The sequence below is a fragment of the Pan paniscus genome, chromosome 6 (assembly GCF_029289425.2).
Source record: "Pan paniscus chromosome 6, NHGRI_mPanPan1-v2.0_pri, whole genome shotgun sequence".
In the NCBI taxonomy this organism is placed as follows: Eukaryota; Metazoa; Chordata; class Mammalia; order Primates; family Hominidae; genus Pan; species Pan paniscus.
Genome location: NC_073255.2, coordinates 118743732 through 118811759, shown reverse-complemented (window position 1 = coordinate 118811759; position 68028 = coordinate 118743732). Strand labels below are relative to the sequence as shown.

At 53.6% G+C, this 68028-nt stretch overlaps 4 protein-coding genes across 26 annotated transcripts; 2 read left to right on the top strand and 2 right to left on the bottom strand.

Annotated features, from left to right (window-relative positions):
- Positions 1-11125: 11125 nt before the first annotated feature.
- On the top strand, positions 11126-18141 carry ACHE (acetylcholinesterase (Yt blood group)). Of its 6 annotated transcripts, XM_034964625.3 has the most exons (6): positions 11137-11569; positions 11841-12058; positions 13868-14955; positions 15302-15786; positions 16796-16965; positions 17799-18141. In XM_034964625.3, the coding sequence occupies exons 1-6, from the start codon at positions 11232-11234 to the stop codon at positions 17918-17920; spliced, it is 2421 nt and encodes an 806-aa protein (XP_034820516.1). In that variant the 5' UTR covers positions 11137-11231; the 3' UTR covers positions 17921-18141. The 6 variants fall into 6 exon arrangements, with proteins under 6 accessions (XP_034820518.1, XP_034820517.1, XP_034820516.1 ...); XM_034964627.4 differs by lacking the exon at positions 11841-12058 and having other exon boundaries at positions 11126-11569; XM_034964626.4 differs by lacking the exon at positions 11841-12058 and having other exon boundaries at positions 11126-11569; positions 13865-14955.
- A 300-nt stretch (positions 18142-18441) lies between these two features.
- Positions 18442-19453, top strand: UFSP1 (UFM1 specific peptidase 1 (inactive)). Its single transcript, XM_008965394.4, has one exon. The coding sequence runs from the start codon at positions 18909-18911 to the stop codon at positions 19335-19337; it is 429 nt and encodes a 142-aa protein (XP_008963642.1). The 5' UTR covers positions 18442-18908; the 3' UTR covers positions 19338-19453.
- A 62-nt stretch (positions 19454-19515) lies between these two features.
- Positions 19516-34664, bottom strand: SRRT (serrate, RNA effector molecule). Of its 6 annotated transcripts, none has more exons than XM_024929672.4 (20): positions 32938-34664; positions 32554-32693; positions 26760-26888; positions 26368-26514; positions 25931-26119; positions 23931-24100; positions 23618-23802; positions 23335-23430; positions 23133-23250; positions 22803-22960; positions 22409-22470; positions 22230-22308; positions 21736-21924; positions 21202-21375; positions 20970-21123; positions 20657-20850; positions 20311-20467; positions 20027-20128; positions 19787-19913; positions 19516-19696 (listed from the first exon to the last, which is right to left on the bottom strand). In XM_024929672.4, exons 2-20 carry the CDS (start codon positions 32673-32675, stop codon positions 19621-19623), a joined length of 2628 nt encoding a protein of 875 aa, XP_024785440.1. In that variant the 5' UTR covers positions 32676-32693; positions 32938-34664; the 3' UTR covers positions 19516-19620. The 6 variants fall into 6 exon arrangements, with proteins under 6 accessions (XP_024785440.1, XP_003812945.1, XP_054971224.1 ...); XM_003812897.5 differs by having other exon boundaries at positions 20027-20116; XM_055115249.2 differs by having other exon boundaries at positions 22803-22957.
- A 146-nt stretch (positions 34665-34810) lies between these two features.
- On the bottom strand, positions 34811-55570 carry SLC12A9 (solute carrier family 12 member 9). Of its 13 annotated transcripts, XM_055115247.3 has the most exons (23): positions 55425-55551; positions 53885-54107; positions 53509-53643; positions 52439-52570; positions 51102-51410; positions 49335-49442; positions 49115-49226; positions 48238-48395; positions 48048-48130; positions 47017-47141; positions 46695-46887; positions 46368-46542; positions 45450-45596; positions 42009-42541; positions 40655-40897; positions 40273-40350; positions 40028-40153; positions 39395-39766; positions 37798-37891; positions 37518-37687; positions 36538-36716; positions 35523-35643; positions 34811-35093 (listed from the first exon to the last, which is right to left on the bottom strand). In XM_055115247.3, exons 2-23 carry the CDS (start codon positions 54063-54065, stop codon positions 34962-34964), a joined length of 3906 nt encoding a protein of 1301 aa, XP_054971222.1. In that variant the 5' UTR covers positions 54066-54107; positions 55425-55551; the 3' UTR covers positions 34811-34961. The 13 variants fall into 13 exon arrangements, 12 of the variants coding, with proteins under 12 accessions (XP_054971222.1, XP_063462134.1, XP_054971223.1 ...); XM_063606064.1 differs by lacking the exon at positions 40273-40350; XR_008626018.3 differs by lacking the exons at positions 34811-35093; positions 35523-35643; positions 36538-36716; positions 37518-37687; positions 37798-37891 and having other exon boundaries at positions 39629-39766; positions 40273-40400.
- Between the last annotated feature and the right edge of the window lie 12458 nt (positions 55571-68028).

Here is a 68028-nt window from a genome sequence, read left to right as displayed (position 1 = left end):
TTCCGGCCAGGCATGGTGGCTCACGCCTGTAATCCCAGCACTTTGGGAAGCCGAGGCAGGTGGATCACTTCAGGTCAGGAGTTTGAGACTAGCCTGACCAACATGGTGAAACCCTGTCTCTACTAAAAATACAAAATTAGCCAGGCGTGGTGGCGCACGCCTGTAATCCCAGCTACTCAGGACGCTGAGGCAGGAGAATTGCTTGAACCCGGGAGGCAGAGATTGTAGTGAGCTGAGATTGCACCATGGCACTCCATCCTGGGCAACAGGAGCAAAACTCCGTCTCAAACAAACAAAACAAACAGAAAAAAGATGCTTCCAGCTGGGTGCCGTGGCTCACACCTGTAATCCCAACACTGTGGGAGGCTGAGGCGGGAGGATCACCTGAGGTCAGGAGTTCAAGACCAGCCTGACCAACATGGCAAAACCCGATCTCTACTAAAAATACAAAAATTAGCTGGGTGTGGTGGCAGGTGCCTGTAATCCCAGCTACTTGGGAGGCTGAGGTAGGAGAATTGCTTGAACCAGGAGATGGAGGTTGCAGTGAGCTGAGATCGTGCCACCGCACTCCAGCCTGGGAGACAGTGTGAGACTCCATCTAAAAAAAAAAAAAAAAAAAAAAAAAAGATGCTTCCATCCACTGTTCATCTCAGATTAAATGAAGACCAAGGCTAGGCACAGTGGTTCACGCCTGTAATCCCAGCACTTTGGGAGGCCCAGGTGGGTGGATCACTTGAGGTCAGGAGTTCAAGACCAGCCTGGCAAACATGGCAAACCCTCTCTCTACGAAAAACACAAAAATTAGCCGGGCGTGGTGGTGGGTGCCTGTAGTTCCAGCTACTTGAGAGGCTGAGGTAGGAGAATCACTTGAACCTGGGTGGTGGAGGCTGCAGTGAGCCGAGTGAGCCGAGATCACACCACTGCACTCCAGCCTGGGCAACAGAGCAAGACTGTCTCAAAAAGTAAAAATTTTTAATATAAATAATGTGATACTTATTAACCCAGTGATTGGGACAAATCCAAATTGAGGGACATTCTACAAAGTAACTGGGCAGTGGTCTTCAAACATGTCAAGATCATGAAAGACAAAGAATGAGGAAGTGTCCAAAACACAGGGCACTAGTCGGGCATGGTAGCTCACGCCTGTAATCCTAGCACTTTGGGAGGCTAAGGTGGACAGATTACCTGAGGTCAGGAGTTCAAGACCAGCCTGGCCAACATGGTAAAACCCCATCTCTGCTAAATACAAAAATTAGCCAGTTGTGGTGGCAGACGCCTATAATCCCAGCTACTCAGAAGGCTGAGGCAGGAGAATCACTTGAACCCGGGAGGCGGAGATTACAGTGAGCCCAGATCGCGCCACTGCACTCCAGCCTGGTTGCCAAAGCAAGACTCCATCTCAAAAAAAAAAAAAGAGAATAGAAATAATGAAAAGAATACAGATAAGGCCTCCAGGATACAGCAAAAGCAATGCTCAGAGGACAATGTATAGCATTAAAGTAATTATGTCAATAAATAAGAATGAAAATAAATAAACAGCCAAGTGTGGTGGCGCACCTACAGACCCAGCTACCGAGGTGGGAGGATCACTTGAGCCCAGGAATTCTGAGCTATAGTGCACTATGCCAATCCAGTGTCTGCACTGAGTTTGGCATCAATGTGGGGACCTCCTGGGAGCGGGGCACCACCAGATTGTCTAAGGACGGGTGAACCTGCCCAGGTCAGAAGCAAAGCAGGTCAAAACTCCCTGCAGATCAGTAGTAGGATTGTACCTGTAAATAGCCACTGAACTCCAGTCTGGGCAACATAGCAAGAGCCCCTCTCTAAAAAATAAATAAATAAATAAAATTAATTAGAAATCCAATTCCAGAAGTTGTAAAACAAACAATAAAATAAACCTGAGAGAACACATAGACGTTAATAAAGATAAGAGCGGAACTTAATAAACCGGAAAACTGGAAAACACATGAAAAGATGCTCAAATTTCCTCATAATAGAAAGTAGGCCAGGTGCGGTGGCTCATGCCTGTAATCCTAGCACTTTGGGAGGCCAAAGTGAGTGGATCACCTGAGGTCAGGAGTTCAAGACCAGACTGGCCAACATGACAAAACCCCGTCTCTACTAAAAATACAAAAATTTGCTGGACATGATGGCACATGCCTGTAATCTCAGCTACTCAGGAGACTGACACAAGAGAATCAGTTGAACCCGGGAGGCAGCGATTGCAGTGGGCAAAGATTACACTGAGCCGAGATAGCACCACTGCACTCCAGCCTGGGTGACAGGGCAAGACTCTGTCTCAAAAGAAATAGGAAAAATTAAGCTAATTAAACCCTTAATGCTTACTGAATTAAATATATTAATTTAAAAATTAATTTTTAATTTTTAAAAAAATAAAGTAACTGGCCTGATGCAGTGGCTCACGCCTGTAATCCCAGCACTTTGGGAGACCAAGGCAGGCAGATCACGAGGTCAGGAGTTCAAGACCAGCCTAGCCAACATGGTGAAACCCCGTCTCTACTAAAAATACAAAAATGAGCTGCGCATGGTGGCGCGCGTCTGTAATCCCAGCTACTCAGGAGCGCGCTTGAACCTGGGAGGCGGAGGTTGCAGTGAGCCAAGATTGTGCCACTGCACTCCAGCCTGGGTGACAGAGCAAGACTCTGTCTCAAAAATAAATAAATAAACAAATAAATAAAGTAAAGCTGTACTGAAATACCATTCACCTCTTAAATGGAACAATTTTTTTTGTTTTGTTTTTGGAGTTTGTTGAGACAGGTTCTCACTCTCTCATGCAGGCTGGAGTACAGTAGCATGATCACAGATCACTGCAGCCTCAAACTCCTGGGCTCAAGCGATCCTCCCACCTCAGCCTCCCAAGCAGCTATGACTACAGGCACAAGCCAGCACACTCAGCAATTTTTTATTTTTTGGAGAGCTGGGAGTCTCACTATGTTGCTCATGCTGGTCTTGAACTCCCGGGCTCAAGCGATCCTCCCACCTCAGCCTCCCAAAGTGCTGGGATTACAGGCATAAGCCACCACATCCAACCAATTTTATTTTACTTTTAAATATACTATGTTGGCAAAACTATAGGCAACCAATAACTAGTGACCCAGTAATACATGTTGAGGAATTTATCCCAGGGATATACTTGCAACACTGCAAAATTATTTGTGCACTAAGTTTGTAATAGCAAGTAACTGAAAGCAACTTAAATGCTCATCAGTAGGGGACAAATTAAATTATGTTACTTTCAACTGGGCAAAGTGGCTCACGCCTGTAATCCCAGCACTTTGGGAGGCCAAGGCATGCAGATCACCTGAGGTCGGGAGCTCGAGACCAGCCTGACCAACATGGAGAAACCCCGTCTCTACTAAAAATAAAAAATTAGCTGAGAGTGGTGGCACATGCCTGTAATCCCAGCTACTCAGGAGGCTGAGGCAGGAGACTCGCTTGAACCTGGGAGGCGCAGGTTGTGGTGAACTGAGATCGCACCATCGTACTCCAGCCTGGGCAACAAGAGCGAGACTCCGTTTCCAAATAAATAAATAAATAAATAAATAAAATTATGTTACTTTCATGCAATATAAAGTATGCAGCTTTTCATTAAACAGGGAAAAAATAAAGAATGAGGGCCAGGTGTGGTGGCTTATGCCTGTAATCCTAGAACTTTGGGAAGCCGAGGCAGGTGGATCACTTGAGGTCAGGAGTTCAAGACCAGCCTGGCCAATATGCAGAAACCCTGCCTCTACTAAAAATGGAAAAATTAGCCAGGTGTGGTGGCAGGCGCCTGTAATCCCAGCTACTTGGGAGGCTGAGGCAGGAGAATCGCTTGAACTCTGGGGGGCGGAGGTTACAGTGATTGGAGATCACGCCACTGCACTCCAGCCTGGGTGACAGAGCTAAACTCCGTCTAAAAAAAAAAAAAAATGAGAAAGTCTATGATGTACAAATCTGGAACTATCCTTAAGATATACTGTTAGCTAGGTTTCTTTTTTTTTTTTAAGTCAAGTACAGAAGAGTGTGTAAAGGATGCTACAATTATGTAAAAACATGGATTCAGGGCAGAAAAATACCTGTTGATGATATATGCATGTACCTGTTTGGGCTACAGAAAAAAATGAAGAAAAAAAGTGGGTAATATATGCAATATAGGACCACAGTTAACACTGCTTTAGGAATGAATACTGGGTCGAGGAAGGCAGGGAAGAGGAGAACTTTTCACTTTATACCTTTTCAATTTTATGAATTCACTAACTGTCCAAATAAAATATAACTTTTTTTTTTTTTTTTTTTTAGGACAGGGTTTCCCTTTATCCCCTAGGCTGGAGTGCAGTGGCACGATCTCAGCTCACTGCAGCCTTGACTTCCTAGGCCCAAGCGATCCTCCCAACTCAGCCTCCTGAGTAGCTGGGACCACAGCCACGCACCACCACACCCAGCTAATTTTTGTATTTTTGGTAGAGAAGGGGGTCTCCCTATGTTGCCCAGGCTGATCTCAAACTCCTGGGCTCAAACGATCCACCCACCTCGGCCTCCCAAAGTACAGGGATTAAAGGCGTGAGCCACTGTGCCTGGCCCAAAATGTAACTTAAAAAAAGATATTCCCCAGCCAGGAAATAACTTCTCCCCACTCTTCTAAGATCTTTCCCCTCTCATTTCCGGCCATCACTGTTGCCTGCAGCACAGACATTTGTTAAGTGCGCCCAGGACGAGGATGGGAGGGTGTCACAACTGAATGAAAGTAGGGAAGCCAGGCGCGGTGGCTCACACCTGTAATTGATTCCAGCTACTCAGGAGGCTGAAGGCAGGAGGATCGCTCAAGCCCAGGAGTTCAAGGCCAGCCTGGGCAACATAGCGAAACCCTGTATCTATCCAAAAAAAAAAAAAAAAATAGCCAAGCTTGGTGGCATGGGTCTGTAGTCCCAGCTACTCAGGAGGCTGAGGCGAGAGGATCCTTTGAGCCCAAGAGGTCAAGGCTACAGTGAGCTACAATCGCACCACTACACTCCAGCCTGGGTGACAGAGTGAGACCCCCATCTCTTTTTTAAAAATTAAAAATTTAAAAATAAAGGAGGAGGAGTCCCGCCCTAGATGCAGAGAGCCCCGAGATGTTCTGAGCTGATCCATTTTCTGCTGTAGCTCCCATGTGTCAATGGCCCAAAGCTTCCCAGCACAGCCCCAGCCCCGACCCTGGCCCTGCTGGGCACCTCTCTAGTGAGGAGGGGAGGAAGCACCTGCCACTGCCCACATGCCACCACTCTAGGACCCCAGGGTTCCCCACCCTCCCCTGTGGCAGAGCCCCAGTCTCTAAGTCAGTTAGGGAGAGGAAGGGTAGGGAAACAGGGCAGGCGCAGAGAGGGGCTAGGAAGTAATTGTCATCTCAATATTTAAACTCGGGCCGGGCGCAGTGGCTCATGCCTGTAATCCCAACACTTTGGGAGGTCGAGGCAGGCAGACCACAAGGTCAGGAGTTCAAGACCAGCCCAGCCAACATGGTAAAACCCCGTCTCTACTAAAAATATAAAAATGAGCTGGGTGTGGTGGCACGCGTCTGTAATCCCAGCTACTCAGGAGGCTGAGGCAGGAGATTCGCTTGAACCCGGGAGGCAGAAGTTGCAATGAGGGGAAATCGCACCACTGAACTCCAGCCTGGGCAATAGAGTGAGACTCTGTCTCAAAAAAAAAAAAAAAAAAAAAGAGGAGGAAGAACTTGGGGGAGAATGGGAGGCAGAAGATAATCATCTCCCAGGAAGCACAGGGACTTGGGCAGGGACCCCCACCCCGCAACAATGCACACACCCCACACCTCTCTCCTTGGAAGGGAGGGGCCAGGAGGGCCTGAGAGACTCTACTTGATTTTCCAGAAGTTACAGGAGAGAGTCGCTGCAAAACAGCCCAGCCCATCCAGGTCAGAGTTCTCACCCAAAGTCCAAAGCCTGCAATTTACCAGCTGATGAAACGAAACAACCTCTGTATCATTACCTGTATGTAATGCCTCTGGGCATCAGTTTCAGTTTCCCAGCTGTTAAATTGTACTAAAAATAGCCTGGGTGTGGTGGCTTATGCTCATAATCTCAGCACTTTGGGAGGCCAAGGCAGGTGGATCAGCTGAGGTCAGGAGTTGGAGACCAGCCTGGCCAACAGGGTGAAACCCCGTTACTACTCAAAATACAAAAATTAGCTGGGCGTGATGGCAGGCGCCTGTAATCCCAGCTACTCAGGAGGCTGAGACAGGAGAATCGCTTGAACCCAGGAGGTAGTGAGCCGAGATCACACCATTGTACTCCAGCCTGGGCGACAGAGTGAGACTCTATCTCAAAAAAAAAAAAAAAAAATTGTAATGAAAATACAGCCTACCCACTGGGGCTGGGCGCAGTGGCTCATGCCCGTAATCCCAACACTTTGGGAGGCCGAGGCAGGCGGATCACCTGAGGTCAGGAGTTCGAGACCAGCCTGGCCAACATGGTGAAACCCCGTCTCTACTTAAAATACAAAAAATTAGCCGGGCGTGGTGGTATGCACCTGTAATCCCAGCTACTCGGGAGGCTGAGGCAGGAGAATCACTTGAACCCGGGAGGCAGAGGTTGCAGTGAGCCAAGATCACGCCATTGCACTCCAGCCTGGGCAACAAAAGCGAGACTTCGTCTAAAAAAAAAAAAAAAAAAAAGGCAAAGAAAATACAGCCTACCCCATTTGAATGCTACAAGTGAGAATTAAATGAAATGATATTTAGCAAAGCATTCAGGAAGTGGCTGGCAAACAAGCTCTTCTTCCCCATACATGCTACTGTGAAAGCAACATTGGATCTGGGCTACTCTTCCACTCCACCCTGTTGTCCCCAGTGTTGTGGACATTTAAGGGATCCAGCTGACCACTGGGCCAACCTCACAGCCAGCCTGCACTGTCCCCAAGCCAGGTGGCAGAATCCCAAACCAGTCCTCCTCACTTCTGCACCAATCTTGTGTTAAATACTCAGTGTCCCTGGAAACCCCAGCCAAGGTCATCTATGGAACCTGTGCTTCCGGCACAGCTCTCACTTGGCCACTTGATACCTGCAGGGCAGCCAGGAGTGACCAGGAGCTCTCTGGGTGTCAAACATCTATAGCACCTAGTGTAACCTCACCAGCTATTTCCAAGAAGCCATTCAAGATGCACTGCTAACATTTAAACTGAAAACCGAGTCAGGGTTGGCTGGAACCTGTGAGACCAGGAACTGAGAGCCAGTTGGACCAGCATGCCAGGGACCATGTCAGATGGATGTCAGGTCATACCAGGGAAGATGAGTGGCAACATGGCGTTCAATGTACTACTGGTGAATTAAATTGCATATTTCACTCCTTTCAGAAGCACTCAAGTTCATGGGCAAAAAGGAATGCCAAGAAAAGTACTGATCAGTTCTGATGGCCGGGCACAGCGGCTCACACCTATAATCCCAGCACTTTGGGAGGCAGAGGTGGGAGGATCGCTTGAGCCCAGGAGTTCAAGACCAGCCTGGGCAACATAGCAAGACTCCGTCTCTACAAATTAATAAAATATTTAAAAATTAGCTGGGCATGGTGGTGCCACCTGTGGTCCCAGCTATTCAGAAGGCTGAAGGAGGGTTACTGCTTGAGCCCAGGACTTCAAGGCTGCAATGAGATATGATCACACCATTTCACTCCAACCCCGGGTGACAGAATGAGACCAAAAAAAAAAAAAAATTCTGAGCACAAGGGTATGCCACCCGCACTCCACTCTACCCCCGGCCAGAAAAGAGGCTAAACTAAGCAAAAGGTTATTTGGCGAATTGCATGGGAAATACTGTATACTCGTTAAATAAATAACAAAATTGTGAAAACAAAGTAAGACTTTGTACAGACAAGCTATAAAAAATGTGTGAAATGCTCATAACTAGCAAGAGAGAAAAGGGTAAAAAGGATGGATAAGCCGCAAAGAGAAATCATCCTATCCTGTGTAGGATGACGTAACTTGGATCCAGCAGGAAGGCTGGCCCAACATTAAGTAGGGGACATATGAAGGGGTGGGTAGAGGGAGGAAAGTCCTTTGTGTGGCCTCAGGCTCCCAATTCTGCCAGGTTACAATCTCGCTTAATGGGGGGTTGGGAAAAGGCTCATCATTAAAGGAAGAGTTCGGCCGGATATGGTTGCTCAGGCCTGTAATCCCAGCACTTTGGGAGGCTGAGGCAGGTGGATCACTTAAGGCCAGGAGTTTGAGACCAGCCTGGCCAACATGGTGAAACCTCATCTCTACTAAAAATACAAAAAATTAACCAGGCATGGTGGTGCGCACCTGTAATCCCAGCTACTCAGGAGGCTGAGGCGGGAGAATCACTTGAACCTGGGAAGTGGAGGTTGCAGTGAGCCGAGTGCCACTGCACTCCAGCCTGGGGCGACAGAGTGAGACTCTGTCAAATAAATAAATAAATAGGAGATACTGTTCTTCAGCCCCTCCTCCTTCCTGCTGGCTGGAATGTAGATGTGATGGCTGATGTTCCAGCAGCCATTCTATGCCATGTGGTGGAAGTCACATGCTGAAGATGGTGCAGTAACAAGATACTGTGCAAGGAGCAACAGGGTTCCGTGTAAAGAAGCCTGGACCCTGACATTGAGGGCACCATGCCAACCCTGCAAGACTCATTTCTAGGTCTCTTTTTTTTTTTAAGACAGAGTCTCCCTCTGTCACCCAAGCTGGAGTGCAGTGGCAAGATCTTGGCCCACTGCAATCTCCGCCTCCCAGGTTCAAGCAATTCTTGTGCCTCAGCCTCCCAAGTAGCTAGGAGTACACGCACGCACCACCACACCAAGCTAATTTTTGTATTTTTAGTACAGACAAGGTTTTACCATGTTGCCCAGGCTGGTCTCAAACTCCTGGCCTCAAGTGATCCTCCTGCCTCAGCCTCCCAAGTAGCTAGAACTATAAGTATGCACCACCACACCCAGCTAATTATTTTTATTTTTTGTAGAGACAGGGTCTCACCACATTGGCCATGCTGGCCTCATACTCCTGGCCTCAAGTGATCCTCTCTCCTCGTCCTCCCAAAGTTCTGGGATGACAGTCACTGCACCTGGCCCAAGAAATACATTTCTATTATTATTTTTTTTTTTTTTTGAGACAGAGTTTCGCTCTTGTTGCCCAGGCTGGAGTACAATGGCATGATTTCCGCTCACTGCACCCTCCACCTCCTGGGTTCAAGCGATTCTCCTGCCTCAGCCTCCTGAGTAGCTGGGATTACAAGCATGGGCCACCATGCCCAGCTAATTTTTTTGTATTTTTAGTAGAGACAGGGTTTCTCCATGTTGGTCAGGCTGGTCTTGAACTCCCAACCTCAGGTGATCTGCCTGCCTCAGCCTCCCAAAATACTGGGATTACAACAGGCATGAGCCACCACGCCCGGCCTCTATTATATCTTGTTAAAGCCATTATTTGGTTTTTGGTCTCATACAGCTGAACTGAATATTAACCAATAAATAGAGGAAATAAGAATCTTTTGTGTTAGAAGATGTGGATCAAGGTCTGTAATAGAAGTGGGGTTCCCTGCCAGGCATGGCAGCTCATGCCTGTAATCCCAACACTTTGGGAGGCTGAGGCAGGAGGATCACCTGAGGTCAGGAGTTCGAGACCAGCCTGGCCAACATGGTGAAACCCCACCTCTGCTAAATATACAAAAATTAGCCGGGTGTGGTGGCAGGCGCCTCTAGTCCCAGCTACTCAGGAGGCTGGGAAAGGAGAATCCTTGAGCCCAGGAGGCAGAGGTTGCAGCGAGCTGAGATGGCATCATCTCTACACTCTAGCCTGGGCGACAGAGCGAGACTCTGTCTAAAAAAAAAAAATGGCGCTTCCTTCCAAGGTGGGAGACAGAGATAAAAGAGGGGTAGGGAAATTCTCTGAATTGGCAGAACTGGTAGTAGAAGCAAGGCTCATTCCTGGATAAACAGAAATGGTGAGAGAAGAAATGGGAAAAATCAAGGACATCCCTGCAGTGACAGCTGTGGAGGGTGGGGAGTTTACTATGCTAGACTATGTAGGGAAACGCCTCCTGGCTTGACAGGTTAGGTGCCTGTGTTGACAACGGTTGCTGAGAGCTCAAGGTGAAAAGAGGGATAGTTCCAGGAAATGATAACCCTGGTGATAAACTATCCCTGCCCTCCCTATCTTCATTGTACAGGCCTAGAAACTCGTGACGACAGAGGTTAGGTGACACCTGCGTGGCACAGTTCGTCTGGAGGGTGACAGGGGCAAGCCTTCATCACTAGCAGGGCCAAAAATCCCTAAAGCCTCAGGACTGGGGCAGGCCTCAGAGCACTCGTTCACAGTTTGTTTCCATCATTTTATTTTTTTGCGGAGAAGGGAGTCTCGCTATGTTGCCCAGGCTAGTCTCCAACTCCTGGACTGAAGCGATCCTCCTGCCTCGGCCTCCCAGAGTGCTGGGATTACAGGCACCGCACTAGGGGCCACACGCGGCCCCATCATTTTAATAATTCATAATTACCACGCTTAGAAACCTGCCTCAGATCCATTCCCCCCGCAGCAACACCCACCATCCACCCTCCTGTCCCCTCCCCCATGCACAGCCCTTACATCTGCTCTTCAGGGATCTCAACTAGGGCACATGGTCTGGCCAGTGAGGAGCCTTCAACTAGTGCGGCCAGAACGCTGAAGGCCGGATACAAGGAGCCTCGGTGTCCAGGCAGGGGATTTGGGGTTGCCTGAGATTGGGGCGGGGAAAGCCGGAGACAGTGGGCACAGATGGCAAGGGGTTCACCTCCCCAACACCCCCAACCCAGCCCAGTCTCCGAGGCCCGAGTGGCGGCTTTTTGCGCCACCTGGCGGCCGTCTCCAGCGAGCAGAGCGCGGGTGACCGTGCCTGCGGGACCCGGTTCCCGTGGGGCGAGCGGGCGTGGGGCCCGCCCAGCTTGGAAAGCCGGGAACCGCGCGGCCCAGGGACTGGCAAGACTCCGGATTCAACCCCTGCGAGGCCCCGCGACCCGGTGCCCGCGGTCCCTGGCGGCGGCGCCCGCGTGCCCGAGGCGCTGCGGGGCGCTGCGGGGCGCGCGGCGGTCAGAGCGAGCGTGTGCGCACGCGCCCACCCCACGCCGCGCCCCGCACCGCCGCGCGCGCGCACGCACGCCCCGACGCTGGCCTGCGCCGGCCGCTCTCCCACGCGGGGTCTCGGGGGCTCCCGAGCCGGCCGCCTCCAGGAAGCAGGCGCCGCGCGGTATTGCCGCATGCACTTCGGTCGTGGGGACCCCGCTGCAGCAGCCCTGTCCACACGGGTGAACTCCTGGAGGGCGGGGCGGGGGGCAATCTGCGCGGGTCAGGCCCCTCGGAGCAGGCTGGGGGCGCCTGAGCCAGGCCGCTCCCACCTGCCAGCCGCGCGGCCAATGAATGCTAGGCCTGGTGATGTCATGCCCCGACCGGACCCTGGTGACGAAAGTCCGAAGTCACCCGTCAGGGAACCAGCACAGACCCACCCGCGGGGGTTCCAGAAGTTTCCACTGCCGCCGCGGAGTGCGGCCTCGCCCAGCAGCCTTGCGCGTGCTACCACGCTGTCCTGCCTTCTCAGGTGTCCTGAGTCACCCCTTCCTCCCCCAGGGGTCTCCTGTCTCCATAACCTCCCACCTCATTTCCACTAGCGATCCCATTTTACATCTCCATTCCCACAGGTGTCCTTTCATCCCCAGGAGTGTCCCACGTCACCTTTTCTGCACCCGTGCCACCTGCACCCCTAAGGGGACGGTCCTCTGCCACACTCCCACATGCCTCTCCTCCCATGCCACCCGTCTGTGTCGTGGCCGGGGATGCATGACCCCTTGGCCTTGCGCTAACTTCACCAGCCTCGAGCGAGACCGACAGGGTGTCCAAGTGTGTCCGTCCGTCTGTGAAAGTCGTCCCTGCGATTGTCTGTGCCTGTCACTGCATGAGGTCGTCCGTCTGCGCGTCTGTCTCCACGGGCTTCTGTCCGTCTGTCACGTGGGTGTCTACTCCGCCGCTGCAGGTCTTTGGGTCGCGTCTGTCACTGCGCGTCTGTCGTCGGTCGGCGTCTGGCACTGGAGTGCGTCTGGGCCCCGGGGTCTCCGGGTCTCGGCTCCAAGGGAGGGAGAGAGAGGGGAGGTGGCCACCCGGGGGAGCGGGGAGGGGCGGGGGCGGAGACAGTGGGCGGGGGCGGGCGGGGGCGCTGTGAGGCCCGGAGGGGGTGTGTGCGGGGGGCCGGAGGCGGCGGCTGTCAGAGTCGGCTCAGCCTGCGCCGGGGAACATCGGCCGCCTCCAGCTCCCGGCGCGGCCCGGCCCGGCCCGGCTCGGCCGCCTCAGGTGAGTCTCCCTCCCCGCCCGGGACTCTCCTTAAGGCCCGCGTCCGGGGCACCGTGCGCTCCCCGAGGGGTCCAGGCCCCCCTAACGGGACGGCTCCCGCTTCCCCGGGCCTGCCCCGCGCCGCCCTCCGCTGCCCCGCACTCGTCCGGAACTCTTCCCCGGCCGCCTCACACTCACCGACGCCCACGCAGGAGCCCGAGCCCGCGGGGACGGCCGCCGCCTCTGCGCTCCGATTCCCGCGGGGACCCCCGAGCACCCCTTCCCCGACCGCTCCCTAGTCCGGGGCCACTGGAAGACACCCCCTAATTGGGGCGGTACCCGAGCTGCGCAGGTTCCCGACGCCGGGCTGGGCACCCCCATCCCCAGGGCCACAAGCCCAGCGCCCCTGCGCAGCGCCCCGCAGAGGCCCCCTCCGAGGCCCAGGACGCCCCCTCCCGCGGAGACTCCATCTCTATTTTTTGGGAAGGGGAGGCTCGGCGGAAGCCCCGAGTTATAATTAGCGCCACTCGGGTTTCCTAGTTAATCTCCAGCAGCACCACCACCCCCAGCTCAGGGCGGCGGGGGCTGGGCTAGGGGTGACCGGCGGGAGAGGGGGGAGTTCCCACCCGGGGAATTTTGATCCTTTGGCTGGAGATGCCGGAATCGTAGCAGCTGCTGCCCCCAAAATAGCGCCCCCGCCCCTGCAGCCGGGGATCTCCGGAGTCCCGGGAACGCAGGCGTCCCGGCTCGCCCTTCAGGCGGCTCTGCAAGGCCCTCGAGCCCCCAGGCCCCCTCCCCAAGTTCCCGGCTCCCGGCTCGGGGCGGGGAGCGCCGACCTTTTCTCGGTCTCTACTGCCCTCCGCCGGCGGCGGCGTGCACGGCAGCTTCAGACGGATGGGGGGCTCTCGAGTCCTGGGGGACGCGGGCTGGCGAGCCTGTTTGCTGGGGCTGGGCTGGGAGCGTGCGCAGCTGATGGGAACCCGCGGGCATCCGCGCTCGGTGCCAGACATTGGATGAGAAGGGGCAGGGTTGGGTGGGGAGTGGACTAGGCAGGATTTGGGGGACCCCGGGACCTGAGGCCTCCACACCCTGAATGCCCAGCCCACCGCCCCCCAGGGCCCCGGGTCTGGCCGACCCAGGAGAGCGGGGCTGCGCCTTCAGGCCGCCGCAAGCTCCCCCAGCGGCGCTGCCCGTCCGTGAGGCCGCGCCCCTGTCGGGTGGCCTGTTCGTGGACTGAGGCTTCTGGTGCCCTCACTGCACGAGCTGGGCCCGGCCCAGTTCCGGGAAGAGGTGAGGGTGGTGGACCCCTGCGGGGCAGAGAGGGTGCTCCTCTCTGTTCCCTGCATTTGTCTGGATATGGGTGTCTGCCTGATCTCTTTCCCCTCCTGCCCGCTGGCCTGTGTGCTTGTCTCTGCCTGTCTCCTTCCCTCCCTCCCTCTCTCCCCTCATCTTTGCCAACCTGCCCCACCTCCTCTGCAGCTGAGCGATAACCCTTGGGCCGACAGTGCCCTAATCTCCTCCCTCCTGGCTTCTCGACCGACCCTTCACCCTTTCCCTTTCTTTCTCCCAGCAGACGCCGCCTGCCCTGCAGCCATGAGGCCCCCGCAGTGTCTGCTGCACACGCCTTCCCTGGCTTCCCCACTCCTTCTCCTCCTCCTCTGGCTCCTGGGTGGAGGAGTGGGGGCTGAGGGCCGGGAGGATGCAGAGCTGCTGGTGACGGTGCGTGGGGGCCGGCTGCGGGGCATTCGCCTGAAGACCCCCGGGGGCCCTGTCTCTGCTTTCCTGGGCATCCCCTTTGCGGAGCCACCCATGGGACCCCGTCGCTTTCTGCCACCGGAGCCCAAGCAGCCTTGGTCAGGGGTGGTAGACGCTACAACCTTCCAGAGTGTCTGCTACCAATATGTGGACACCCTATACCCAGGTTTTGAGGGCACCGAGATGTGGAACCCCAACCGTGAGCTGAGCGAGGACTGCCTGTACCTCAACGTGTGGACACCATACCCCCGGCCTACATCCCCCACCCCTGTCCTCGTCTGGATCTATGGGGGTGGCTTCTACAGTGGGGCCTCCTCCTTGGACGTGTACGATGGCCGCTTCTTGGTACAGGCCGAGAGGACTGTGCTGGTGTCCATGAACTACCGGGTGGGAGCCTTTGGCTTCCTGGCCCTGCCGGGGAGCCGAGAGGCCCCGGGCAATGTGGGTCTCCTGGATCAGAGGCTGGCCCTGCAGTGGGTGCAGGAGAACGTGGCAGCCTTCGGGGGTGACCCGACATCAGTGACGCTGTTTGGGGAGAGCGCAGGAGCCGCCTCGGTGGGCATGCACCTGCTGTCCCCGCCCAGCCGGGGCCTGTTCCACAGGGCCGTGCTGCAGAGCGGTGCCCCCAATGGACCCTGGGCCACGGTGGGCATGGGAGAGGCCCGTCGCAGGGCCACGCAGCTGGCCCACCTTGTGGGCTGTCCTCCAGGCGGCACTGGTGGGAATGACACAGAGCTGGTAGCCTGCCTTCGGACACGACCAGCGCAGGTCCTGGTGAACCACGAATGGCACGTGCTGCCTCAAGAAAGCGTCTTCCGGTTCTCCTTCGTGCCTGTGGTAGATGGAGACTTCCTCAGTGACACCCCAGAGGCCCTCATCAACGCGGGAGACTTCCACGGCCTGCAGGTAACTAGTGGCTAGCTGGCGTGAAGCTGGCTCCTCTGGGTCCCAACGGTCCCTCCCCTCCCTGCAGGGACCCAGGCATGAGGGCTTCTCCAGGCCCATTCCCAGAAGTCCCAGAAGTCCTCCCTGAGGGCTCAGATCCCAGGGTGGTCAGCAGGGCAGACAGGAAAGCCACCGTGGGTCTATTTTCTCTTTCTCTGCATCCCTCCCCTGATCTCGTCCTCTCTCTGTCCATGGTTCCGGGTCTGTAACTGTTCATCTCTCTGGCTCTTTGTCTGTCCATCTGTTTCTGTCTACTTGTCTGTCTGTGCCTGTCGCTCCATCCCACCCCCCTCTCCCTCACCCCCAGGTGCTGGTGGGTGTGGTGAAGGATGAGGGCTCGTATTTTCTGGTTTACGGGGCCCCAGGCTTCAGCAAAGACAACGAGTCTCTCATCAGCCGGGCCGAGTTCCTGGCCGGGGTGCGGGTCGGGGTCCCCCAGGTAAGTGACCTGGCAGCCGAGGCTGTGGTCCTGCATTACACAGACTGGCTGCATCCCGAGGACCCGGCACGCCTGAGGGAGGCCCTGAGCGATGTGGTGGGCGACCACAATGTCGTGTGCCCCGTGGCCCAGCTGGCTGGGCGACTGGCTGCCCAGGGTGCCCGGGTCTACGCCTACGTCTTTGAACACCGTGCTTCCACGCTCTCCTGGCCCCTGTGGATGGGGGTGCCCCACGGCTACGAGATCGAGTTCATCTTTGGGATCCCCCTGGACCCCTCTCGAAACTACACGGCAGAGGAGAAAATCTTCGCCCAGCGACTGATGCGATACTGGGCCAACTTTGCCCGCACAGGGTCAGCAGTGCAGAGGGAGAGAAGGCTGGGGAGGACAGGAGTCGGGGGCGGGAGGACACACAAAGGCAGACACACGGAGACAGAAAGGACGGGTGGGACAGGGGCAGGATAGAACAGCCAGAGAGGGATATGCTCACAAAGTAGATAAAAGGGGAGAGAAAAAGAAAGGAGACAGAGAAGGCAGAGGGGGACTTGCAGAGACAGAGGCAAAGGAAAGTGAGGAGGAGACGAGGTAGACATGGAGGGGGCGGGGCACAGTGGCTCACCCCTGTAATTCCAGCCCTTTGGGAGGCCAAGGTGGGAGGATCCCCTGAGGCCAGGAGTTTGAGGCCAGGAGTTTGAGACCAGACTGGACAACATAACAAGACCCCGACTCTTAAAAAGAAAAAAAAATACAAAACTTAGCCAGGCACGGCGGCTCGTGCCTCTAGTCCCAGCTACTTGGGAAGGTGAGGCAGGAGGATTGCTTGAGCCTGGGAGGTTGAGGCTGCAGTGAGCTATGATGGCACCACTGCACTCCAGCCTGAGTGGCCCTATCTCTGGGGAAAAAAAAAAAAAGGGAGACCAAGACAAAGGAGTTGGAGCTGGATTAAGTCAAACCAGTGATGATTCACTAGCAGTGACACATTCTCTCTCTCACACACACACCAGTTTACCTGGATCGAGAAGAGGACAATGAAATCTAGCATTGGATGGGTGTTGTTAAAAAATGTGATGTTTGTAGACATAGGACCCGTCCTGGTTATTTAGGAAAGTCTCAAGACATCCTAGCCATTTTTTTAGTGAGAGAAACAAAGATGGAACAGAAAAGCTGAGGGAAACGGAAGGAGACAGGGAGCGCTTGAGGAAGGGAAGACCCCAATGACAGCGCACATTGGAGAAAGTGGTGGGAGGGAGGGGACGGGTTCTCTGGGGCTCTCCGCTGAGCTGAAGAGTCCGGGGTCCCGTGGAGTTGGGGGCCACCTCCTCCCACTGCCCGTCTGGACTGAGCCTTCCCTTCCTTCCGCAGGGATCCCAATGAGCCCCGAGACCCCAAGGCCCCACAATGGCCCCCGTACACGGCGGGGGCTCAGCAGTACGTGAGTCTGGACCTGCGGCCGCTGGAGGTGCGGCGGGGGCTGCGCGCCCAGGCCTGCGCCTTCTGGAACCGCTTCCTCCCCAAATTGCTCAGCGCCACCGGTATGCAGGGGCCAGCGGGCAGCGGCTGGGAGGAGGGGAGTGGGAGCCCGCCAGGTGTAACCCCTCTCTTCTCCCCCTAGCCTCGGAGGCTCCCAGCACCTGCCCAGGCTTCACCCATGGGGAGGCTGCTCCGAGGCCCGGCCTCCCCCTGCCCCTCCTCCTCCTCCACCAGCTTCTCCTCCTCTTCCTCTCCCACCTCCGGCGGCTGTGAACACGGCCTCTTCCCCTACGGCCACAGGGGCCCCTCCTCTAATGAGTGGTCGGACCGTGGGGAAGGGCCCCACTCAGGGATCTCAGACCCAGTGCCCCCTCCCTCCTCAAACCGAGAGACTCACACTGGACAGGGCAGGAGGAGGGGGCCGTGCCTCTCACCCTTCTCAGGGACCCCCACGCCTTTGTTGTTTGAATGGAAATGGAAAAGCCAGTATTCTTTTATAAAATTATCTTTTGGAACCTGAGCCTGACATTGGGGGGAAGTGGGAGGCCCCGGACGGGGTAGCACCCCCCATTGGGGCTATAACGGTCAACCATTTCTGTCTCTTCTTTTTCCCCCAACCTCCCCCTCCTGTCCCCTCTGTTCCCGTCTTCCGGTCATTCTTTTCTCCTCCTCTCTCCTTCCTGCTGTCCTTCTCCGGCCCCGCCTCTGCCCTCATCCTCCCTCTCGTCTTTCGCACATTCTCCTGATCCTCTTGCCACCGTCCCACGTGGTCGCCTGCATTTCTCCGTGCGTCCTCCCTGCACTCATGCCCCCCCTTCAACCCGCCCAAATGTCCGATCCCCGACCTTCCTCGTGCCGTCCTCCCCTCCCGCCTCGCTGGGCGCCCTGGCCGCAGACACGCTCGACGAGGCGGAGCGCCAGTGGAAGGCCGAGTTCCACCGCTGGAGCTCCTACATGGTGCACTGGAAGAACCAGTTCGACCACTACAGCAAGCAGGATCGCTGCTCAGACCTGTGACCCCGGCGGGACCCCCATGTCCTCCGCTCCGCCCGGCCCCCTAGCTGTATATACTATTTATTTCAGGGCTGGGCTATAACACAGACGAGCCCCAGACTCTGCCCATCCCCACCCCACCCCCGACGTCCCCCGGGGCTCCCGGTCCTCTGCATGTCTCAGGCTGAGCTCCCTCCCCCGCGGTGCCTTCGCCCCTCTGGGCTGCCAATAAACTGTTACAGCCACGGGAGTGTGCGCGACTAGGGAGCCAGGGGTAGAGGCAGAACGCCGGAATCACGGGGGCCGAGTCTATGCAGGAGCGGGGCTGGAGGGCGAGAAACAGGCGAGCTCCGAGGCGGGCGCAAGGCAAAGGCCAACCCCTGGCCCTGCCCTGCCGGGCGGAGCTCACGCCTGCGCAATGAGGCCCGCAGGCAGGCTAGCTGGTACGGCGGAGGGGAGGAGAGGAGAGGGGAGGGGAGGGGAGGGGCGCGGCGGGGCGGGGAGGGGCGCGGCGGGGCGGGGCGGGGCGGGGAGGGGCGCGGCGGGGCGGGGCGGGGCGCGGCGGAGCATTGTGGGAGCTCCTCGATCGGTGCCGCTCGGTGGCTGCCTCTTGCGGCCTGCGGTGATCAACGAGGCCCGGGGAGCGCGTCCCCAGTCTGCGCGCCGGTCCTGCGGCAGCTGGCCCAAGACCCGGAGCCGAAAGGAAGTGTTGGAGCCTGAGGTCGCTCCGCGCCGCTAGGAGGACGCTGTGCCTGGCCTGGGACCTCCGCTCCCACCCACCGCCCTGGAGCCGCTGAGGGACGTCCACGTGGGCCTGTCCCCGCCGAGCCGCGGCCCTGTCCGCCTGGCGCTGCTCTCGGGCCACTACCTCTACTACCACTACGGCTGCGACGGCCTGGACGACCGCGGCTGGGGCTGCGGCTACCGCACTCTGCAGACGCTGTGCTCGTGGCCAGAGGGCCAGCCCGCGGGCGTACCTGGACTGGCCGCCGTGCAGGCGGCCCTGGAGGACATGGGCGACAAGCCCCCCGGCTTCCGGGGCTCCCGGGACTGGATCGGCTGCGTGGAGGCCAGCCTCTGCCTCGCTCACTTCGGAGGGCCCCAGGGACGCCTCTGCCACGTACCCCGGGGAGTGGGGCTGCACGGGGAGCTGGAGAGGCTTTACTCGCACTTCGCAGGGGGTGGGGGCCCAGTCATGGTTGGGGGGGACGCAGATGCCAGGTCCAAGGCCTTGCTGGGAGTCTGCGTCGGGTCAGGCACGGAAGCCTATGTCCTGGTATTGGACCCTCACTACTGGGGCACTCCAAAAAGCCCCAGTGAACTACAGGCTGCTGGGTGGGTGGGCTGGCAAGAGGTGAGTGCAGCCTTTGACCCCAAGTCCTTCTACAACCTGTGCTTGACCAGCCTTAGCTCCCAACAGCAGCAGCGCACCTTGGACTGAGGACGAAGTTACAGAACTGAGATTCTCGGGTCCCAGACACGCACCTATGTACCTCCCACTGGTGTCCCTGCAAAGCCTGGCGCTTTTGACATCAATAATAAACGTGGCAGGGCTGAGCAACACCTCAGGAGTTACTCTGGAAGGATGGAGGAGTTATGTAACACACAAGAGTCAGGAGCCCTGTGGAAGTGCTTTTATTAGCAGTAAGGCTGATCGTACAAAAAATTCTCAGAGCTTGATAGGACAAGTATGGATGATACAGGACTGAGGAACGGGGGACGGCTCAAAAGAAATCAACATCGTCTGGGGCATCCAGGTCCCGATATTCCACAATGGCCCTTGGGTCTCCACGAACCATCCTGTGAGGTGAGAGGTAAAGGATGAGAGCTGAGGGCTCCCAAAAGGGAGTTTGCAGGCGGCAACAAAGCTTGGGCGTCTGCCCTCCTCACCTGTTGCGAGGTTTCCCAGGATAACCTCCCTGGCCTCGGAAGGCATCATAGTTCCCTCGACCAGCACCATACGGGGCATGGGGGTATGGAGGGCCTCCTGTGGGGACTGCAGGGCGGACAGCACCAGCTATGACAGAGATCAGTGTTGAGTTGCAAAACTCTGTCCTCAATTCCATCCTCTGTTTTCTTCTCCCAAAGCCACACACTCACCAAGCCCCTTCATCTCCCTCCTGTACTTACCTCCATAGCCCAAGATCGGGGGCCGGGGCTGACCATAGGGCATCAGGCCCTGGGGAGTCTGGTGTGGGTAGGGGAGTCCTGGGGTCAAACCTGGGGGGAGTACAACACGGACAGGGACATGAATTACTGCGGGGGCGGGGAGGGGGATACGGGTACAATTGACTTCTAGGGCTATGGCCTGAGGATGGGGCAGAAACTTCTCGGGGTGACATATTAAAGAGAAACGGGAGTCCCTGGGTAGTCAAGGAAGAGGGCACATGCGACCTTCATGGATCGTATCTTACTCTGGGCAGGGCCAGGTGGCTGGGCTGGCTTGATCTCAGGCAGAGCTGGGCGCTTAGCATCAGTGAGGAAGTTGTTAAAAAACGCGACTTCCTTTTTCACTTCCTCAATTTTCTCTGCATGCTTGTTGAAGATATGTTTGCGCACAAACTCAGGACCCTGGGTGGAGAGAGGAGAGGGGTCAGGACAGCCACATAAGGGTTGCCTCGCTCCCAGGCCCGAGCTGGAAGGATTCCCAGCTCCTGCCTGCCAGTGCAGTGAGCAGTTCCCCCACCCCTGCCCAGGGGGCTTCCTGTCTCAACCCCACCTCCCACCACCGTAGCACAGCCATTCTCCAACATCCCACACCTTGAATTTCTTGCCACTGAGAGGACACAGCCACTTATCCTTGCCCAGTTCCTGCGTGTTGGAGGTGACGAACTTCTCCACTTCCTGCTCTGGGTCTTTGCGCCCCATCTTCTGGGCCTCTTCCTCTGAGAGTGACTCCCGCACACTCAGCAACGGCGTGAGCTTCTCCTCAAAAGTCTTCTGCCACTCCAGCACTGTGGTTTGGGAACAGAGGAAGGAAGGCTGGCAAGGGAGCCGGAAGGAAGGATGGTGGCAAGGGGCTGGAGGACCAAGGCCAGGGGCAGCCGGGAACAAAGGGGAACCTGGAGCTCACCTTCCCCGTGACTGATGCGGTTGGGTGGCATGGGCCCCCGAACGTGGATGATCCCACAGCGATTGGGCATCTCGTCCTCGTTGGGGTACTCACAGGTGTTGTAATAATCCAAGGAATGCACGATGCGCAGGTAAAGGAGGAGCTTGTCCAAGACCTAAGGGAAGTGAATGCGAGCGTTCAGCTCCTGCCCTCACCGCCCGAGCCCCCACGTGCCCCGCGCTGCCACTGGCACCTTAATCAACTTCTCATCCCGCTCCACGTTGATCTCTGCCGGGTTCCCTTCCTTAGGAGGCTCCTCAGGAGGAGCGCCCCCGCTGCTCCCCAGCAGCTCCTCCTCCTCGGCGCTCACTTCCTCAATCAGGTAGTCGGTGATATTCTTCAAGATCGGGTTTTGCGAGGGCAGGCTCTGATGGGAGGAAGAGAAGCAAGTAAGGCAGAGAAAGACCTTCAGAGGAGGTAACCTGAGACCTTCCGCAAGTGAAAGAGCAGCGAGGGGAGAGGAGTTCACCGGACATAAATGGCACCTTTTGCCCCCTTGAGATTTGTCTTTATTTTAGCTTTTGTTCCACCCCAGCCACAAATGATCACTAGCATCCCCCCCGTTCTGCTGGAAGCTGGAGGTTCTGCTACCCACACACGAAGGGGCAAATGAGTGAGCAGGCGAGTGGGTGCAAGGGGTCAAGGCTACAAATAGGTAAGGTCAGAGGTGCCCACAGCAGAGGCACTACCAGTTGCTTCTGACAAAGTCCTTTGGGGAGTCACTGACCGTTGGCAGGGGAGGCGTCCCTGGTTCTGAGGCCCAAAGCTGGGTCCTGTCGTCCAGCGTGTGGATCAGCTTGGCCGCCAGCTTGATGTCGTTGCGCACAATCTGCTTGTGCTGGGTGATGCCGTTGATGTTGCGAACGCGCCGGGTCAGGTCCCTGTTCACACCAGGGCTCAGCTCACACTCCCGGAGCTGGAGGGCAGACATCATCAGCAGCTTACCCCACTTACCCCGCTTGCCAGAGAAACAGCAGCTCTAAGACCCTTCCCTCTTGAGCACCAGCGATTGATCAGACTGCGAGCTCCCTGGGGACGGGGACCACATAGGTCCCGTCCATGCTAACGCCCTAGAGCCTTGCCCAGAGACAACGTAGCCAGACAAAACGGTCAAAGAGTGTGCAGAACAACCAGACTATCAGATGAACAAAGTCACACAGAGGTCCCGTGTGGCACAGAGTCTCCCTTCCTCTTCCCCACAGTCCCACCCCCAGCACTCACACGGATGTTCTGCAGGTTCCAACAGATCTCTTTAATGTTAACACTGCGGTCGAAGGTCACCCAGCCACGACGGAAAAACCTACCCAAGAAAGAAAATGTTAGCATAGTCAAGCGAGGGAGTTGGTGTTGGCCATTAACGTTCCCCTGCACTTTTCCCTCCAACGCACCGAGTTACTCACCTCCTCTCTGGCTGGGGCTCTGAGAGCGCCACCCGCATAAAGCCTGGGTACCTTTTACAAAGCTGCAAGAAGCAGAAAAGCAGCCCCACATAGTGACTCAAGGATTCATTCGCTTCTTCCTCCAATCCCCCATTGCCCTCAGAACCCTAGGGACTAACTGCCTTATCACTCTTCCCATCCTTGGGCAGGGAAAAACCACTAAAGGGCTTCAGAACACCAGCACCTGAAAGCCAATGGCGCTATCAGGACTAGTCCTCGGAGGCCATGGGCCCTGGGGAAGGGGCCTCCGTAGCAGGTGAAACGGGGGCATCTGTCACAGGCAGGGCCCCACTGCCTTCCCTCTACCCTCCACTTCTCCATCAGCCCTGCCCTGACTCCACGGGTCCCCACTCACGGAGATGATCTCGGCCCGGGAGATGTTGGGCGCGATGTTGCGCATGAAGAGGGAGCAGGTCTTATGCAGCGGCCGCGGCTTGCACTCCAGCCCCGCGGCGTCCTTGGGCTTCTCCCATTCTTCTTCCTTGGGCTTCTCCTTCTCCTTGAGCGCTTCTTCTAGGCAGGAAGGGGGGTAGGAAGGAGTTGGTGCGTTTTTATTACTGATTGTGGTGGGGAGGATACAGAAGCTTTCCCCTAAAAGCCACCCACCCTCCCGTCAATGTTGCCAACCTCTCACCTCCCCACCCGCATTAGGAGAACGCACTTTAAAGCAGAAAAGAAACCCTACCAGCCTCCTCCTTCTCCTCCTCAGCCTGGCCGCTCTCTGACTCCGACTCGGACTCTGACACGCTGCCCTCGTCAAAGCTGTCGTCACCGCTGTGCTTCCGGTTCCGCTTCTTGCTACTCTGTGTGAGCCACAGCAGAGGGGACAAGTCAGCGTGCCAGGACCCCAGCCCCAACACTCTGACCCCAGGCCACAGACACCTCACCTTTTTGGCTTCCTTCTCGGAGTCTTCTTTCTTCTCTTCCTTGTCCCCATCACCCTCCGACTTCGTTTTGTCATCATTAGAACTGTCATTCTCAGCCTATGGTAAGAGACAACCACTGGGGATGTCAAACTTCCCCTCCCACCTTTATCAGAGGGCCCCCACCCCCACAGCTGAGGCCACAGGTTCATTTTCCCCAGCCCCCTACTTCTAGCTCCTATGGACCCCTGCCCGCCCCCCTCCCCCAGGCTGCCGGGGACAACACTAGGAGACCCAGGGCTCGGACCTGCTTGCCGTCTTCCTTCTTCTCATCCTTGTCGTTGGTTTTGCGCTCCCCGTCCCCCAGGCCTGCTCCAGCCCGTCCTTCTTCTTTCTTGCTGGGCTCCCCAGGCTTTCCTGCCTGTTCCTCCTCCTCCTCCTGCTCCAGGATGCGGAGATCATTCTCCGTGCCTCCTTCCATCTTAATCACAGCTACCAACAAAGGGAACAGAGATCATGACCCCAGGGCCCTGGCTCCTGTCAACCGGCTTCTACCTGATCCCCAGACACCCCCACCCCCATGGGGCCCAGATGCCTGCCACCCCTCCAAATCCGCACACCTGCATCCAGCATCTTGACAATGGCATCAGCTTTGTCTATGTCCAGGAGAAGGTTATCAAACCAGCCAGTCTCCATGAGGGACAGGAAGACCCTCAGTCGGTTTTGCAGGGCCCCCCGGGCCTCCTGCCGACGCTTCCCCACCTCATCTGGGTGGTACTTAGACCGAAACCTGGGAACGAAGCGGGGGAGGGAAAGACAAAACAGTTATTGGAAGCCAAGGCCAGGATGTGGGAAGGGGCCCAGGAAAGACAGGGCATATCCCCCTTCCTCTCACAACCACAAAAGGTCATCAAAATAGAGAGATTAGGGGATAGGGGTGCGCTAGAACCACCCAACACCCCAAAAGGAACCAGAAGTTGTGTTCTGTGAAGATTTGGGGGAGAACCAGGAACTAAGAGCTCTGGATTTGGGAAGACCAATGACTACAGGGGGACGCCAGGGTTGGAGAGGCAGATTTACCACTTTAAATCTCTGGGAAACACTAACGTAGTAAAAAGGTGTCATTTCCCAAAGCTTCAGAGAGGAAGGCTCAGGAAATAGCAGGCCCTGAAGAACCTCCCCTCTCCTCACCAACCCCAAACTGCAGTCATTCAAAAACTGCTCCCGCCAACTCCCTCCACCCCGAGGTGGAAGACAGAGGGCCAGATAGCAAAAGCCCAGAGGCAGGGCACCTTTCTCCACCCGTGGGAAGATAAGCAAGACGGTGAAGGGACAGGAAAGACCGAAGGGAGACACTGGAGTGCCCTTTAGAGCCTCAGGTCCTGCCCACAGGGGGAGAGAGAGGAGAGGGCTGGAAGGTTAGGGAGAAGAAAAATAAAACATTTCAAATAGGACCTCAGAGGGAAAACAGAAGAAATGAGGAGTATGAGGAAAAGGGGAAAGGGAGGAAAGGGGAGAGTGTGAGAAAGTCCCAGAAACTGAAAACAAAGGGAAAAACTAAAGATCAGAGAGAGAAACTAAAAAAACCAACAGGGAGGAAGGTGGTGTTAGGCAGGGAGCAAGAACAGAAACAGAGAAGAATGAAGGTGCATGAGAGATTAGGACAAAGACACAGAGCAATTCGAGAGAGGGGACAGCGAAAACAGAACAGAACCACGAGTGGGGCAGAAGAGGAAAGGAAAGCCGCAGGCATCACCTCCAGGATCTTTACCTTGGCCGCTTGGTCAAACAGAGCTCAAGATTTAACTAGCGGCGCCCAGGGCCCATGCTGGCTGGTGGGCCACCGGCTGGCTCCTGGCTGGGCGCCCGGCCGAGATGCCCACGCGGGACTCCGCAGTGGGGCCTGACTGGCTAGCTGCCTGAGCAATCACATTCAGCTAAACCGCTGCATTGTGCACAGCAGTGCCCTGCCTGTCTGCCTGGCCGGGGCCGCGCAGCTCAGCCCAGGGGCTCATGTATGGGCTGGGTATGGTGGGGGTGGAGGTGGGTTTGCTCCGAGCTCCGTCGATGAGCGGGTGTAGTTCCCAGTTCTGGCTCTTTTCAAGGAGGAGGAGCAGAAAGAGGATGAGGAGGAGGAGGAGCAGGAAGGGGGGAAAAGATGGTTGATTAAAATTAAAACATCCACAAAAGGAAAAAAAATTAAAATTCTTTTTCTGTCAAACGACCCTGAGATCTTTGCTTTTCTTGTCTGGATTCACTCGTCGCTTTAGGAGGACGCCACAGCCACACAGGGTCCTGGTGATCAGGGATGACAATGACCCAACACCAACAAGTGGGAAGCAGTCTGTCTGCTGCCCCAAGGGGCCAAGTGGCTCTGGCCTGCTGCCTGGAGGTGTCCCACTCTCTGAGGACATCAGGACAGGAGACAGGGTGGGGCGGGGGCCGTGGCAGTCGCTGAAGTGAGGGGGAGACCCCATCAGCCAATGCTGTCATACTTCCCAACCCCCGCCCCCAGAAAGTTCTGGACAGGGAAAACTGGGAAGAGGACAGGGCTGTGGCTCCACCAGCGGGGCCAGGGGGACATGCCAGGGCAGAGGTCCAGGGAAGCAGGGGCACTCACCACTCCTCATCTTTGTGCGCCAGGAAGAAATCCTGCATCTGTTGCCTCCGGAAATCCAGCTTGTAGTCATTATAGCGCTTGACGGCCTCCGTCTCATCCACCGAGTCATCCAGGGAGAGGAGAAACTCCTTGAAGGTCTTCATCACGGGCGGCGGCACACCCAGGTCAATCTCTGCAATGCTGCCCAGCCTGGAGGGGACCCCGGTCAGGAAGGCTTGGTTGTTGGGGAACGGTGGGAGGCTACAGGGGCCAAAGTAGCTGGATGCCCCTTTACTTTGTCCACCATGGACATCACCCCAAACCCCAACAGCTACCACCCCTACCCCAGGGACATGCCTCTGTGTGCCTGACCCGCTCCCTGGCTTCAGCCATGGCCTTCAGCAACCCCATCCATCCCCCAGGCCTACCAACCCTCTTCTGAGAAGCCCCGCCCTTACCTGGCCTGGATAGGCAGGACATGGTGCTGCATGATGTGGACGTCAGGGTGGCCCCAGGGCTGAGGGGGGCCATAAGTTGGGCCCCCACCCCCCCCAGCATAGGGCATCTCATAGCCACTGTGGTATGGGTCAGAGCTGTGCTCATCCCTGAAGGTGGGGGACACAAAAGTAAAGCAGAGAAGGGAGTCACCTCCCCAGAGCATGGAGGATGGACAGACGGGGGTACACACAGCATGGTCTCCCAGACAAGGGTTTCAAGGGACAAAGTAACGATGGGTGATGGGAAGTTGAGAAAAGGAAATGACAAAGATTTAGGCACAGGTGAGGGGAGAAAGGGGAGGCCCAGGTGGAACTGAGGCAAAGGGGAGGAGAGGGAAACCGCTCCATCTCACCAGTCTCTCCTCATGCGCTTCTGTGGCGGGCTGAGTTCGTGGCGAGGTGGCGAGAAGCGCTCTCGCCGATTCCGGTCATAGTCCCGATATTCACCCCGACTACGGCGCTCACGGCCACGGTCCCACTCTCTGGCAGTAAGAACAAGTAACAAAGATTAAAGGCCAGGCACGGTGGCTCATGCCTGTAATCCAAGCACTTTTGAGGCCAAGGCAGAGGAACACTTGAGGCCAGGAGTTCAAGACCAACCTGGGCAATAGTGAGAACCCCCCCCCCCGGCCCCCGCCATCCCTACAAAAAATTTTTTATTTTTTAAAAAGGTAACAATAATTAAAGATACAGCTGGATATGCCACAGCCACATTCCTATACAGGCCCTTCTTACACCCTGAGATACCAGACTAAAAAGCCTACAATTATAAAACTTTGCTCCTAACAGAAAAAGATTTTTCTCTAGTCAGGGCAAGCCACTGCACTCCAGCCCTGGCAACAGAGACCCTGTCTCAAAACAAAACAAAACAAAGATTCTTGTCTAACTCCATGAGTTCAGCCAATACCCAAGAACTGATGGTTCTCCAACTCTTCTCCCAGCCTGGCCTTCCGCCTGCGCTCCAGACCCACATGAATCACCCCTGCTACAGGCCCACTTACGGGCAGGTCGGGGCTGCAGCAAGCTTCGACTGCACCAGTGCACTCAGCCCGGGTGACAGAGGGAGACCCTGTCTCTAAAAATAAAACAAAAAACTTTTTAAAAATCATCCCCTACTAGAAGTCCATCACCCCCTCAAATTCAGCCTGTCAGAATCAAGCCTATTCGGCCGGGTGCGGTGGCTCATGCCTGTAATCCCAGCACTCTGGGAGGCCGAGGCAGGCGGATCACGAGGTCAGGAGATCGAGACCATCCTGGCTAACATGGTGAAACCCAGTCTCTACTAAAAATACAAAAAAAAAATTAGCCGGGCGTGGTGGCAGCCACCTGTAGTCCCAGCTACTCGGGAGGCTGAGGCAGGAGAATGGCGTGGACCCGGGAGGCGGAGCTTGCAGTGAGCCGAGATCGCGCCACTGCACTCCAGCCTGGGTGACAGAGCAAGACTCCATCCCCCCAACCAAAAAAAGAAAAAAGAATCAAGCCTATTCATCCCACCACTATGGACCCAAATGTCTTTTCCTCCTCCCGCTCCCCACTCTGCTGTATCAACGAAACAGCATCTCTCGCCAGCTGTCATTCACTACCCTCACCGCTAATTACTGCTCCTGCTAATCCTCTGCCTCAAAGCCTATCAAAGCTTTCCCACTCTCTGCCATCCCCACACACCCTGTCCTAGTCTTTGTCCTTGGCCAGTGTGGCTCCTGCAGCCCTGGCTGCCCGCCTGCTTCTGGTCTCTCGCTTCTGTCTACCCACTGGCAGGCAGACCTTCCTCAAACACAAGTCTCATCACATCACACCCCCTTACTTCAATGTCAGTAAGCAACACTATTGTTTTAACTTGGGCTCCTGGCTGTCACTCCAGCCTCTCGACCAGTCACCAGCCTCTCCACCAGTCACCAACCTCCCAACCAATCACCAGCCTCCCCCATCCTCATCTTCCTCTTTTTTTTTTTTTTTTTTTTTTTTGGAGACAGTCTCACTCTGTCGCTCAGGCTGGAGTGCAGCAGCACAATCACTCTCGGCTCACTACAGCCTCCGCCTCCTGGGCTCAAGCAATTCTCCTGCCTCAGCCCCTTAATACTCTTAAAAATGACTGAGGACACCAAAGAGTTTCTGCTTATGTGGGTTACATCTATCGATACTTACTATATTCAAAATTAAAACGAAATGTTCCAAAACCTTCATTTTTAAATTACACAGTAAGATGAAACGCATTACATGTTTTTATGAAAAATCGTTTTCCAGAAAAATTTTGGTGAGAAAAAGTGGCATTGTTTTTACATTGTCACCAATCTCTCCAAGTTCTGGCTTTGTAGAGGATAGCTTCTACACTGAATCTGTTGAGATATTTTGTTCTGCTTGAAAAATGAGGCAGGCCGGGCATGGTGGCTCACATCTGTAATGAATGCTAGCACTTTGGGAGGCCGAAGCAGGTGGATTGCTTGAGCCCAGGAGTTCAAGACCAGGCTGGGGCAACATGGTGAAACCACCTTTCTACTAAAAATACAAAACTTAGCTGGCTTGCTGGAAGTGGTAGCTCATGCCTGTAATCCTAGCACTTTGGGAGGCCAAGGCAGGCAGATCACTTGAGGTCAGAAGTTTGAGACCAGCCTAGCCAACATGGCAAAACCCTGTCTCTGCTAAATACACAAAAATTAGCCGGGCGTGGTGGCAGGCACCTGTAATCCCAACTACTCGGGAGGCTGAGGTGGGAGAATCGTTTGAACCCGGAAGGTGGAGGTTACAGTGAGCCCAGATCACGCTACTATACTCCAGCCTGGGCAGAGTGAGACTCCATCTGAAAGAATGAATGAAAGAATGAAAGAAAGACAGAAAAGAAAGAAAAAGAAAGAAAGACAGAAAGACAGAAAGAAAGAAAGAAAGGCAGGAAGGAAGAAAGGAAGGAAGAAAGAAAGAAGGAAAGAAAGAAAGAAAGGAAAAGAAAAGAAAAGAAAAGGAAGGAAGAAAGTAAGTTAGCTGGGTGTGATGGCATACACCTGTAGCTCCAGCTAATCAGGAGGCTGAGGTGAGAGGATCACCTAAGCCTGGGGAAGTCAAGGCTGCAGTGATCTGTCGCCATGATCGTGCCACTGCACTCCAACCTGGGCAACAGAGTAAGACCCGTCTCAAAAAAAAAACAGAAAATCAGGCCTCATACTGATAAGGAGTTGGAAAGGCCTTTTCAGATTAACTGTAGATATTCATTTTGGATACTACCCAAAATTCAACAAGAGGTAGGTTCTTTTTTTTCTTTTCTTTATGCTACCTTGTCCAAGAAGGAAGTAGTTTCTCACAGGCTAGTTAGAACCTTCAATCTGAAATAGTATCAGTGAATATTTCTTTCTCTGCTGCATTAAAATCCACTGTTCTATCTTTCCCTTTCAATGGACCTTGATTATGTCTCACCCAATATCAAAATGTATTCATCAGCATCACTGCCTATCTCACCAAGAAAGTCTTTACTTAATAGGAAGCTGTCAAGCTCACATTAGTAGAAGTTTTCCAGAATTTTAATTTCCTTTTTTTTTTTTTTTGACAGGGTATCTCTCTGTTGCCCAGGTTGGAATGCAGTGGTGCCATCAAGGCTCACTCCCACCTCCACCTCCCAGGCTCAAGCCATCCTCCCGCCTCAGCCTCCTGAGTTGCCGGGACTACAGGCATGTGCCACCACCCCCAGCTAATTTTTGTATTTTTTTGTACAGACAGGTTTCACCACGTTGCCCAGGTTGGTCTCAAATTCCTGGGCTCAAGCAATCCACCCACCTTCACCTCCCAAAGTGTTGGGATTACAGGCATGAGCCACTGCGCCGGCCCAAAATTTTAATTTTCACTGGAAAGTTCTACTTCATCACTGGCAACAAATACCAACAGCTTACACTGAAGTAACAGGTTCTCAGTTCATTTTCAAGATGTCTGCCAAATACCCAAGTATGAACAATCACTGTTTGTCATTCATTCAAGTAAAAATAACATCCCATGGAAAAAAGCTGTTAGTTCAGCTCACTCAATCACATGCGTACTCTTGCTCAAGAAAACTAACGCAGGCCTGTAATCCCAGCACTTTGAGAGGTCGAAGCAGGTGGATATGTGAGGTCAGGAGTTCAAGACCAGCTGGCCAACATGGTGAAACCCCATCTCTACTAAAAATACAAAAATTAGCCAGGCAGAGTGGCACGCACCTGTAATCCCAGCAACTCGGGAGGCTGAGGCAGGAGAATCACTTGAACCCAGGAGGTGGAGGTTGCAGTGAGCTGAGATCGCCCCACTGCACTCCAGCCTGGGTGACAGAGCAAGATTCTGTGTCAAAAAAAAATTTTTTTAAAAAGACGTACAGTCAAGAGTCCAATTTAATCAAATTTAAATGTTTTACTCTTTCATCAAGAATCATTGATGGAAGCGGCTTTTTTTTTTTTTTTTTTTTTTTTTTTGAGACAGAGTCTTGCTCTGTCGCCAGGCCGGAGTGCAGGGGTGTGATCTCAGCTCACTACAACCTGTGCCTCCTGGGTTCAAGCAATTCTCCTGTCTCAGCCTCCCAAGTAGCTGGGACTACAGGCGCGCACCACCATGCCTGGCTAACTTTTGTATTTTTAGTAGAGACAGGGTTTCACAATGTTGGCCAGGATGGTCTCAATCTCTCCATCTCGTGATCTGCCCGTCTCGGCCTCCCAAAGTGCTGGGATTTCAGGTGTGAGCCACTGGGCCCGGCTGGCTTTTCTTTTTTTTTTAACTCTTTGCTGTCACTGCCTTGATGTTTGGTAAAGTATCAGCGGTTTTACCCATCATTGCTATGGCACCAACAGTGGAAATGGCAATAATATGTGAACATTACCACAAAAACTAATTTTAGCCTCGGAGACCCCCTATGGTCTGTGGACATCCTGAGAAACAGGACCCTAACCAAACTAGAATATGCTAAAATCACACGTTATGTCCACAACTCCAAGCTGTTCATGTCACTCGTGTCTGGGGAATTCCCACTCATCTTTCCAAGTCTAGCCAAGTGTCACTTTCCAGTGGGTCCCTGACACACAACCTCCAGCACCGCTCCCCTCCTTTAGAGATCTGTTCCCTCAATGCTTACCCTCTTTATAACTTCCACCATATATACTCATTTACAGAATACATCCACTGCCATTCTGATCCCCCATGCCCCAAGCTCACTGTAACACCCTAAGGTCAATAACCACATCTTATAATCAATTAATCCAATCAGCACCACCCTATGAACTCTGAGATTTTAGGCAAAACAGTGACAAGAAACCTAATCATATATTGTCAGGGAAATAATCTGACAACCTCTCCAGTCAGATCAACTCTATATTATTATTTTTCTGAAGCAATCCTCCTAAAATATAATTGACAACCTGGGCAACAGAGCAAGACGCTGTCTCTACAAAAAATAATTTTAGACCAAGCACTGGCTCATGCCTGTAATCCCAGCACTTTGGGAGGTCGAGCTGGGTGGATTACCTAAAGTCGAGAGTTCCAAACCAGCCTAGCCAACATGGTGAAACCCCGTCTCTACTAAAAATACAAAAATTAGACGGGCGTGGTGGCAGGTGCCTGTAATCCCAGCTACTCGGGAGGCTGAGGCAGGAGAATTACTTAAACCCCAGAGGCGAAGGTTGCAGTGAGCCAAGATTGCGCCATTGCACTCCAGCCTGGGCGACAGGGCAAAACTCTGTCTCGAAATAACAATAATAATAATTTTTAAAAGTTAGGCGGGCGTGATGGCCTCCCCCTGGAGTCCCAACTTCTCAAGAGGCTGAGGCGGGAGGATCGGTTGAGCCCGGGAGGTGGAGGCTGCTACGACTGCATCAATGCACTCCAGCCAGGGCAGCAGAACAAGACCCCATCTCAATAACAAAACAAAAAAAAGCAAAAAAGCACGCTTTTCGTGCATGTATAAACAGTGCTTCTTCATACTCAAACTCTTAGCTCTATAGCTCTGATCTGCAGAGAATTTCAAAAACCAAGCCACAGCTAGTTATTTGGCCAACAGCAAATAGGCTGAACCACAGAAAACGGTCCAATGAGCCATTTCATAGGGTTCGCCCTCATAAAAATTACAAGGGGGAGAAAGAAAAGCGACGCGGGTGCAGTGAAACGGCATGAAACGGGGACAAGATGAAGTTAAAAACGGCTCACCTGTCATTCCAATCGTCCCCTCGACGTCTTTCATCTCTCTCGCGGGAACGGTCGTAGTCGCTGCGCTCTCTTCTGAACTTGTCCCTGCGCCTTCGATCGTACTCGTCATCACTGTCACCCATGGCACGGTCTGAGGGGGCCTGGGGACCGGGGAGAGGCGGTCGGAGTGGTGCAAAAGGACGAGCGGAGGAAGGGACCGTCCCTCGCGGGCACCTCGCCCGCTTCCCTCCCGCCAAGGCCAGCCCTCCGCGGCCCCCACCATCCTAGGCCTGAGGACGCGGCTCCAACGCCTCCACTCGCCCCGAGGTTCTCCGCGCCCGCCCCCGTGGACCCCGGTTCCTCTCCCGCCCCAGCGGGGCCCCCCAGGCTCCTCCCCTCCCCCACCTTGGTGCGGCCGCGGCCGTTGGACTCGCGCTCGGACGGGCTAGATTTCAGGGCGACCTGGGTCGCGGGCGCGCGACGAGGGCTTCGAGGAGGGCGAGACGGAGACGGAGCTCTTGAGCAGAGGGCCGAAGAGAGGCGAACAAAAGTGGGACAACCGAGGATGGGCGGTAGCGCACGCAGCCCGCTCTGCGCCTGCGTCACCCACGCCTCCGAGGTACAAAGCTCCACCCTCGCGGCCGGAACTGGAACTAACAAACCGAGCGCGAAGGGCGGGGAGAGCAGGGCGTGATGGGAAAGGGGCGGGGATCTCGCAAGTCTCGCGCGGTTTTTCGAGACGATAACGGCTCGAGCGTTAGGAACTACGGGACCTCGGCTGGGCCAAGCGCGGCCTCGGGAGGCGAAGAAGCCCTCTGGGCGCGAAGGGAGAGCCGAAGTCGAGGATCGCGCGACCCCAGATGTGTCGGGGTCCTAAGACAGTTCTCATCCAGCCATGATCCCCCCACGGGCCTCCTGACCTCACCGGGGGTGATTTCGTCCCCTCCTCGGGCAGGGCGTGGGCTTGGGAAGCGCGGGCGCTTAGGGGATGGAAGGTGGAAGCAACCATTTTAAAGCATCGTATCCCACCATTTTCTGCTCCAAATATCCAGCCAAAATTGGGTGCCACAGTGCGCACTAAATGCAAAGTCCGCCGTTCCTGCTTTTCCTCGACAAAGACGCCCCATCTTTAAGTAAAATTGGCAGATCTCAGTCTTAACCCCGCTCAGTATTTGGATGAAATAGGCTGTAAGTTAACGCCCTAAACAGAGTATGGACCGCCCAGATTCAATGGATTACCAACCCCGGGAGTAACACCAAGGCCCCTCTCAGTGAATTGAGTGTGAGACTTAATAGGAAGACCAGCTGAGATGGCTCACGCCTGCAATCCCAGCGCTTTGGGAGGCCGATGTGGGAGGATCACTTGAGCCCAGGAGTTGGAGACCTGCCTGGGCAACATAGCAAGACCCCTTTACAGAATATTTAGGGCCAGGCACATTGGCTCACACCTGTGATCCCAGCACTTGGGAAGGTCGAGGAGGGAGGACTTAAGCCCAAGAGTTCAGGACTAGCCTGGGCAACATAGCAAGATCCCATCTACACACAAAAAAATAATAACTGGGCTTGGTGGGATGCCCCTGTGGTCCTAGCTACTGGGGAGGCTAAGCCAGGAGGACTGTTTGAGCCCAGGAGTTCAGGGCTGCAGTGAGCCTTGATTGCACCACTGCACTCTAGCCTGGGGAACAGAGTGAGGCCCTGTCTCAAAATAGATACATAGAGGAAATCTTGCCTCCTCCCTGAGGCGTGCTTGCTCCCAGCACTGAGAGGAGGGTAGTGACGGACTACAAGAGTTGTCAAAAAAAACTGGACCTGAGTCAAAAAGACCCAGGTTCCACCATTTAAGAACCATGCAATCTGGGGGAGTCACCTCTCAGCTCTGACATCCTCACATGTAAAAATGCAGACAGTGGCCAAGGGCGGTGGCTCACGCCTGTAATCCCAGCACTTTGGTTGGGTGAAGCGGGCAGATCACTTGAGGTCAGGAGTTCAAGACCACCCTGACCAAGGTGGTGAAACCCCGTCTCTACTAAAAATACAAAATTAGCCAGGCGTGGTGGCGAGCGCCTGTAATCCCAGCTACTCAGGAGGCTGAGGCAAGAGAATCACTTGAACCTGGGAGGCAGAGGTTGCAGTGAGCCGAGATGGCGCCACTGCATTCCAGCCTGGGTGACAGAGCCAGACTCCGTCTCAAAAAAAAAGAAAAAAAATGCAGGCAGTAACAACGACTGGGCCTGTAATGGGCTACTGGGAGAATCAGATGAGACAACAGACTTGGAAGTGTTTTGTAAACTCGAGGGATTATTATTTCTTGATTGGAGAAAGAGGAGACAGCATTTGGTGACGAAGTCATACAGGTGGATGTCAGGGAGAGTGATCAATCAAAGGATGGGAACTGGAACTGAGAACCCAGCAGGTACTTCTAGGAAGACTCAGCAGTCAGTGGTGACGGTGGCTGAGAGCTCCTGGATGCGCCAGGCGCTGCAGGCCTTGCACAAGATGTGCCCATCCAGCGGGTAGCAGCCCTGACACTCGCCCTCAGAGGAGAGCAGCAGCCCACACTCCTGTTGAAAAAGAAGCAACAATTGGCCGGGCACGATGGCTCACGCCTGTAATCCCAGCACTTTGAGAAGCCGAGGCAGGAGGATCACAAGGTCAGGAGTTCAAGACCAGCCTGGCCAATATGGTGAAACCCTGTCTCTACTAAAAATACAAAAATTAGCCAGGCATGGTGGCCAGCACCTGTAATCCCAGCTACTCAGGAGGCTGAGGCAGGAGAATCACTTGAACCCGGGAGGTGGAGGTTGCAGTGAGCCAAGATTGTGCCACTGCACTCCAGCCTGGGCAACAGAGCGAGACTCCGTCTCAAAAAAAAAAAAAAGAAAGAAGCAACAGGTTTCCATCAACCCCAGACCTCTGTGTTCCCCCTCTCTCATGCTCTACCCAGCACCCTAGACACTGCCAGCCCCTTGCACGTGCTGGGGGCCCCTGACCTCGCACTTGTAACAGCCAATGTGAAAACTTCGATCCAGAGCAACAATTCTCACAGTCTCCTCCTGACCTGGCTCAGGCATTATGGCCCCACCGCACACTGAGCATCTTGGGGCAAACTTCCTGCAGGGGAAGAGAACCAAGAAGGCCATCAAGCCTTGGGGTTGCAGGGCACCAACAATGGAACCCAGAGAAGGTGGGGCACAGGAGGGAATCAGAGAGGCCAGAGGTATGGCCTTAGGTCTTGGGGAAGGGATGATGTCAAAGAGAATGAGAGAGGCTAGGTGCAGTGGCTCTAGCCTGCAATCCCCCGACTGTGGGAGGCCAAGGCAGGAGGATCACTTGAGGCCAGGCGTTCAAGACCAGCCTAGGCAACACAGCAAGACGCTGTCTTTATTAAAATACAAAGAAGAAGATGGGTGCAGTGGCTTACGCCTGCTATCCCTGCACTTTGGGCGGCCGAGGCAGGTGGATCGCTTGAGCTCAGGAGTTTGAGACCAGCTTGGCCAACATGATGCAAGCCTGTCTCTACTAAAAATACAAAAAAAAAAAAAAACTAGCCAGGCGTGGTGGCATGCGCCCGTAATCCCAGCTACTGGGGAGGTTGGGGCAGGCAAATCACTTGAACCCAGGTAGTGGAGGTTGCAGTGAGCTGAGATCGTGCCACTGCACTCCAGCCTGGGTGACAGAGTGAGACTTCATCTCAAAAAAAAAAAAAAAAAAAACGAAGAAAACTAGCCAGGCATGGTGGCGTGTGCACCTGTAGTCCCAGCTACTCAGGAGGCTGAGGTAGGAGGATCACTTGAGCCCAGGAGTTGGAGGCTGCAGTGAGCTATGATCATGCCATTGTACTCCTGCCTGGGCAACAGAGTGAAACTCTGTCTCTAAAAAATAACAGTAACAAAGAACGAAGGAGGGCCAGGGTTGGAAACAGGAAGAGACAGTCCTGGGGCATGAAGAGATGAGAGAAACAGGAAAGGTCAGACATTGTGAGACAAGGTGGAGGCCGGGCCTGACCTGTGAAAGTCCTCAATGCAGTGGATCTGGCTCGTAGCATCCACTGTGAAGGGGATGCCGTCGAGGCCGCGGTGACACACCACGCAGGTGAAGCAGCCAGGGTGGTAGGCCTTCCCCATAGCCCGCAGGATCCGGTCCAGGATGGGCTGGGAGCACGTGGCACATTTCTCCAGGGTGGCCTGTTGGGAAGGAAGGCAGGAAGATCTGGGAGCGGGCGGGAGTCATGGCAGCTCAACAGGAACCCCAGCAACCCAGCCATCTAATTTCTGCAGCCTCCTGCATGCAGCCTCCTGCATGTGATTCGGTGAAAGGCAGATTTGAGCAGATCTGAGTTCAGGTCCCAGCACTATACACGGTATTTAAACACTATGAGAAAAACAGGAATCAGGCTGGGTGCAGTGGCTCACGCCTGTAATGCCAGCACTTCGGGAGGCCAGAGTGGGCGGACTCCTTGAGGCCAGGAGTTTCAAAACAGCCTGGCCAACATGGCGAAACCCTGTCTCTACTAAAAGTACAAAAATTAGCTGGGTGTGGTGGTGGGCACCTGTAATCCCAACTGCTCGGGAGCCTGAGGCATGAGAATCGCTTGAACCAGGGCAGGCTGAGGTTGCAGTGAGCAGAGATCACCCCACTGCACTCCAGTCTGCGCAACAGAGCGGGACTGTCTCAAAAAAAAAAAAAAAAAAAAAAACCAGGAATCAGTAGTAATACCTGCCTCACAGGGGTGTCATGGGAATCTAACACATTCTCTTTAACTGTAAGATGCTCCACACTTGTAAGAGCTGCGTCCTTCCCTTCAGCCACCAGTGTTAAGCTACTTGCTTGATACTTGCAGAATTCCGCCCTGTTTGTACATCACTTTCAGTCGCCTGGCTTTTAGCACCGTTCCTCCTTTGGGCTTGGACACTCTAGTTCCCACCTTGGATGGAAGCCCCCTGCATCCAGCCGCTGACTCCCTCCTCCCAGCCCCAGCCACTCACCACGTAGCAGCCCTCGCAATATGCCCTCCTCTCCACAGCGTAGAAATGCTGGCCGCGAAGCTGGGCCCGGCATGTAGAACACACAAAGCAGCCCACGTGAAAGACGCGATCAAGGGCCACAACCCCAGCCCCATCCCCAACCACATCTTCTCCGCAGCCACCACACTGGCCTGAGGACAGGGAGAAACAGCATCAGTCTTCACAGACCCAGGAAGCCACTGTCCCCTCTGTCTCCCAGCCTCCCTTCCCACGTCCCACCCACCCCACAGCCTCAGCTCACCAAAGTACTCCCCGCTGGGCGGGTGGTTCATGTCGTGAACCAGCTTCTTCGTCAGCCTATCCAGCTCATCCTCTGGAGGCTGGCTCAGGGGCACCTGGAAGGTGGGAATCAGGGGCTCGGTCCTACTCTAGCTCCTGATGCTGTAATACCAGGGCCCTCAGCCGCCAGGCCATGGCCTGTTAGGAACTGGGCCACACAGCAGGAGCTGAGCAATGGGCAAGCAAAGCTTCATCTGTATTTACAGCCGCTCCCCATCACTTGCATTACCGCCTGAGCTCCACCTCCTGTCAGATCAGCAGCGGCGTTAGATTCTCATAGGAGCATGAACCCTATTGTGAACTGTGTGTTCGAAGGATGTAGGTTGCAAGCTCCTTATGAGAATCTAATGCCTGATGATCTGTCACTGTCTCCCATCACCCCCAGATGGGACTGTCTAGTTGCAGGAAAACAAGCTCAGGGCTCCCACTGATCCTACATGATGGTGAATTGTATAATTGTTTTGGTATATAGTACATTGTAATATACATTGTAATATATACCGAAACAATTATATATACTATATATTCTATTATTATTATAACAGAAATAAAGTGCACAATGAATGTAATGTGCTTGAATCATCCTGAAACCATCCCCCTCCCACCCCCTCCCATCCCCCTCCCCAGTCCATGGAAAAATTGTTTTCCCCAAAACTGGTCCCTGGTGCCAAAAAGATTGGGGACTGCTATAATGTCTCTGAAGGTGGCCAGGCAGTTCCAGCTAGAAAGCTCATCTGAGAACATCTCAGCCCAGGGGCCCGTAGGCAGTTCTTTTTTTTTTTTTTTTTTTTTTGAGACTGAGTTTTGCTCTTGTTGCCCAGGTTGGAGAGCAGTGGCGCGATCTCGGCTCACCGCAACCTCCACCTCCCAGGTTCAAGTGATTCTCCTGCCTCAACCTCCCGAGTAGCTGGGATTACAGGCACGCGCCACCATGCCTGGCTAATTTTGTATTTTTAGTAGAGACGAGGTTTCTCCATGTTGGTCAGTGTGGTCTCGAACTCACGACCTCAGGTGATCCACCCGCCTCAGCCTCCCAAAGTGCTGGGATTACAGGCATGAACCACCGCTCTCAGCCCCAATGGGCAGTTCTATCCTGCTCCCCCGCACCGCCCTGCCCTTACCTATTCCACGTCCCAGACCTCTGACTCTGCTCCAAAACCAGCCCCTTGGCCAGGCGCGGTGGCTCAGGCCTGCAATCCCAGCACTTTGGGAGGCTGAGGCAGGCGGATCACCTGAGGTCGGGAGTTCGAGACCAGCCTGGCCAACAAACTGGGGTTTTAGTGAAACCCCGTCTGTACTAAAAATACAAAAATTAACCAAGCGTGGCAGCGTGTGCCTGTAATCCAGTTATTCAGGAGGCTGAGGCAGGAGAATCACTTGAACCCGGGAGGCAGAGGTTGCAGTGAGCCAAGATGGCACCACTGCACCCCAGCCTGGGCAAACAAGAGCAAAACTCTGTCTCAAAAAACAAAAAAGCCCCCTAAAACACCACCAGCCACCCCACCCAGTCGGTGTCCCATTGTCTGTAGGGCCTGAAATCCCAGTTCCCCAGGGCTCACCTGGGGCCCGTGCTCGCCTCCTCTTCCTCTTCCTGCAGGGCCAGAGACCCCAGCAGCTTCCTCTTTGGCCCCTGGCCCTGGCTCTCTCTGGCTCCTATAGCCAGGCCCCCAGATTTCACCTCGGCCTGGGAGAGGAAAGTGGGGGCCCGGGAGGGGCCCAGAGGCCTGAGAGGCTCCCCGCCTGGGTGGGCCACAGCCGCTCACTGGCTGTGCCACCTTCACTTGCACGGGGAAGGCCGGGCCAGCCGGGGTGGTGGCGGTAGCGTAAGAGGCTGGAGTGGGGCCCCCATAGGGAGACGCTGGGAGCGGCGAGGCTGGATTTGGCTTCAGGGAGCCCGTGCGGTAGGCAGGAGGTGGCGGGGGCTCATATGCCTGAGGAGAAACGCAGGCCAGAAGTCGTAAGCAAGGACCCCACTCCAGGACCCACATTTGTGGAAATGACCCTGGGTGTGGGGAAGCACAGGCTTTTTGCATTTGACAAGGTCCCGTCCTCAAGTGGCTGACATGTTGGTACTTGCAGCCATGCTTCCTCCATGCTGGGGTGCACATTACACACATGGGGGATTGATCAGGCTGGGTCTGAGAGTCCAGAGAAGGGGGCAGGGTGCTGACGGGGAGGAGGGGCAGAGTCACCTGTCGGTCTGGTCGCCGTGACGCATGACTCCGACCCCCATTCAGCTCGGCCAGCGTGCTGCTCAGCAAGTCTATCTCGGCGTCCAGGCTTCCAGGGCGAAGGCCCCCCCTGTCTGCAGGGAGCCCCTGAGGATGGAGCCAGGGCAGGAAGAATGCAAATCACCATAGGCCTTCTCCTGTCCTGGGTCCCTCAGACTCGGTTCTAGGGGATCCCGCACGTCCCACCCCACGATCCCGGGTCTCACCTGCGTGTGCTGGAGTACTCCATGGGACCCCACCCAGGCCGGCCCCCGATCCTCTGGTCCCCCTGGGGCCTGGTAACACTGCTCAGATGGAAGGGGGCAAAAATTGACCCTGGGGTGGGGCTGGAGTGCTGGGTTGAGGGAAGAGAAATCAAAGGTGGGGTGGCGGAGGACAGGAGGGGTGTATATTTGAGGAGCCACCCTCTCCGCCCCTCGTTACCTCCTCCCCCAAATCTAGGGTCCCAAGAGAGCGCAGGCGGCTGTTCCCCCCGCCTCGGCTTGGGGAAGGGGCAGGAGGAAGCAGCCAGGGCGGGAGGCTGGAGCCGTAGGACAGAGGTGAGCGCCACAGCTGGGTGGCTCTTCTGTCTCACAAGGGCTGCCTTACCTGCTCCGTGGGCCGGTGGTGGCCCCGGGGTGCCGCGGGGGATCGCCCTCCCCTGAGGGGCTCTGGCGGGCTCCGGCTGCTTCGGGGGCAGCCAGGTGGGCCCCGACATGGCCTGGAACGGGGGACTCCAGACAGCGGTCTTGAAGCCCCGAGCCTCTGGCCTTCACCCCCTCTTCCGTCCCGCACCTCGTTTGGGACTCCAGAAAAGAAAACTTTTTCTGGTTTTTTTTTTCCTCTTCCTCCCTAATTTTGGGGACGACCACGCCTCCGATGACGTCACCACATTCCTGGGGGAGGGTCACGTGGCCCCCTAGGCCCTAAACTGCCATTTCTCCCTGAGTCGGCCCCCTCCTGCCGAGAGGGGAGGGCTCTCCGGGGGATCCCGAGTCACTGGGGGTTGCGGGCAGCTGGGGATGGGAGGTGCGGGCCCGAGCCAGCCTCCAAGTCCACGGATGCGTCCGGGCCCCGCACCCCAGCCCTGCACGTGGCAGCCTCGCGGCGGGAGGCTGAAGGCTCCGATCTCCACCCCTCTGCAGAGCTCTCTATTCCCACCCCCTCCCTCTCAGCTACCCACCAGCACTGCTCAGCCAGCCTGTAGTGTTTTGGTCTTTTATTCATGGTCAGCAGAGTTAGAAAAATAAAACAGAACGAAAACATCACCACCCCAGTGGGCCGGTGAGTCTGGCCAAAATGGGGAAACTGAGGTAGCCCAGAGTCACAGAGGAGGCCTGGCCCCTAGCATCAAGGCACCAGTGAAGGGAGGCTGAGGACTCCCTCCCCTGCACGGTGGGGACAGCCACCCAGAGTTAGTGTGCTGGGGTCCCTCTGCCAAAGGAGGTGGGCGTGATGCCCAAGCCCAGGATCCCCTTCAAACCTCCCCTGGGCTCCACGTCCCAAGGGCAGGGCCACGGGCCACAGTGGCCTCCTCTTCCTCCTCCTCCAAGGATCAGGATAGGCCGCCTGCCTGGGCCCTCTCTACCTAGCCCTGGAGGCAGGGGCATCACAGATCAGTGCAGGTGACTGGAGTGACCCCATGAACCAGCAGCGTGGGGCCCAGGTCTCGGGTTAGAGTCTCCAGTAGCGCCAGGTAGCGGGGGTATCGGGCGGGATCGGCTGGCGGCCGAGGCAAGTACAGGAAGGTGAGGGCTGTGATGGGGCCCTCAGCATCCCCACCCTCCGGCCCACCCGGCCCTCCTCCTGTGCCGCGCCCCTGCTGGGCCCGAACCAGGGCGTTGGCGCTGCGTGCCAGGGCCTCTGCCTCTGCGTCTCCCCGCCCACTGTTCACAAAGTCCCCTTCCTCCTCCGCCTCGGGTTCCCCAGCCCCAGCCCCCTCGCCCCACACCACCTCCTGCACCTCAGCCCGGATCCTCAGTTGGCTCAGCAGTGCCCGCAGCCGCCCCTCGGCCGCCCCAGGCGCCTCCCGAGGCCCCAGGCACAGGAAGATCCGGAGCCGGGCGCTATGCCAAGCGGGCACCATGCCCAAGATGGTTGCCATCTGCAGCAGGAAGAGGCCGCAGACATCCACATAGCCGGGCCCACCCCGGGGCCGCAGCAGGTTGAGGGGCCACACGTCCACGTGGTGCAGCTGAGAGGTGCCCCCAGACCCCCGGCTCAGCCGCTCAGGGGGCAAGGCCCCGCTGGCCCGGGCCAGCACCACATTCTTGTTCATCTTGAGGGCATCGGCCACCGTGGCCACGTAGTCCTGGGGACTGAGGGCCCGGGGGCTCCCAGGAGCCCGGGGAGGAGGGAACAGGGTGCTCAGAGCTGGGGAACTGCCCTCCCTGGTGCTGTCTGCAGGCTCAGAGAAAGCCGGGTCCGTCAGGAAATGGTCCTGCGGTGGAGCGTCATCGTAGAAACCCAGGACCAACGTGTTGGGCTTCATGCCACCTGGGGGCAGAGCGGGGAAGGCAGGAACAGACAGGAGTCAGGCTCACAGGCTAAGTTTACACCACGCTCCCACACACTGACAGCAAGGTGCGTCAGCCATAGGTATGACATTCCCACTGTGTACGGGCTCTTACGGCAACGTTCTGCATATTTGCATAAAGACTTTTCATTTTTCCTAAACACTTTCACATGCATTTATTTTATTATCTCATTGACTAATCTCCTCCACTTAAACAGGCAAAGTTCGCCTTAGGATTCTTGCCACTAATGAGCACTCCAATTCTATGGAGAGGAGGACGCTGTCCACTCCCGGCTTCTAGCGGGGCATCTGTTTCACGGCAGGGGATGCGAGTTTGACTCTGTTGTGCAAACCAGACACCCTGATCAGCCAAGCTCATGACCTGAATCCCCAGGGTAATAGCGTCCCAGACTCTGCAATGGGAAGATGAAAAAATGGACCAGGCAGGGCACCGTGGCTCACACCTGTAATCGCAGCATCTTGGGAAGCTGAGGCACGTTGATCACCTGAGGTCAGGAGTTTGAGACCAGCCTGGCCATTACGGTGAAATGCTATCTCTACTAAAAATACAAAAATTAGCCGGGCATTGTGGTGGGCATCTATAATCCCAGCTACTCAGGAGGCTGAGACATGAGAATTGCCTGAACCCGGAAGGTGGTGGTTGTAGTAAGCCAAGATCACACCACTGCACTCCAGCCTGGGCAACAGAGCGAGAATCCATCTCAAAAAAAAAGAAAAAAAGAAACAGGGCTACCCAGTATGTTTACTGCAGTAAACCCTAACCCTAGTAGGTTTTACCAAAACCCTAATCATGGTGGTTCATTGCATGGTATCCGCTTACCAGGGGCTATGTCCTGTAGAAAGCACTTTATATTTTAACTTATTTGAAACTCGAAGTAATGCTATGAGGTAGGTAATATTTAGTCTCCTCTTTTTACTGATAAGGAGCCCAAAGCACCAAGGGATTAAGTCACTTGCCCACAGGCTCACATCTGGTAGGTACTGGGGCAGGTAGGCCAACGCAATCCGCCTCCATCCAGCGTGAGAGGCCACACTCTGAGCCACCGAGCTGGGCACGTGGCAACCACAATGCTCCAAGTCCCTGCTGACAAGCTCTTGGTTCTTAATTTTTGAACAACCCTTGTGGAATCGGATAATTGCTCCCTTGAACCAGGCTGAGTTTACAGGGAGACGCAGAGACCTCTTCCAAGACCCTTTCTCATGAAACAAACACTGCTCAAGCCATAAATCAAATTTTCTATGACAGGAGAATCCACCATTTAAAGGAACTACTTTTCCTTTTATTGTAATAGGTTGGTGCAAAAGTAATTGCGGTTCTTTTTTTCCCCCATTAAAATGGCATCCCAGCACTTTGGGAGGCTGAGGCAGGCGGATCACCTGAGGTTGGAAGTTCGAGATCAGCCTGGGCAATATGGTGAAACCCCGTCTCTACCAAAAATATACAAAAATTAGCCGGACAATGCTGGCATATATCTGTAGTCCCAGCTACTTGGAAGGCTGAGATGGGAGAATACTTGAACCCGGGAGGCAGAGGTTGCAGTGAGCTGACATTGTGCCACTGCACTCCAGCCTGGGCAACAGAGTGAGACCCTGTCCAAAAAAAAAAAAAAAAAGGCAAAAACCGCAATTGCTTTTGCACCGACCTGGTATCTTCCACAGGAAAAATTTCATATTTCATAAGCATTGTGGTCTCTGCACAAAAAGTGAAGACCAGGCTCTCAGATGTTCTGTGGGTCAATGATGCTTGACGACACCCCAAAACATCTCCGCAGGTGTGAATTCCAGCTGATCTTGCAAAATAAACTAGTCATGCCCCCTCCTGAGTATTTCCCAGGGTTCTGATTTACACTGAACTGGGCAATGTCCAACACTGTTGAACTTTAGCCAGACTCTGAATAGAGAAGGAAGCATGCACTTTGGTGACGGGCACTGGTCCAGGATTAAGGGAGAAGGCAGTGACTGAGCATAGATAACCCTGGTGGCCTCAGCGCTAAAAGCTGAGAATTTACCGCTCCATCCACAAACGTCCGCCCCACACAGCCTCCAGCATCCTTTGTGGCTTTGGGTGGTGGGGGCAGGGGAGACATGTTACATCTCCTACATCCCAACCTCTTTCAAAGTCTGGATGAATTACCATCTCTCCGCAAAACCTTTGCTGGCCACATCAGTGTATAGTGGCTGGCCTGCCTTCCTCTGAACACTGGTGGTTAAAAACCATCTGATTTGATGAGGCAGCTAGAGATTCAAATAATGCTCCATTGTCTCCAAAAATACACTCTTCAGTGCCTATGCCCCAATTTTTGGATCAGAAAAAAAAAGAAGGAAAGGCTGGGCACAGTGGTACATCCCTGTAATCCCAGCACTTTGGGAGGCCGAGGCGGGTAGATCACCTGAGGTCAGGAGCTCGACACTGGCCTGGGCAACATGGTGAAACCCCCATCTCTACTAAAAATACAAAAATTAGCCAGGCATGGTAGCACATGCCTATAGTCCCAGATATTTGGGAGGCTAAGACAGGAGAATCACTTGAACCTGGGAGGTGGAGGAGGCAGTAAGCCAAGATCGTGCCACTGTACTCCAGCCTGGGCAAGACAGAGTGAGACTCCGTCTCAAAAAAAAAAAAAAAAAAAAAAGAAGAAGGAAAAAAAAACCACAACATCGCCCACCCCATCACTAGTCCCTAGCATCTCCTATTAGACCTTATCACACACTGTCTGAGGCTATTATCTTTGAGCACTGTCTTATCTCCTCTCGACTATAAGGTCCTTTTGCAGTTTGCAATCTGTGGCTGACTCTCTAGGGGAGGGGAGCGGAGATTTGAAGTGGCCACAGAGGAAGGCCGAGGGCATCCAGGGAGAAGCAGCTCACCGAGGCCGGAGATTCGCAGCAGATGCTGAGCCCCCTGGCGCACGGAGGGTGAGAGGGTTAGATCCACAAAAGCCTTCACCTGGGCACGGTCCACCAGGCTGAGCCATGCCCCATACTGCGGCTGTACAGGGTCCGAGGGCAGGGAGTCTACAGAGAAGATAAGGAAAGGAAGGTAGCCAGTGTTGTCCAAACTCAATGTCTCCTAGAGTCCAAATCACAGACGGGCCTGGGCAGGGCTATGGCTACTTGGAGGGGTCATGGGAAAGGAGATAAAAGGGGCAGAGGGGCTGGTGTTGGGGCTCATGCCTGTAATCCCTGCCCTTTGGGAAGCCAAGGTGGGAGGGCTGCTTGAGCCAGGAGTTCCAGACAGCCTGGGAAACATAAAGAGACCTCATCTCTACAAATGAGCCAGGCCTGGTGGCACACACCTGTAGTCCCAGCTACTCAGGAGACCAAGGCAGGAGGATTACTTGAGCCCAAGAGGTTGAGGCTGCAGTGAACTATGATGGCACCACTGCTCTCCAGCCTGGGTGACAGAGCAAGACCTTGTCTCAAAAAAAAGCGGGGGAGGGGTTCTGGCCATGGTGGCTCACACCTACAATTCCAGCACTTTGGGAGGCCGAGATGGGCGGAGCACTTAAGGTCAGGAGTTCGAGACTAGCTTGGCCAACATGGTGAAACCCCTTCTCTACTAAAAATACAAAAACTAGCCAGGCATGATGGTGTGTGCCTGTAATCCCAGCTCAGGAGGCTAAGGCAGGAGAATTACTTGAACCTGGGAGGTGGAGGTTGCAGTGAGCCAAGATCGTCCCACTGCACTCCAGCCTGGGCAACAGAACGAAGCTCCATCTCAAAAAAAAAAAAAAGGTAGGGGGAGAGAAGGATGGGAGTGAGTGAGTGAGTGGGAGGGCAGCTCACCGAGGTCTCCCAGAGTGACGTGGCCCAGCACGTACAGCCCCCCCTTCTTAAGCTGGTTGGCCAACCGCAGCAGAGGCAGGGCGCCCCGGGGGTTCCCCACCAGGAGCAGCAGCTGGGGCCGCCAGAACTTCACGTGATCCTTCCGGACGTCCAGCCGGAGCAGATACTTACGCACCTGGGTATAGGGGTGAGGCGGTGGGGAAGTGGCAGGATCAAATGCACAGCCCCGTTCAGCGCCTGCTGGACGGGAGCACCAACTCCAGCCAAAGAGAGAGGGGGTTCTTTGACCACCTCCCATTACCCCACCGCCCCACCAGCTCCCCATACCTGGTGGAAAAGCAAGGCCTGGCTGACATAGCCCCAGCTACTGGGGCCTCCTCGCGCGGTGAGCAGGGCAGCCAGCAGACCCATGAGGAGCAGGGAGCCACCAGCCGCGCCGGGACTAATGAGGAACATCATGAGCAGGCAGGAGGCCACCCCCAGCAGGCAGGTGTGCCAGGAGAACAGGCTGAAGGTGGGGCTGCGGGCATGGAGGGGAGGAGGGACAGAAACTCAGGGCGGGCCGCACGCAAGGCTGCAGTCCCCAGCCCCACGCCTGAGCCCGAGTCCTCCCTTCTTCTCTCTGGGGACACAGATCTGAGTCTCTCACCGGAAGTTGGGGGCCGAGGCCCACTCCAGGCTCAGGCAGGACAGGTCCACGGCAGCATAGGCCACCAGGTAGAAGACAGTGACCACAGCGGCCAGTGTGTTCAGCTTCCCAGCCAGGAGCACCAGCTGGGCAAGGGCCAAGAGGCGTGCCGTTGTTCCAAAGTGCCAGTGCACCCCCAAAATGCCAGTGAACACCAAAGAATGCCAGTGTACCCCCAAAGTGTCAATTAGCCCCAGAAAGTGCCAGTGAACCCTGCAAAGTGCCAGTGCACCCCAAAGTGTCAATGAACCCCAAAAATGCTATTAAACCCCAAAAGTGCCAGTGCACCCCCAAAGTGTCAATGAGCCCCTAAAATGCTATTAAACCCCAAAAGTGCCAGTGTATCTCCAGTGTCAGTGAATCCCAGAAAGTGCCAGTGTACCCCCAAAGTGTCAGTGAACCCTGGAAAGTACCAGTGAACCATGCAAAGTGCCAGCACACCCCCAAAGTGTCAATGAACCCCAGAGAGTGCCAGTGCACCCCAAAGTGTCAATGAACCCTGAAAAGTGCCCGTGAGCCCTGTAAAGTGCAAGTGCACCCTCAGTGTCAATGAACCCCAGAAAGGGCCAATGCACTCCCACAGAGTGCCACCAAACCTCCAAAGTATCAGTGAACCCCCACAAAGTGTTGGTACATCCCACAGAGTGCCAGTGAATCCCTCAAAGTGCTGGGGCACCCCACAAAGTGCCAGTGAATACTGAAAAAATACTAGTATACCCCAAAAAGTGTCAGTGAACCCTGCACAATGCCCGTGTACCCCAAAAAGTGCCAGTGAACCTCCCAGGGTGCCAATGAACCCTGCAAAGCACTGGGGCAACCAGCAAGGTGCTGGTGAACCCCACAAAGTGCCAGTGAACCCTGCAGAGTGCCAGTGCACCCCCAAGTGCATACGCATTTGTCTTTGCATTTGTCTCCCAGCCTGCATCTAACTGCACCCCCATCCTGCCAGCTGGTGGGGTGAGGGAAAGGGCCCCTTGAAGAAGAAGGCTCACCTGCACCAGGCCCCAAGAATAAAGTACAGCCGCCCAGGGGTTTCCCCCTCGGGACACAACCTTGGCCGGTGCCAAGATCACGCCTAGAAAAACAGAATCCACAGCAGACACATCAGCCAGGGCTCAGCGGGGACGGAGAGACAGACAAGGGAGGGCGTGCTCCAAGCCAGCAAGGAGGCAGAGAACCCACCAAAGAGGTCATCCCGGGCCAGGGCATGGAGGATGCGGGAGGCACCAATGAGCGAGCTCATGGACGCTGAGAGCGCTGTGGCATAGATTCCGATCAACACCAGTGGGGGCCACAGGCTGATGGCGCGGAAGAACCCATAGTCTTCCTGCAGCAGGGTCCTAGGAAGGAGGAAAAGGAGGACACGGATGATCATGCGTCACGGGGTAAGAAAATCTCCAGCCCCGATCTTAAGGATCAGACTCAGATATCAAATGTGCTAAAGGGATATACCTGGTATTCATTGGGCAGCCTTGGATTTAATCACTCAGTGGTCATTCCTTTCTTTTAAGAGACAAGGTCTCACTCCAACCCCCAGGCTAAAGTGCAGTGCTGTAATCATAGCTCACTGCAGCCTCGACCTCTTGGACTCAAGCAATCCTCCCACCTCAGCCTCCCAAGTAGCCAAGACTACAAGCATTTGCCATCACACCTGGCTAATTTTTGTATTTGGGGGGAGGCTCTTGCTCTGTTGCCCAGGCTGGTCTGGAACTCCTGGGCTCCAGCGATCCTCCTGCCTCAGCCTCCCAAAGTGCTGGGATTACAAGTGTGAGCCACCGCACCCGGCTGTCATACCTAATGGTATATGCACAAGAGGCCAAATATTTGTGGAAATGCAAACTGGGTAGAAAACCACTACCCACCCTCACTCCCAAGCTAAGTGCCTGCAACAGTACTGGGTCCATGGCAGCTGCTGGCTATAGGTTGTCAATTGCTGGTAGCCACCCTCCACCCCAACAAGCTGGGTTTCTGCTTCCCAGCCCCCCAGCCTGTGTTTCCCCTTGGTGACCCAGGTGCACCAATCTTGTTCGACACTCCACCCCCATCCCTCCCCAGACACCTGTCACAAGTGAAGCTGGAGAGAAAGAAAAGCAGGACATAGACGAAGAAGGTGTAGGCGACGGCGACGATCGTGCCCAGAGGGATCGCCCGGCTGGGGTCCTTCAGCTCCCCTGGAGAGGGGGGAGCAGAGGGAGTGAGGTCAGCCCTCCAGCCATCCCCCTGGGTCCCTCACGGTGGCAGCCCCAAACCGCCAGGAGGCAGCAGGCAGGGACTCTCACCTGACATGTTGGCCCCAGCCATGATGCCTGTACAGCCGTTAAAGAGGACAGCAAAGACGCTGGCAAAATTCATCACGGCTCCCGTGGTGTAGTCCTCAGCATAGCCAGCTAGGAGGATCCTCCCAGGGAGGAGAGTGCATCAGCATCCCTCTCAGGGATCCAGGCCTCTTAGCCACCCTCTCCACACATTCCCACGGTCCTCTTGCCTCCCCTGCACTGCCCTCACTAAGACCCCAGCCTGTTCCTGCACTGGCCCTGGGTCAGCCAGACACATTGCCACGTCCCCCCAATGCTCCGATATTCCTCCCTCCAGACCCTAATCCACGCTCTTTTATTTATTTATTTATTTTTTAGAGACAGGGTCTGGCTCTGTCATCCAGGCTGGAGTGCAGTGGCACCATCGTAGCTCACTGCAACCTCTACCTCCTGGGCTAGAGCGATCCTCCTGCCTCAGTCTGCCAAGTAGCTGGGACTACAGGTGTGCACCACCATGCCCATCTAACTTTTTAATTTTATTTATTTATTTATTTTGAGATGGAGTCTCGCTGTGTCACCCAGGCCAGAGTGCAGTGGTGCGATCTCGGCTCACTGCAACCTCTGCCTCCCAGGTTCAAGCAATTCCCCTGTCTCAGCCTCTCAGGTAGCTGGGATTACAGGTGCCCGCCACCACGCCTGGCTAATTTTTGTATTTTTAGTAGAGATGGGGTTTCACCATGTTGGCCAGGCTGATCTCGAACTCCTGGACTCAGGTGATCCACCCACCTCGACCTCCGAAAGTCCTGGGATTACAGGCGGGAGCCACCGCACCCAGCCTATTTATTTTTTTGAGACGGAGTCTCGTTCTGAAGCCCAGGCTGGAGGGCAGTGGTGGCGATCTTAGCTCACTGCAGCCTCTGCCTCCCGGGTTCAAGAGATTCTCAGGCCTCAGCCTCCTGAGTAGCTGGGACTACAGGTGCGCACCACCACCCCTGGCTAATTTTTGTATTTTTATTTTATGGGTTTTTTTTTTTTTTTTTTTTTTTTTGGAGAGGGAACCTCACTGTCGCCCAGGCTGGAGTGCAATGGTGCAATCTCGGCTCACTGAATGGCACAATCTCGGCTCCTCCTCCCAGGTTCAATCAGTTCTCCCTCAGCTTCCCGAGTGTCTGGCACTACAGGTGCAAGCCAGCGTGCCCAGCTAATTTTCGTGTTTTTAGTAGAGACAGGGAGAGGGTTTCACCATGTTGGCCAGACTGGTCTCAAACTCCTGACCTCAGGTGATCCTCCTGCCTCGGCCTCCCAGAATGCTGGGATTATAGGCGTGAGCCACCGCACCTGGTCTCAAGCATTTTCCTGAGATACCTTCCCTCTCTGCTCCCAGCTCCTGGCTGAATCCCCCACCTGTCTATCTCAGGCCACCTCCAGCTCCCCGGCTCCTGCCCTCCCCAGCCCATAGTCAGGCCTCCCTTCTCTCCACTCCTGGGAGATCCTGATCTGTTTAAGTCATGCTGGGCCTTTCTGTGCTATTTAACTGATTCCTGAATGCACGTCTCTCCTCAGCTAGAACACAAGTTCCTCTAAAGCAGGGACTGTTTTGTGGGCTTCCTCCTGCCCCGCTGGCCAAGCACACGCTAGACAGGCTTGAATTAAATTGCACTGCTCTGCAGTCCAGACCTCCTGCCCTCCATTCCCTCTGACACCTGTGCTCATCCAGAGGTTCTACGGGCCCGGCCCGACGTCTGCCCACCCCTCACCCCGAGATCCCTGCCAAGGCAGTGCCCAGCTCACCGCCCAAGTTGTCCTTCAGGGTACTGCTGTTGAAGCCGGTGAAGTGGCCAAACCGGGGCGGCAGGGAGGAGCCATTGGGGCCAGGCCTAGGAGTCAAGCGGATGTCCCTCGGCCCCACAGCCACAAAACTGATGAGCACGGAGGCCAGGGAGCCAGAGACCAGCAGGAATGTGAGGAATGAGGCCCGGGCATAGAGGCCGGCTCCCAGGGTGCAGACCCCACCCACAAGGCCCAGCAGCAGGGAGCCATACAGCAGGTTCCAGCCGTAGCCCTGGGGCAGGACCCGGAGCCCACTGGGCCCTGTGGCATCTGGAGAGAGGTAGGGACAGAGTTAGAAGGCCCGATCCTAAGGCACCCCACCAGCTGGGCATGGTGGGCGGCTCACATCTATAATTCCAGCACTTTGGGAGGCCGAGGTGGGAGGATCGCTTGAGTCCAGGAGTTTAAAACTAACCTGGGCAACATTGTGAAACCCCAGCTCCACAAAAACTGCAAAATTAGCCAGGTGTGGGGAGGCATGCCTGTAGTCCAGCTACTGGGAGGCTGAGGTGGGAGAATCGCATGAGCCCGGGAGGCAGAAGTTGCATTGAGCCGAGATGGTACCACTGCACTCCAGCCTTGGTGACAGAGTGAGACCTTGTCTCAAGAAAAAAAAAAAAAAAGAAGGGGCAGGGCGCCAGGGCTCACAACTGTAATCCCAACACTTTGGGAAGCTGAGGCAGGTGGATCACTTGAGGTCAGGAGTTCAAGACCAGCCTGGCCAACATGGTGAAACCCCGTCTCTACTAAAAATACAAACATTAGCCAGGCGTGGTGGTGAGTGCCTGTAATCCCAGCTACTCAAGAGGCTGAGGCAGGAGAATTGCTTGAACCCGGGAGGCAAAGGTTGCGGTGAGCGGAGATCGCACCACTGTACTCTAGCCGGGGCAACAAAGCAAGACTCCATCTCAAAATAAATAAATAAATAAGAAGGGACCCAGCCCCAACCGTGACCCAAAGCAAGACAAGCCCTCCTCTGCCCACCTGCTATCAGAGAGACCACCTTCCCCACTTCCCTCTTAGCTCCATCCTAGCATCTTAGCTCTCCCTGGTGGTCTCTGTCAGTTTTAAGAATCTTAGCCTGGTCTCTCCGATTAGATGGTTAGCTCCCTGCAGGCAAGGACAATCTCAGGGATGTCCACATCTCCTGCACGATGCTGGCCACACAGCAGAAGCTCCAGAAAGCCAAGGTAATGGCTCAGTCTGCCCCTCTCCTGGAGAGGACCTTCTCCCTCATGATCCCACACTCCCAGACCCTGTAAACCCGCAGCACTGCCCAGATCGGACAGAGCACAGACCGGCCCCGAAGACATCAAGCACAGACTCCACCAGCCCCAGGAGGGAGACGGCACAGCCACAGACGTTAGCCAGGTAGAACATGAGCCCAATGCTGCCCCCGACCTCGGGCCCCAGTGTGCGGCTGATCATGACTGAAAGTGGAAGCAGGGGTGAGCATTAAGGGAAAAGACTGAAATGGACGTGAGGAAGTTGCCATAGCTCCAAGCACTGAAGCCAAGTGCAGCCAGGCCCCAGCCATGTGGCTCATATCCTCTGAGTGCCAGTTTCTGCATCTGTAAAACAATCACTGCCTAACAGATGAGATTGTTGGACTAGAAATTGGTATCAACGTGCAGGGCAATGTTGATCTCCTTCACTATACCAGCCTGCCTGCTGCACATTTATTAAAACTTGCCCTGCCAGGCCAGGCACAGTGGCTGACGCCTGTAATCCTAGCATTTTGGGAGGCTGAGGCAGGAGGATCACTTGAGGCCAGGAATTCAAGACCACCCTGGGAAACATAGCAAGATTCCATCTCTACAAAATATTTAAAAATTAAACAGGGGTGGTGGTACATGCCTATAGTGCTGGCTACTCAGGAGGCTGAGATAGGAGGATCACTTGAGCCCAGGAAGTCGAGATCACAGTGAGCTATGATTGCGCCACTGCACTGCAGCCTGGGAGTCAGAGTCTTGCTCTGTTGCCCAGGTTGGAGTGCAGTGATGCGATCTTGGCACGCTGCAACCTCCACCTCCCAGGTTCAAGCGATTCTCGTGCCTCAGCCTCCCGAGTAGCTGGAATCACAGGCAGGTGCCATCATGCCCAGCTAATTTTTGTAATTTTAGTGGAGTCGGGGTTTCACTATGTTGGCCAGGCTGGTCTTGAACTCCTGGCCTCAAGTGATCCGCCCACCTCAGCCTCCCAAAGTGCTGGGATTACAGACGTGAGCCACCGCACCCAGCCTAAAAAAATTTTAAGAATGAAAAAAACACTTGTCTTGCCCCTGAGCCAACAAAGGTAATGGCCCCTTCCACACCCTCCCTAGCAGGCAGAACAGGCCAGACCCCAGTCCATCGATGTTGGAGGATACAGTAGGCTCCGCCCCCCTGCACGGCTCCATTGGTGGCGATGGCACAGACAGAGAGGACGGTAAGTGCCAGGATGAAGTAGGCAACCAGCAGCATGGCCAGGGCCTGCAGTAGCCCAGCATGACCCACCACGAACCCTGAGGCAGGAGCAGCAAATCAGGTCACAGGGGACTCACACCCCATATCCCCCACCCCCTGGTTCTGCAGAGCTCCAGGGTGGAGCTAAATGCAAGCCCACAGAGAGCCCCTCCCCAAACCCTTCAGCCAACCGCTTCTCTTGGGTCCCCTTCCTAATCTTATCCCAGTCCCATCTCCACCCCTCCCCATCATGTCCTCCCATACTACAGTCAGTCCACACCCGTCCCAGGACCCACTCACCAATCCTCAGAAAAACAACTATGCTGAACATGGACAGGACAGTGGGCACCACCACACCCAGGAAGGTGGACAGCTTCCGGGCAGACGCCCCTCCAGGACCCCCGGCCCCATTGGCAGGGAGGGCAGCCCCCTCCTCCCCCAGGAGCCGGTAGGCCAGCAGAGGTGAGCTCTCGCTGGCCATGGCTGAGCACAGGTAGAGGAAGCCACAAATGGGTTAGGTGACCTGCAAAGGAGATTATGTTGCATCAAAAGCACCCCCACAGAGCTCGCCCACCCCCAAAGACCACTAATCAAACACCCTGAAGCCTCCCCAAAAGACAGAGCTGCTCTCTACTAAAAATACAAAAATTGGCCAGGCTCGGTGGTTCATGCCTGTAATCCCAGCACTTTGGGAGGACGAGGCAGGCGGATCACCTGAGGTCAGGAGTTCGAGACCACCCTGGTCAACATGGTGAAACCCCATCTCTACTAAAAATACAAAAATTAGCTGGGCATGGTGGCTCATGCCTGTAGTCCCAGTTACTTGGGAGGCTGAGGCAGGAGAATCCCTTGAACCCAGGAGGCAGAGGTTGCAGTGAGCCGACATCACACCACTGCACTCCAGCCTGGGTGACAGAGTGAGACTCCGTCTCACAAGAAAAAAAAAAAAATTAGCCAAGCGTGAAGGTGCATGCCTGTAATCACAGCTACTTGGGAGGCTGAGACACGAGAATCGCTTGAGTCCTGGAGGCGTAGGGCTGCAGCGAACCGAGATCATGCCACTGCACTCCAGCCTGGGTGACAGAGCGAGACCCTGTGTCAATTAAAAAAAAAAAGAGAGACAACCGCAAGGAAACAGGAACGCACCCACACCCTGCTTACCGGCAACTCAAAAAAGTCTGTGGGCTGCAAATGGTACCAGCCACTGCCCCACAAAAAAGTGGTACCCCAAACCTGTCAGCAGGGGTTTCAAGGCCCCTCCCGGCTCCTGGGGGCCACCCCTTCCCTTATGTTCCTGAGACTAGGGATGGCACCGGTTCTGGAAAGGGGCAAAGGTTCTCTGACGGCACAGGCTTCTCCAGCCTCTCCTTCCTTAACTAGCAATGCAAGAGGAAGCAAATCTCCCAAAAGGGAAGTAAGTTACGGGCAGGAGAGCCTTCCCCATCCTCTCCTTCGGTGTCCTGAGCTGCCCCTACCAAGCCCCCCAATGCAATCACCGCACCCACAGGCAACAAGAAACTTCCAACTCTTTCAAAACCCCACCCTCCGTCAATCCTCTCCCTCAACCCATCTCAAACCCCCTCTTCCTCGCCTTAGCCTCCCCGATTCCTCCCATCCACACGAGGCACCCCTCCCCACAAACTCTACCAACCCAAACACACCCTAGCGAAACAGAAACACAGACCGGCTCCCACCGAGCGACACAAGGTCCCCGGGTCCTCCTCCTCCCCCAATCCGGGCTTCTGCCCCTTTGCGCCCGTTGGGGTGCAAGGGAGCCAAGATGTCCTTCTCCCCGGCCAGGTGCACCCCACAGCTCGGGGGCCGCGGGGCGCTCACTCACCCACCCGCAGGACGCAGCGCTCGGGGGCGATCCCCGCGAGCCAGGGGGCTCCGCCTCGGGCGGAGAGTACACGGGGGCCGGAAAAGACAGCTGCGGCTACCGGGATGCCAGGCCTGGAGCCTGTCCCCACCCCCACCAGCACGCGCGCGCTATTGGTCCCCGTCCTCGGCCCCGCCCCATGGGCGCGCCCGGAGAAGCCCGACCCTCTCTGCTCTTCCCCAGCCTGCGCTGCTCCAGCTCCACGTGCGCCCGGGGATGCAATGCAGCCCTGCAGACAAGCGTCTCCGGCAGGACGTGGGCCGCGGGTCTCGGAGCCTCCTTCACTTAGGTGCAAACAATCGTCGCCGCAGGGGCCGGACCCCAGTCCGAGCTCCGAGATGCGGTGAGCAGCCACCCCACTAAAGGGGGCGTGTGAGGATGGCGGAAAGCGGCAGGGAGGTGGGCGGGGCTGCAACACCTGGGCCAGGTGCGTCACGGGAAATCCGGCCCACTTCGTTCAGGGATTTCTGGAGTTCTAGTCCTCCAACCTCTCAAAACCCTAGAACCTCCACCGGGTCCCAGCCTCGCCCCTCACCCGCTGCGGGGATCCTCCCTTCGCGCCCGATCCAGCTGCGCTCTTCGCTTCCGCCACCGGAGGGAGCCATTGGCCGCCGATCTGGGCCCAGGGTCGCTTTGCACCTTCTGATGCCCGCTTTCTTGCCTCCCTGCAGTGTTCTCACCTCCAGCAGAAATCCTAGAGCCTATGAACTCTACTGAGAGCTGAGACTCCTTCTTCACTCTTTACAGATCCCATGAACAGCAGTACCGCCTGCCAACGCGTCCTCATATGTAAAATGGGCATAAACTCGAACCTCCCTCCTAAGGCTGTGAGTTCAGTGAGCATTTAATGGGCACTTTAGAACAACGCCTAAAGGTTTGATAAATTATCCCTTGCAAATAGCACTGCATTAAATTAGCCACTCTGTGAGGTAGGTACCGCTATTTCAATTTTTCAGATTAGGAAATTGAAGCTTGGAAAGTTTCAGATACATTTCCTTTTTTTTTTTTTTTTTTTTTTTTTTTTGATCCAGGAACTATTACGCAGGCTGGAGTGCAGTGGCGCGATCTCGTGTCACTACAACCTCTGCCTTTCCGGCTCAAGCATACTCCTGCCTCAGCCTCCGCAGTGCCTGGAACTACACAGGCACACACCACCATGCCTGGCTAATTTTTAAATATTTTGTAGAGGCCGGGTTTCGCCATGTTGCCCAGGCCTCTCTGGAACTCCTGAACTCAAGCGTGTGCCTGCAGTCCCAGCTACTTAGGAGGCTGAGGCAGGAGGATCGCTTGAACCTGGGAGGCAGAGGTTGCAGTGAGCTGAGATCGCACCACTGCACTCCAGCCAGGGCGACAGAACGAGACTCTGTCTCAAAAAAAAAAAAAACTTTTTCAGGGTCAGTTAGTTATAAGCACTCCCCTGGCATACCCTGGCCTGTCCGTCACTGAACTCTGCTTCCATAAATCTCAACCTCCACCTTACCCTGTTAGTCTGTGGTTTTGCCTTGGACCTTGTCTTCATCAATGACTGCAGCCCCTCCTCTTCAGTTCACCTCTTCTACTGCGCTTATTAAAGAAAAAAATCTGACTCTTGTTAAAACAGTAAGTCAGACTTTATTCAGGACTATTTTGATTGGCACCAAGAAGGTGGCAAGGAGCTGGGTGCAGTGGGTCACGCCTGTAATCTCAGGACTTTGGAAGGCTGAGGCAGGAGGATCACTTGGGCCCAAGAGCTCCAGACCAGCCTGGGCAATAAAGTGGGACCTCATCTCTACAAAATTTTTTTTAAAAATTGGGCCAGGTACGGTGGCTCACGCCTGTAATCCCAGCACTTTGGGAGGCCGAGGTGGGTGGATCACGAGGTCAGGAGATTGTGACCATCCTGGCCAACATGGTGATACCCCATCTCTACTAAAAATACAAAAATTAGTTGGGCGTGGTGGCACGCACCTGTAATCCCAGCTACTTGGGAGGCTGAGGCAGGAGAATCGCTTGAACACGGGAGGCGGAGGTTGTGGTGAGCTGAGATCTCGCCATTACACTCCAGCCTGGGCAACAAGAGCAAAACTCCATCTCAAAAAAAAAAAAGAAGAAGAAGAAGAAAAGAAAACTAACCAGGCATGGTGGTGCACGCCTGTTGTCTCAGCTACTCAGGAGGCTGAAACTGGAAGATCCCGTGAGCCAAGGAGGTTGAGTGAGCTATGATAGTGCCAGTGCACTCCAGCCTGGGTGACAGAGTGAGATCCTGTCTCAAACAACAAAAAAGACTGTGGCAAGGTGTAGTAGCTTGCACCTGTAATCCCAGTACTTTGGGAGGCTGAGGCAGAAGGGTCATTTGAGGCCAGGAGTTCGAGACCAGCCTGGGCAACACAGAAGACACTGTCTCTAATTTTTTTTTTAAATCAGCTGGGCATGGTGGCGCACACCTGTAGTCCCAGCTACTCAGGAGGCTGAGGTGGGAGGATGGAGGCTGCGGTGAGCTATGATCCTATGGCTGCACACCCATCTGGGTGATAGAGCAAGACCTTATCTCAATTAAAAAAAAAGAAAGAAAGAAAAGGAAGGAAGGAATGAAGGAAGGAAAGAAGGGAGGGAGGGAGGGAAGGAAAGAAGGGAGGGAGGGAAAAGAAGGAGGCTGGGCATTGTGGCTCACGCCTGTAATCCCAGCACTTTGGGAGGCCAAGGCAGGCAGATCACTTAAGGTCAGGAGTTCAAGACCAGCCTGGCCAAAATGGGGAAACCCTGTCTCTACTAAAAATACAAAAATTAGCCGGGCGTGGTGGCAGGCAACCGTAGTCCCAGCCACTCGGGAGGCTGACGTGGGAGAATCACTTGAACCTGGGATGCAGAGGTTGCAGTGAGCCAAGATCACACCATTGTACTCCAGCCTGGGTGACAGAGCGAGACTCTGACTCAAAAAAAAAAAGGGGGAAGGGAAGATGTTGGGGAGGGAGAGAAGGGGCACAGTAGAAAGAGGGTAGGATGGATGAACTCGGGATCCAGTGAGGTAGAGAACTGTTGGGCTCAGGCCTGACAGAGACTTTCTCCTTGACTAAATTTTAGTCTTCTCTGGGTCCTCTTTTTTTTTTTTTTAGACAGAGTCTCCCTCTGTTGCCCAAGGCTGTAGGGCAGTGGCGCAATCTCAGCTCACTGCACCCTCCGCATCCCAGGTTCAACTGATTCTCCTGCCTCAGCCTTGGAGTAGCTGGGATGACAGGTGTCTGCCACCATGCCTAGCTAGTTTTTGTATTTTTAGCAGAGACAGGATTTCACCATGTTCTCCAGGCTGGTCTCAAACTGCTGCCCTCAGTTGATCCACCCACCTCAGCCTCCCAAAGTGCTGGGATTACAGGTGTGAGCCACCGCACCCGCCCTGGGTCCTCTTCTTGACTGGGTCTCAATGTTGTGTTCCACTCCCTCCACATCCCACTGCCTTGCCAGGCCTGCCTAGCCCAGTTTAGAGTGAATCTGGGAGGTTGAGGCTGCAGTGAGCTGTGATCACACCACTGCACTCCAACCTGGATGACAGAGCAAGACCCCACTTAAAAAAGACATTTAAGCTAGGTAAGAAGGGAAGTGAAGGCTGGGCACGGTGGCTCACACCTGTAATCCCAGCACTTTGGGAGGCCGAAGCAGGAGGATCACTTGAGGTCAGGAGTTCAAGACCAGCCTGGCCATCATGGTGAAACCCCATCTCTACTAAAAATACAAAAATTAGCTGGGCCTGGTGGTACACGCCTGTAATTCCAGCTACTCGGGAGGCTCAGGCACTCCCACCTAGGCGACAGAGCAAGAGTCCATCTCAAAAAAAAAAAAAAACAAAAAAACTAACCAAACAAAAAACTCTCCTTATATTAGTTGTCTATCCTAGCTCTTTCTTTCTTTTCTTTCTTTCTTTCTTTCCTTTTTTTTGAGATGGAGTCTAGCTCTGTCACCCAGGCTGGAGTGCAGTGGCACGATCTCGGCTCACTGCAAGCTCTGCCTCCCAGGTTGAAGCAATTCTCCTGCCTCAGCCTCCCAAGTAGCTGGGACTACAGGCTCCCGCCACCACGCACGGCTAATTTTTTGTATTTTTAGTGGAGACGGGGTTTCACCGTGTTAGCCAGAATGGTCTCGATCTCCTGACCTCGTGATCCGCCCGCCTTGGCCTCCCAAAGTGCTGGAATTACAGGTGTGAGCCACTGCGCCCGACCTCTTTTCAACATTTATACCCAGTCCCTTCACGATCTCATCCGGTCTCATAGTTCTATTTTTTCTGTATTTATTTATTTTTTATTTATTTATTTATTTATTTTTGAGACTTGGTCTCACTCTGTCGCCTAGGCTGGAGTACAGTGGCACCATCATAGCTCACAGCAACCTCTATCTCCCAGGCTCAAGCAATCCTCCTGCCTCAGCCTCCTGAGTAGCTATAGGCACATGCACCCATGCCCGGCTAATTTTTTATATTTTGTAGAGACAGGTTCTCACTATGTTGCCCAGGCTGGTCTTGAACTGTTGGGCTCAAGTAATCTTCCCACCTCAGCCTCCCAAAATGCTGGGATTACAGACATGAGCCACCGCACCCGGCCCAATCTGTTTTAATACCATCTATATGATAGTGCCTCCAAGGGTATACCTCTAGCCCAGACCTCTACTCTGAACTTCAGGCTGTATAGCCAACAATCTACTACCATCTTTTTCTGTTTTTGTGTTTTTTTTGTTTTTTTTTTTTTTGAGATGGAGTCACTCTGTCGCCCAGGCTGCAGTGCAGTGGTGAGATCTCTGCTCACTGCAACTTCCACCTCCCGGGTTCAAGCGATTCTCCTGCCTCCGCTTCTCAAGTAGCTGGGATTACAGGCACGTGCCACCATGCCGGGCTCATTTTTGTATTTTTAGTAGTGATGGGGTTTCGCCATGTTGGCCAGGCTGGTCTTGAACTCCTGACCTCACGTGATCCGCCCACCTTGGCCTCCCACAGTGTTAGGATTACAGGCGTGAGCCATGGCACACGGCTCTACTACCATCTCTGCTTGGACATCAAATGGGCAACTCAAGCTTGGTATGTCCAAAACTAAATACTCAAACTCCCACCACCTGCTCCTCCTGTGGTCCTCTCAGGCCGGAAACCTGGAGTTACACCGGAATACTCTCACATCCAACATCCACACCATAGACAATTCCTTTGGCCTCCACTTTCAAGTTATAACCAGTCTGCAACCACATTTTACCACCCAAGTCCAAGCCACCATCACCTCTTCCGCTTCACAATAGCCTCCTAACTGGTTTTCCCACTTCTGCACTTGTCCCAAAATCTATTCTCAGCTGAGCAGCTAGAGGGGTGCTGTTTAGGTAAACATCCATTCCCGATGGGTGCCACCTTTCATAATTCTCCAATGACATGCCTTTCGCCTCAAAGCAAAAGCCAAAGGCCACATCTGTAAATATGATGGCCTGACTCACCAACTACAGTCCTGCTGTATGCCTGATGCCTTGACTTCAATATTAACAGCATCTCCCGGCTGGGCGCGGTGGCTCATGCCTGTACTCCCACCATTTGGGGAGACCAAGGCGGGTGGATCACTTGAGGTCAGGCGTTTAGGACCAGCCTGGCCAACACTTTATTTCCATTAATGTAGCAGGACGAGCCACAGACAAAACTCAGACACTGAGTTAAAGAAGGAAGGGGTTTATTCGGCCGGGGGCTTCGGCAAGACTCTTGTCTCAAGAGTCAAGCTCCTCGAGTGAGCAATTCCTGTCTTTTTTAAGGGCTCACAACTCTCAGGGGGCGCGCAAGAGAGGGTCGTGATCGATTGAGCAAGCAGGCGGTACGTGACTGGGGGCTGCATGCACCGGTAATTAGATTGGAAGAAAACAGGACAGGGATTTTCACAGTGCTTTTCTATACAATGTCTATAATCTATAGATAACATAACCGATTAGTTCAGGGGTCGATCTTTAACTACTAGGCCTAGGGTGTGGCACCAGGCTGTCTGCTTGTGGATTTTATTTCTGCCTTTTAGTTTTTACTTTTTCTTTCTTTGGAGGCAGAAATTGGGCATAAGACAATATGAGGGGCGGTCTCTTCCTTTATTCCTCCCCTTTGAGACTCACTCAATAGTGGAAGTTCTCACTTTCATTCTCACTACCCATGTCTTCTTGCACGACAGATCGATAGTGATTCATATAGTACACTTGTGCTGAAGCATTTTGGTGAACTAAGGTAGCGATGAAGCTTTTTTTTTTTTTTTTGAGACAGAGTCTCGCTCTGTCGCCCAGGCTAGAGAGCAGTGGCACGATCTCGGCTCACTGCCAGCTCCACCTCCTGGGTTCATGCCATTCTCCTGCCTCAGCCTCCCAAGTAACTGGGACTACAGGCACCCGCCACCACGCCCAGCTCATTTTTTTGTATTTTTAGTAGAGACGGGGTTTCACCGTGTTAGCCAGGATGGTCTCCATCTCCTGACCTCATGATCCACCCGCCTCGGCCTCCCAAAGTGCTGGGATTACAGGCGTGAGCCACCGTGCCCGGCCTGCAATGAAGCTTTTTATCATTTGAAGAAGTACAGGTAGCAAACAAAGGAGCAGTAAGCAGGTTCCTATTACTATTATAACTCTTATTATAAGACTTTTAAATTCTCTTAGCGCTGGGAACCATTTTCTAAACATGGCCTCAGGATCAAATCCATGCCACACTTGCCTAGGCACATGTGCCAGTTTTGTCATATCTCTATGTCTTCAACTACTTGCCTTTGATTATCTATGTGTAGGCAGCAATTAGTAAGGTTAAATTTCTTACAGACCTCTCCTTCAGCTGCTAGCAAGTAGTCGAGAGCTAATCTATTTTGATAGAGAGCATTTCTCATCTGAGTTTCTTGCCGGCCTAGAATAGTCAAGGCTCTGCTGGTTTTATTAGTGATTATTTTTAAGACAGCTTGTAACCATATGATTCAGTTGATTATGTAAATGGGGGTCCAGTATCTTCACGAGCCGTCTTGTGTCTAAGTAGCAGGCCTATAATATTGTATGATTCTCTCAGAGGGCCATTTATCATTTTTTCAATTTCCTATGGCTATGCTTCTCTTTTCACGGGAAGCATAGACAGGGAAGCCTAGGAGTTGGCCTGTTTTTACGGGCAGTAGGAAGAAAGATGGTTTAATAGTGCCAATAGGCCGGGCGTGGTGGCCCACGCCTATAATCCCAGCACTTTGGGAGGCCGAGGCGGGTGGATCACGAGGTCAGGAGATCGAGACCATCCTGGCTTACATGGTGAAACCCCGTCTCTACTAAAAATACAAAAAATTAGCCGGGCATGGTGGCGGGCGCCTGTAGTCCCAGCTATTCGGGAGGCTGAGGCAGGAGTATGGCGTGATCCCGGGAGGTAGAGCTTGCAGTAAGCCGAGATTGCGCCACTGCACTCCAGCCTGGGCGACAGAGCAAGACTCCGTCTCAAAAAAATAAATAAATAAATAAAATAAAATAGCGCCAATAACACAACTACTTGTCTGCTGGTCAGGCAGCCTAGCGTAGGCTCTATGTCCACATATCTAGTATAGCCTAGTGGGGGCCGTCCAGTCCTGGTGGGATTCTGGGTGGGCCTAAACGGTCTGCAACTTTGGAAATTTAGTGAATGGATTTTTCTCTGTGTGGTTTGAACTCCACCATGCAGTCTTCCTACAGGAAGGATGAAGTCCTTCTCCACTTTTGCTATACAGTATTGTCCAATGATTGAGGCTTTTAGGACCTAGAAGTGATCAGGGTGATTTTTTGGGCCAGGAATTCATCAGGAACTGGGTCTGTAGGTACCAATTCTCGGGCTTCCCATGGCCATTGATCTCCTATTACAGCTCCTCCACATATATAACAGGAAGTGACATTGAGAGACTGGGCTGCACGCTCGGCTAATTGCAAAAACAAATTTCTTGTTTTTCCTGGAATTTCTGGTACTGGCACTTTTAGTTTATCATAGAAGTTTTGAAATACTGGCTCAGGAGAGCGTTTATAAACTTCTCCTCGAACTAAGATATTTACTCGAGGATCCAGTCCAGCCCCGTTGATTCCTAAGGTCACACGCTCCTCTTTTTTCTAGCGAGGATTAAGGGGATTGGTTATTACTAGCTCTAAAGGGTTACATTGTCCTTTAGTACAGGAAGGGCCATTTTTTCCTTTCTGAAGGTGGACTGGGTCCTTTTTTTTTTTTTTAATTTAAGTGGCTTAAATGACACAAGACCAGTATTTACATTTATTTCCACACAGTCCTAATTTATGACAGATGTACTTATTTTCTGCCATATAGCCTCTTTTCTAATTAAGAGAACCACACCTTATTCCCAACTTATTACTATTAATGATAGCACAGGCATCAAATTTTAAGGTGACTTGTTTGGGCACCTCTTTTTCTTCTGTTTTGGTTAACACTTTACTCATATCGTTTGTGAGCCCCCACCAGTCTTCATTCTTAATCTTATTTTAAAAACTGTGGTCATGGGAGGCTCAGGTGGGTCATAACACACATCAGGTTGGTCATTTCCTGGGCTACATACCTTGTACAGAATAACATTATACAAACAAGGTTTTTTTAGAGTTCTAGTAGACTTATAATAACTGTAAAATAATAGGACCATAGCAACCTTTTGTCCTACCTCAGTGACTTGATGTATATACTGGGAACAGTCCTCAGTCTGAGGAAGGTCAGTTGAAGTCCTTACTGTAAAATTCCAAATTTTAAGGCAAATGAGTCCTGCGATGAGTTTTCTCATGCTTCGGCCGTGCGTGGACCAGTCAGCTTCCGGGTGTGACTGGAGCAGGGCTTGTCATCTTCTTCAGAGTCACTTTGCAGGGGCTGGCGAAGCTGCTCCCGTCCACATACTGCTCACAGTCTACTGATGTTTAAGGATGGTTTCGGAGGTTGGGCCTGCTAGGATAAACTGAGTCTAACACCCCTATACAGTTATGTTCAACTGGGCTTTCTGATACTGGCAGCAAGGTGGTGGGGTTTAGGGTGTTGCAAACTTCAATGGTTATGTGGGGATTTTCACATAGCAAGCTTTGGTACTTGGTTAATCTAGCATTTGTAACCAATGAGGTCCTTTGGTAGTCATTCAAGTTACCACAGCATGGGGGGACTTTATATTCAGGTTTTGCCTAAGGGTTAGTTTATCTGCTTCTTGTGCTAACAGGGCCGTTGCTGCTAGGGCCCTTAAACCTGGGGGCCAGCCTTTGGAAACCTTGTCTAGTTGTTTTGAGAGATAGGCCACTGGCCTTGCCCAGGGCCCTACAGTCTGGGTTAAAACTCTAACTGCCTTTTTTTCTCTTTCTGACACATAGGGTGTAAAGGGTTCAGGTAGCCTCAGGGCTGGGGCCGACATGAGTTTTTCTTTTAACTCATGAAAAGCTCATTGCTGTTGGTTGTAATAGATGTAATTTATCTAATCTACATTTTTATTAACTGTCACTCACCAAAATATTGACTCAAATCCTGCAGCTATTTGATTTCAAGCTTTAAATTGATCTGGTATTCCTCATGGGACTCCAATTGCGTCTAAATAGACATGAGAGTCAAAAGACCCATAAGGGGCTTCTCTCGCTTTACAATGTCTTATTTTTCCTCCCTCTGGTTGATGAAATGCCAGGGTGAAAGGGATAGCCAATTGGACTAAAGTACAAGTGCCACTCCCGTTATTCGGCAGAGTGCCTAGTAAAGGTCCACCACAATACCACCACACATCCGCTCAGGGATGAACAAGGGCTGACTGATGAATAAGCTCTTGAAAATTCTTAAGCTCATCACATCCCTTCAGGTCTCCAAGGAATGCTAAGTTTCCTCCCTGTAGTGAGAGACATGAAGTGAACTTAGTGTTGGGAGACGGAAGCTGGATGGCCCTCAGGGGCTGACCCACAGGGTGCCAGACTTAGGGATACAGCAGAGAGAGCTTGGCATGACTTATTACTCCAGGCTGTAGAATCCTGGAAAAGAGCTACCATGCAACCTACGCCTGGTCGACTGGAGGACCACCTTAGTGGAAGGGGGACAGTCTGGGCCTCTGGCCTGCCACGTGCACAAGCATAACAATTGCTTTTGTTTAATATGCAGATGGAATATTTGATCCATTTTAACTAGGCATTTGCATCTTGGTATCCTGTCTTAATTGCTAAAATTTGTTTTAAGTCTTTAACTTCTATGATCCTCTAGTAAAATTAATGTATGGTTTTAGGAAATTATAAAAACCGGTTGGGGCAGTCCATCTTTGCTCTTTAATGGTCCACAGAACATTGGACCAACTATGGCATGAAAGCTCTACGTCGGGGGCAAGACTCTTCGTTGGCACTGGGGTCTTTATCGAAATCTCCCTGGATTAAATGGTCCTAGTTTACTAATGCCCAGTCTGAGGAGAGTCAGGAGAGACAGAAGTGCTTTTCTGAAGTAGAGAGCTGTCTTTGACTTGGCAAGTCCTCACAGGGTATAACAAAGCAATCATTAAATGCAATAGTTTGAGGAGAAATTGACTTGGTTATGTTAATAACTAGATGGTCAGCAATAGAATGAGGAAAGAAGAAAGAGTAATAGAATAGATGAAAAGAGTTAAGTTTTTCTTAGCTTTAGTTTGGTAGGGTTTTCCTTTGGGACTATGGCCTACAACTCTGGAGGGGGTGGCACTTTCTTGACTCGGATGTGATGAGTCCATTCTTTTTTTTTTTTCTGTACGAACAGCAGTCTTGGTGGTTAGCAGCACAAGGCAGGGTCCTTCCCAGGCTGGCTTGAGTTTTTCTTCCACAGTTTGATGAGAACATGATCTTCAGGCTGGTGCTGGTTTACCGGAAATTCTAGGGGTGGTATATGTGCTAAAAGACTTTTAGTTTTTGAGAGAAAGGAAAGTGGAAGGTAAACCAAGTATACGATTTTTAAGAAATTGACTTTTTGTTTTAAATGTGGGGACCTTGGCCGTGGACTTTATAGTCCTTAGTGCTTTTTTACTGAGAAATTTCCTTTAGCACCTATTTTTATTAGTTTTTAAACTAAAGAAAGCCAAATTTTTTTTACATTTAACAATGCTTCTCGTATAATTTTCATACCAGATAAGCTAAATTTTATCTTTATATTCGTGTGTTATGAATGTTAAACCTAATTTTAATAAAACCTTATAGACATATTTATCTAATTTTTAATGTTTGACCATAAGGTAAGATTTTATAGACTCTTTTTAACTTTTTATAATTTTTGCTAAAGAGCAGGTTGGTGCTTTAAGAAAAACCTGTTATGCTTTTACTTTAATGTCCAGTTCACAGAAAAACTGGATGATACTTCTTTAACTTTAGCTAATATGTTTACATACAGAATTTTCTTTACAATTAACATTTTAAAACTTGCTTAAACTTTTAAAACAATAATTTGTTTTAACTTTTTAACGTAGGTAAAAATGTACATTCTTATGCCTCCTTACCAAAGGTATATTTTACTCTTCTTATACACCTTGCACATAAACTGGTTTTTTTTTTTTTTAAATAGTTTTACATTCAGGAGGCCTAGTTACTTTTAAATTATACTACATTTTTGCATAAATTCTTTTTTATAACTTTTTTTCTTTCATGGTTTTCGCAGACAATTCTTCGACATTCTTCAACTTTTTGACTTATTACAAATATTTCTTTCTTTAAACCAGTTAATTTATTTCAGGACAACAATTTACTATATAATACTCTTTTTATATAAATTCTGCCCCCTAAGGAAAAAAAAGTCTTTTTTCCTTAGGATACTTCTGAACTGGTGAGGTGTGCTCACAATGAGGTTTCCTCTAAAAGTTTTTTTTTTTTACTTTTTTTTTGTTGTTAACAAAGCAGTTGCCGCTACAGACTGAATGCATTTGGGCCATCCGCGGGTCACTGGGTTAAGGATTTTTGATAGGAAGGCCTCAGTGCTTTCGGGATACGGCTTTGTTTACACTGACAACAAAGTGGTATTGGAGTGTTATAGGGTTACGGAGAATTCCTTCAATTATCAATTATAGGTTTTAAATTTACCTTGGCTTTTAAAGGAATAGGGTACACCTTTTTTTTTTTCTTAACTGCTTGTATAGCTCTCTTTCTTTCTCTCTTTGACTTTGTCTCTCTTTGACTTTCTTTTTGCCTCTGTCTCTTCTCTCTCTCTGCCTTTCTTTCTCTCTTTCTCTCTCTCCTTGACTCCCTCTTTGTCTGTCTTTTCCTCTCTGTCTCTTCCTCTCTGTCTCTTTCCTTTCTCTCTTTCTGCTGGTCTTTCTTTGCCTCTGCCAGCCACTTATGCTGCTGTTCTCAACCACTGTGTGTTGGGGGCGGGGGGGTCTAAAACTAGCTGTAACCAAGTGTCTGTGTACGGGAACTGGTCTGGGTTCCCTGGCTTACAGGTTACTTTGTGCCATACCTTTGAAACAAGGGACCTGTCCAGGCTTCTTTCTAATGGCCAACCTACCTCTAATGCTGGCCAGTCTATCTTACACAAAGTTTTAAGTTTTCCTCGTGTCATAGTACTCTATAGTCTCCTTTAAATTCTTTTCTGAAATTTTTCAACATAGTTCCTAGCAGGGTGGGCTTATTTGTGCCTGACCTATGCTTCTTC

Excerpts from the sequence above, each read along its gene's own strand:
- UFSP1 (XM_008965394.4), top strand. The coding sequence starts at position 18,909 with ATGGGCGACAAGCCCCCCGGCTTCCGGGGCTCCCGGGACTGGATCGGC.
- SRRT (XM_008965397.3), bottom strand. Across the intron at positions 23,803-23,930 it reads TGTCAAGATGCTGGATGCAG|CTGTGATTAAGATGGAAGGA; the intron begins GTGTGCGGATTT and ends CTTTGTTGGTAG. Across the intron at positions 19,697-19,786 it reads CCTGGGAAACCTCGCAACAG|GATGGTTCGTGGAGACCCAA; the intron begins GTGAGGAGGGCA and ends CTCACCTCACAG.
- SLC12A9 (XM_055115247.3), bottom strand. The coding sequence starts at position 54,065 with ATGGCCAGCGAGAGCTCACCTCTGCTGGCCTACCGGCTCCTGGGGGAG. Across the intron at positions 49,443-51,101 it reads CCTGAAGGACAACTTGGGCG|CTGGCTATGCTGAGGACTAC; the intron begins GTGAGCTGGGCA and ends GGATCCTCCTAG. Across the intron at positions 45,597-46,367 it reads CGTCACTCTGGGAGACCTCG|ACTCCCTGCCCTCGGACCCT; the intron begins GTGAGCTGCCCT and ends TCTTCTCTGTAG.
- ACHE (XM_034964625.3), top strand. The coding sequence starts at position 11,232 with ATGCACTTCGGTCGTGGGGACCCCGCTGCAGCAGCCCTGTCCACACGG. Across the intron at positions 15,787-16,795 it reads GCCAACTTTGCCCGCACAGG|GGATCCCAATGAGCCCCGAG; the intron begins GTCAGCAGTGCA and ends TTCCTTCCGCAG. Across the intron at positions 16,966-17,798 it reads CAAATTGCTCAGCGCCACCG|ACACGCTCGACGAGGCGGAG; the intron begins GTATGCAGGGGC and ends CCCTGGCCGCAG.